Source organism: Humulus lupulus, chromosome X, assembly GCF_963169125.1.
Source record: "Humulus lupulus chromosome X, drHumLupu1.1, whole genome shotgun sequence".
Classification (NCBI taxonomy): Eukaryota; Viridiplantae; Streptophyta; class Magnoliopsida; order Rosales; family Cannabaceae; genus Humulus; species Humulus lupulus.
The window spans coordinates 75,114,422-75,186,510 of NC_084802.1; the positions used below are offsets into that span (position 1 = coordinate 75,114,422).

At 37.8% G+C, this 72,089-nt stretch overlaps 1 protein-coding gene across 1 annotated transcript; it reads left to right on the top strand.

The window, feature by feature from the left end:
• The first annotated feature begins 27,470 nt into the window (after window positions 1-27,470).
• On the top strand, window positions 27,471-37,778 carry LOC133805965 (uncharacterized). The gene is made up of 6 exons (XM_062244109.1): window positions 27,471-27,526; window positions 27,624-27,956; window positions 28,068-28,172; window positions 28,585-28,865; window positions 28,959-29,102; window positions 37,531-37,778. The coding sequence occupies exons 1-6, from the start codon at window positions 27,471-27,473 to the stop codon at window positions 37,776-37,778; spliced, it is 1,167 nt and encodes a 388-aa protein (XP_062100093.1).
• The last annotated feature ends 34,311 nt before the right edge of the window (window positions 37,779-72,089 follow it).

Genomic DNA, 72,089 nt, shown 5'->3' on the forward strand with positions numbered 1-72,089 from the left:
AGAAGAAGGACGGAAGTATGCGCATGTGCATAGACTACCGAGAGCTGAATAAAGTAACAATTAAGAACAAATACCCGCTACCTCGGATTGATGATTTGTTTGATCAACTCCGAGGCGCGACTGTATTTTCTAAGATCGATCTACGGTCCGGGTATCATCAGCTCAAGGTAAAGGGAGAAGATATCCCCAAGACAGCCTTTAGGACTCGTTATGGACATTACGAGTTCTTGGTTATGTCTTTTGGTCTTACTAACGCGCCAGCCGCGTTTATGGACTTAATGAATAGGGTCTTCAAGGACTACCTGGATAAATTCATCGTTGTGTTCATCGACGACATTCTAATTTACTCCAAGGATGAAGTAGAGCACGAGGAACACTTGAGGATAATTTTGACGCGATTGAAGGAGCACCAACTCTACGCGAAGTTCAAGAAATGCGAGTTTTGGCTCTCACAAGTGGCGTTCCTCGGGCACATCATATCGAAAGACGGAGTCGCTGTGGATCCATCGAAGGTAGAGGCCGTGAAAGATTGGCCTAAACCAAAGAACGCGTCGGAAGTAAGAAGCTTCTTAGGGCTAGCAGGTTACTATAGAAAGTTTGTAGAGGGCTTTTCTAAAATAGCCACTCCACTCACCAACCTGACCCGGAAGCAACAAAAGTTTAACTGGAATGATAAGTGTGAGGAAAGCTTCCAGTTGCTTAAGGATAAGCTTTGCTCAACCCCAGTACTTAGTGTCCCAACACCCAACGACAAGTTCGTTGTCTACTGTGATGCATCAAAGTTAGGATTGGGATGCGTACTGATGCAAAATGACAAGGTGATAGCCTACGCCTCACGTCAGTTAAAGGAGTATGAACAACGCTATCCAACTCACGATATGGAGTTGGCAGCGGTGGTCTTTGCGTTAAAAATCTGGCGCCATTATCTTTACGGAGAACGGTGCGATATTTATACGGACCACAAAAGTTTAAAATACTTCTTTACTCAGAAGGAGCTTAACATGAGGCAGTGCCGGTGGTTGGAATTAGAAAAGGATTACGACTGCGAAATCCTATACCACCCGGGGAAGGCAAACGTAGTTGCCGATGCACTTAGCCGAAAAAGTTATGGGAACTTAGCAGCCTTATCCGGAATAGAAAAGCCACTGCAACAGGAGCTTATCAGTGCTGGAATAGAAGTGGTGGTAGGCAAGCTGGCTAACTTGTCTATCCAATCGAATCTGCTAGAAGACATACAAAATGGTCAGAGACATGATGATTCGCTAGCAACGCACATGGATGCAGTCAGAGAAGGCAAGACTACAGATTTCTCAATATCCAGTCAAAGTTTATTGAGATATAAGGATCGGGTATGCGTGCCAGACGATCAAAGTATTAAGAAGACGATCCTAGAAGAAGCGCACAACACCCCATACTCGGTTCATCCAGGGTCTACCAAGATGACTCATGACATCAAGGCAGTCTATTGGTGGCCAGGGATGAAGAAGGACATAGCGGAGTATGTATCTAAGTGTTTGGTATGCCAGCAAGTGAAGGCGGAGCATCAGCGGCCTGCAGGATTATTGCAACCGCTTAGCATACCGGAGTGGAAGTGGGACGATATAGCCATGGACTTCGTGACGGGTCTGCCAAAGACAAATAAGCAGCATGATTCTGCTTGGATAGTCATAGATAGACTAACCAAGTCGGCTCATTTTCTGCCTGTTAAGACTTCTTATACGGCAGACCAATATGCAGACATCTACATCCAAGAGATTGTACGATTGCATGGAATTCCCAAGACGATAGTATCAGATAGAGGATCAGTGTTTACATCAAGATTTTGGAGAAGCTTACAGCAAGCCATGGGTACTAAGTTAAGTCTTAGTACAGCTTTCCATCCTCAGACAGATGGGCAGTCAGAGCGTACGATTCAGATTTTAGAGGATATGCTACGCGCATGTGTACTTGACTTTGGAGGATCGTGGAACAAGTACTTACCGCTGATCGAGTTCTCGTACAACAACAACTACCAGTCGACGATCGGAATGGCACCTTATGAGTTGCTATATGGAAGAAGGTGCCGATCACCGTTGCACTGGGACGAGGTAGGAGAAAGGCAGCTTCTAGGGCCCGAAGCTGTTAGGCAAGCTCAAGAAGCAGTAACGCATATTAGACAGCGTATGCTTGCTGCTCAAAGCCGACAGAAAAGCTATGCGGATACCAAGCGACGCAATGTGGAGTTCCAAGTTGGAGATCAAGTCTTCCTGAAGATATCTCCTATGAAGGGTGTCAAGCGGTTCGGGAAGAAAGGCAAGCTCAGTCCCCGATTCTTAGGTCCTTTTGAGATATTGGACAAAGTGGGACCAGCTGCGTATAGACTAGCCCTACCGCCAGCACTAGCCGATAGTCACAACGTCTTCCACATCTCGATGTTACGCAAGTATGTGTCAGACCCATCTCACGTCCTCAAGTACGACACCATAGCGCTCCAGAAAGACTTAAGTTACGAGGAACGACCGGTTAGCATCCTAGATAGGGGGATGAAGCAGTTACGGTCCAAGAGCTTTCCTATAGTTAAAGTCCTATGGAGCAATAGTTCTGAACGCGAGGCAACGTGGGAGTTGGAAGAGGACATGCAGAGCCGGTATCCGGAATTATTTGGTAAGTAAATTTCGAGGATGAAATTCTTTTTAGTAGGGGAGAATTGTAGAGTCCAAGAACTTTACTTACCTAATTGTTTAGTAGTACTATAGTATGTTTAGTGTTATCATTGTTACTTTGGATTTTTGGTTCAGACCGGGAGTTATTTGGACACTCATAGTAGTACTTATAGATTTTCTAAGTTTAACCTATAGTTTAAGAATATTAAGTATAAACCTAAGGTTTGATTAATGTGTCTGATATTAAGGATTATATTATTATATTATAAGGTTTAGACATCAACCAATAGGATTTTAAGCACATGTTTTGAATGGTAATTAAGGATTAAGTATTTTTGAGGATTAAATTAAATAAGGGTAAAAGTTTGAATGTATAGGGTCAGTCAGCAGCTTTGAGCACGTTGAGGGCTTAGTCAAGGCTGTTTACTCCATTCAAACTCAGCTAAAAATGTGTAAATTCGTGTTTAAATATTCAGCGTATGCCGATATATCGCAGCTATAGGGGGCGATATGTCGCAGCACGTAGATACGGAAAACACGAATCGATGCACGATCGCCTCGGGAACAAAGGTCCAGGCGATATATCGCCTATAGGGGGCGATATATCGCCTCCACCAGCATGAATTCAAATACATTTGAATTCTTTTCCCTTCAGCCATTCAAACTCCTTCAACAGTCCAGCATCTTCTGAACGAGTCTTCAGCCTCTGCTGAACGATTATTCAAATGATTTTCACTTAAAAAGCCATTATTTTTATTCAAGTAAAATCAAGATATTTTCATTCCCAAACTCTATAAATAGGACCTAGTACCCAGCCATTATTCACCATTTGCTCTAAGTTCAGAGGCTGCTAGTGTTAAGTGAGTGTGAGAGTGTAAACACTTGGTTTGGGGAAAAACTATAAGCTTAAACATCATAAGCTTATCAAACACTTTGGGAAGTAAGTGAGTGCTATAGTATTTCGGTGGATGTTAGACTGATCTTGCAATCTTTGAGGTAAACCCAAAACTCTAGTTCTTTTCTGTATTTTTATGTTATTTCCTTTCTCAAAACCTTCTACTCAGTCCCCTAACCTTATTCTTATTTTGGTTAGGGAATCCAAGCTTTTAAGCATATAAGTCGGTAAGTATGTTTTCTATGGTTTAGTCTTTCCATCTCTTTCATTTCATCTCCTTTCTTTAGACTTACTCTTTCTTATGGTTTTAGGAGTGTTCCAACAATCCCAACCCAGTCCATAATCTCGGTAACTTTGGTAAGGAAATAGGCTAGAATCAACATGTTATGTGATTATGTTATCTATATGTTTTATGTTATTAAAAGTGTTATGATATGTATATGTGTATGTTTGTAGGCTTGGGCATATGACCCATATGACTAACAAGACCCCAAATGGGTTATGGGCATATGACCTACTTAGCTAGTAGGACCCCACTAATCCCATGGGCATATGCTTGTTTAGTCTATGGGACCCCAAGTAATAATGGCCATTATAATAAGTGTATGTTATATATATTATGTTAAGTCTTTATGTTTTCTTATGAAATTATGTATGTGACTTTGTGTTAGATTTTCCTTACTGGGCATTAGGCTCACTCCTTTCTGTTTATGTGCAGGAAAATAAGTTTAGAGGCGGAAAGATTCGTGACGCTTGGAGAATGTGTATCGATGATGAATGGAGTCAAGGGGCCGAGCGTTATTCGATTCGAGGATATAGTCTCCTTTTATGTTTTTTATGGTTTTTATGTGTATTTTCCGCATTATTATGTAATGTCTTTTATTTTAAATCTTGTTTTGTTTTAAAGAAAATGGGATCCCAAAATCCTTCTTAGTATTCTGTTTCTTTGTAAATAACTCTTATTTTCAAGTTACTCAATAAATTATGGTATTTTCGTAAAAATGTAAGTTTTATGTATAGTTTCGATAATGGTCCAATTAGTCTAGATTAGTGGGTCACTACAGCCATCAATGATGAGATGGATTCCATTATTTCCAATAACACTTGGGAATTGGTAGATCTCCCACCGGGATCTAAGCCAATTGGGTGTAAGTGGGTATTTAGGAGAAAGTACCACACTGACGGCACTATCCAGACCTTTAAAGCTAGATTAGTAGCTAAAGGGTTTAGGAAAAAAGAGGGTATCGATTATTTTGATACCTATGCGCCTGTTGCAAGAACAACTTCTATAAGAATTTTGTTCGCTTTAGCTTCTATACACAACTTGTATGTTCATCAAATGGATGTCAAAACGGCATTCCTTAATAGTGACCTCAATGAGGAGGTCTATATGGAACAACCCGAAGGGTTTGTCCTACCAAAATATGAACATAAAGTTTGTAGACTTATAAAATCCTTATATGGATTGAAACAAGCTCCTAAGCAATGGCATGAGAAATTTGATCAAGCCATCATGTCTAATGGGTTTAGACATAACAATGGAGCAAGTGTTTGTATTCCAAAACTTGTAAGGGATATGTGATCATTGTTTGCTTATATGTGGATGACATGCTTATTCTAAGTAATAGCATGAAAGGGATAGAAGAAACGAAGAGGTTTCTATCATCAACCTTCAAGATGAAAGATCTTGGAGAAGTTGATACCGTACTCGGTATCAAAGTAAAGAAACATAGTGGGGGTTTTGTGTTAGGGCAAGCCCACTATGTTGAGAAAGTATTGAACAAATTTAACCATCTCAAGGTTAAAGATGCCAATACTCCATTCGATCATAATGTAAAACTAGAGAAGAGTGAAGGAAGAGCGGTGGCTCAATTCGAGTATGCTAGTGCTATAGGGAGTCTAATGTACGCTGCCCAGTGTACTAGACCTGATATAGCATTTGCGGTAAGTAAACTTAGTAGGTTTACAAGTAATCCAAGTGTGGATCACTGGAAGGCAATTGGAAGAGTCCTAGGTTATCTCAAGAAAACCAAAGGGCTAAGCCTTCACTACTCCAAATTTCCTTCGATATTAGAAGGATATACAGATGCAAGTTGGATATCCAATCTTGGGGACAACTTGTCCACAACTAGTTGGGTATTTACACTTGGTGGAGGTGCAATTTCTTGGGGTTCCAAGAAACAAACCTGTATATCTCATTCCACTATGGAAGTAGAGTTCATAGCTCTAGCTGCTATCGACAAAGAGGCCGAATGGTTAAGGGATCTATTGATATAGATTCCCTTAATCAAAGAGAATGTATCTACTATATCGATACATTGTGATAGCCAAGCGACATTGGCTAGAGCATACAGTGGAGTGTATAATGGGAAGTCTAGACACATTAGTCTAAGACATGGATATGTAAGAGAATTGATTCAAAGAGGAGTCATCTCAATATCCTATGTGAGAACAAGTGAAAATCTGGCGGATCCTTTCACTAAGCCACTAATGAGGGATTTAGTGGCCGCATCATCTCGAGGGATGGGACTTAAACTCCCTAAAGAGATTCACGATTGATGGTAACCTATCTTAACACTAGTTATTCAACTAGTGTTAGGTTCAATAGGTAATAACAAGTCAATCAAGTGAATATTAGCTGTACTCAAAACAAGTCCCATCTGAGATATTGAGTACTTGTGTGTTACCAAGTGGAGGGTTAAAACCGAAAGGTTTTTTAATAGAATTCAGTCTTGTAAAGACAAGTATTTTTGGTAACAAAATACTGTAAGAATTCTACCTATATGGACCTAGGGGTGGTGCTGCCTCTCATGAGAATTGGGAGTAATCTCAAGAACGTCCATGAATGGAAAGTGCACATGGCCATTAACGATGCAAAGTGATACATAGAGGTCTCAAGTGAACATCGCAAAGGTGTGTGTGTTATCACCAATTTGTTATCATGAAAAGATGGTTCAATGCCTAGTGCAACCAAATTTTGTGATAATTACACTATAATATAATGTTTTAGATTAAATAAATGTGACAAAGAGTGTCACATATTGTAACATATAATAGAGAGTTACAATATTTAGATATATGAGATATATCCAAATAATGTAACATATTTGGTGTTACAAATTTGTAACTTCCAAATATTACCCTTTATTGTGTAAATTTGTTGTTACACAATATTGAGATGAATTTCATAAAGCCATATGTGATATGGCTGTTAGAGATAAGATTTTAACCACAATAATGTATTTTGGGAGTTACAAAATCATTTGGGAGGGTTTGGAACCGTTTGGAAAAACAACACATTTTTCAGTGCTGAAAATGGTCGGTGGCCGCGGCCTGTGGGACAGAGGCTAGTGGCCGCGGCCACAGGCTAAAATCTGACCATTTTTTTTCAGTTTTTTCAATCATTGTTGAACAGCTCAAAAAACCCAAATAACTCCAAAATCTCATTTTTAATTCCATATTAATCCAATTAAACATTGGTAACAGCTAGGGGGTTGGTGGAATTCGAAATTCAAAGGGTGTCTCTAAACTCTATAAATAGGAGCCTATATCTCACTTGTAAGACACAACATTTCTATCCATTAGAGCACTTGGCTAGAAATACCTTGAGGCTGGATAATTCCATAAAGCATTTCCTATAATTTGTGAGAGATCCCTTAGTGCTTGAGTTAGGGGGAAATAAGCTTTTGGACAAAGGTTTCAAACCTTGTTCAAGTTGGTGATCCCCAACACTCTTCACTTTGGTAGTGTGAGTGAGAGTTGTTTATCTTTTGTTTCTTGTTCCTTTCTTTCATTCTATTGCTTTTCATCTTTATATTGTTCTTCTCTATTTACTTGTATTTCTTGTTCAAGAGTTGTAATCTTTTCTTTTCTTTTGTTTCAAACACTTTACTTTATTTGTAACCTTTTGCTTAGAGTTGTATTTTACTATTCTCTTCTTCTTCATCATCTTCTTCATTTTCTTTGTTTATTTGTAATTTTCAGTTATAGAGTTGTAACTCTTTTTAATCAATCATTATTTATTTGTAATATATTGCATAGAGTTGTAATTTATTATTATTTCCATTGAGCCAAATACATATTTTCCTAACAATTGCTGCCCTGGCAGCCAATCTGTATACCCCTGTTAGGAATGAGTTTCCTAATACGCAGTGGAATAGTGGTTGGTTGGCCCAGTGTACAACAAAAATTTTGTAACATATTTAAACTACTTTTAAATATGCAGATCCATTAATATACACTCATTAATCATAAGCAAGAAAAGAATAAGAAACATACCTCTTGATGCCTATCAAGTGTCCTTGCTATCTTTTCGTAATTTGAACGAACTTCCTATCCAAGCTGCTCCCAGGTACTCACACCAAGATCTTCCACAACGTTCTCTATGCCTCAAGAAGTGTGTGGGCACTTAGAAAATAAATGATAGTTAATTTCTGATTCTACTTGATGTACTCAACACATGAGATCAATAGAATAGGCCTGAGATTGGTTCTTCATTTTTTTCAGGGAAAGATAGAAAAATATCATTCTTTTCTTTTAGAGTGAATAACAGTCTCATCTTATTTTCTGATAAGTCTAACTTAAATAAAAAAATATTTAATTTAAAAAAAAATAAATCTGTAACCAATTTACAGTTTATCTTTTAATTAATTATTATCTCATTAATGAAAATATCCAAAAACTAACTTTTGAATTTTCCATTAATTAATTAATTAAATAAATAAAATAGAAAAATATATCCCTGAAAAATGTGCAGTACACGCCACACACAGTCCATGGACTGTGTGTCGTGTACCACCCTATATTTTAGAGGTATTTGATTTTTTCATAATTATTTAATTATTTATTCAAACTACCTTATTAGATAAAATCTAACAACCTGATATTTAATTCAAATTTGAATTAATTATCTTTTTAACTAATTATCAAATATAATTAATTATTTGAATAAATATCAATCTTTTTAAATTCAAATCTAATTTGAACTTATCAGATTATTATCTCCCACTCAAATAAAGATATTTAATTAATTCTATCAATTAATTAAAACCAATTTAAATTAAATAATAATTTTGAAATCAAATATTTAATTTATTATAATTTCGAAAATTATAATTAATTAATTATTTAATATAATTTCGTAAATAAATTTAATTATTTAATATAATTTTGAAAATTACATAATAATTAAATATTAATTAATTTTGTTAATTACAACTAATTTGTAATAAATTAATTAATCACTATTATCACATAATTGCATATTTGGCCCGAAGAATAAATTTCTTCTTAAATATGTCTTTCAACCATTTTTCTCTTTATATCTACTATTGTCTTGAATAGTGTTGATAGAGTCGTTGTGGGGACCTATGGACCTATAATTCCAAGCTCCAATAAATTTGAGATTATTAATTAAACTCCTTAATTTATTAATCTCATGATTACTCCACTTTAAATATGAGATTCCACTCTTGTAATTATAGACATTTTATTTACTGAGTACTTTATAAAATAAAGCGTCCATTGATATAATTATTACATACAAATTAACAGTCAAAAAGTAAAATAGTATAATGAAAAGAATATTTTTCTTGGAAGATTTGACCCAAAACTTTATCTAAAAAGGGGTGAGTACGAGATCTTTATAACAAAGGGACTCCCAGTTAAATTCAATGATTTGAATGTCACTTAGTAGCTCCCACAGATAGAAGAACCCCATCATTAGGATGCCAGACGATGGGTTAAGCTCCTAAGATCGATGAAAGCTTATAGGAGATCCAACTAGAAGGATTTCAATTCCCCAAGCGGATCCCTTGCGTGCTATGTATACGGGCCTCTCCAATCCAAGAAAATTAGATTAATGTTTGTGCCCTTTGATTGAGTCCTTTTAAAAGACCCAACGGATCCCCCAAGGGGCGTGTCTAACTACCTCATAGATAGCATCCACAAGACACTGAATTCACCTAGAAATGGGTGCATCTTTTTGTTATCTCTCACGACCTTTCGGTCCCCGGTTTCACTGGAAAATTGGAGGGTCATAAACCGCCCTCTACAGTTGCAAATGTGAAACGGTGCTAAAGCAGGACCTGTGACTATGAAAAATGACTGCTCAATCGAGACTTGAGTCACCTTGGAGTAATAATAGTTCATAATTAATCCGGAATAAAATTATCGTTTTACCATTTTAATTATATATTGTTTCCTTAAGTACCATTGGCTTTACTAGTGAAGGTTAATTCATAACTAAATTATGAATTTGAGTTCAATAACCTTTCAGTCCCAAAAGTCAACCCTTAAGAGAACCAATATTCAATCTCTTATGAGAAGGTATAGATTCCATATCTGTATACTATGTCCCTAGCCATTTGCATTAATGAGTTCCCAAAACAAAAGTTTCTAGCCTGATCATTCTGGCAGACCTTAACGAGTGAATCAAAGAACTCATATAACATAAACAGGAGTTCATAGTAACTTCAGGATTAAGATCTATTTGTATATGATCATTAGTTGATACATTTAATTAATACTTCGAAACGGTATTTAACTAAGTATTAATAAACATATCTGGTCCAGTTCTATATATTCTCTAATATATAAAGTACCTTCACTAAAGTGTCCTACTACACTAGTAATCCGGATCTAAATCACATGTATTCATAATACTAGTGGACCGTACTTGCAGTAATTAATCTAAAGATTCCATAACTTTATTTTACTGCGAATTATTCAAGTTCATTCATCTCAAACACAATCCTCCCATACCAATACGTGTTTGAGATCACATATATGAACTTATGAATTTTTATGATATTTACATAATATTATCACAGAATAATATAGTCCATAAAATATATGCATAACAAAGTCAATTTATTTATTTATTTCTTAAAACAATGTCTACTACATATGCTTTCAGGGCACAATTCCCAAAAATCTCCCATTTTCCATAAAGAAAATGAGGCATCTCTCTCATTCCCATGTTTCTTACATGCTCCTTAAAAGATTTTATGGATAAAGTCTTTGTGAAATGATCTGCAAGATTATGCTCTGAAGCTATCTTCATAACTGCAACATCTCCTCGATGAACTATCTCTCTTACCAAGTGATACTTCCTCTCGATGTACTTTCCCCTCTTGTGACTCCGTGGTTCCTTTGAGTTAGTTACTGCCCCACTATTGTCACAGTATAGGACTAGTGGCTTATCCACATCTGGCACTACTTCCAGATCGGAATAGAATTTTTTGAGCCACACAACCTCCTTAGCTACTTCACGAGCTGCTATATACTTAGCTTCCATGGTGGAGTTTGCAATGCTGGTTTGCTTAATACTTTGCCAGACTACTACTCCTCCTCCAAGATTAAACACTGATCCAGAAGTCGAATTCTGACTATCTCAGTCTGATTGAAAATCAGAATCAGTGTAACCAGTGGGGTTCAGGTCTCCACCTGAATATACAAGCATATAATCTCTAGTATTTCTAAGATACTTGAGAATATTCTTCACTACAATCCAATGACTCAATCCAGGATTGGATTGATAACGACTGACTATTCCTACTGCATAACAAATGTCAAGTCTAGTACACAACGTAGCGTACATTAGACTGCCTACCACTGAGGCATAGGGATATTGTTTCATATCTTCCTCTTCCTGAGGTGTTTTAGGACACTGCTCCTTGGAAAGGAAAACTCTAGAACGGGTTGGCATATCACCCTTTTTGAAGTTTTGCATATTAAAGTGTTCTAGCAACTTATCAATATAAGTTGCTTGAGACAGTGCCAAAGTTTTGTTTTGTCTTTCTCTAAGAATTTTAATGCCCAAAACATACTTGGCTTCTCCCAAATATTTCATTTGGAATTGTTCCGCTAACCAGTTCTTTACCTTTGATAATGATGTTACGTCATTGCCAATCAGTAATATATCATCAACGTAAAGAATGAGGAATACTACTACACCATCTTTGATTTGTTTATAGACACAAGGTTCGTCAACATTTTGTTCAAAACCAAACGTTTTAATTGTGTCATCAAATCTATGATTCCAAGATCTAGAAGCTTGTTTGAGTCCATAAATGGACCTAAGAAGCTTGCAAACTTTTTGCTCTTGACCTTTTACTCTGAACCCTTCTGGTTGAGACATGTAAATGGTTTAGTCAAGGTAGCCATTCAGAAAAGTTGTTTTGACATCCATTTGCCAAATTTCATAATCCATGCACACAGTAATGGACAAGAGTATATGAATGGATTTTAGCATGGCTACATGAGAAAATGTTTCATCATAATCAACCCCTTCTTTCTTTGTAAAGCCTTTGGCTATAAGCCTTGCTTTGAAAGTCTCTACTTTCCCATCTGCTCTTCTTTTCTTCTTGAATATCCACTTACAACCAATGGGTTTGATATTCTCAAGTGGATCTTCAAGAACCCAGACAGAATTGGAATACATCGATTCCATTTCTTGGTTCATGGCATCTTGCCATTTGTCCTTGTCAGAATCATTCATTGCATCTTGAAATGTCAATGGATCGTCTTTGTTTGTGGTAGACACAAGCATTTGAACTTCGTGTTCATAGTGTATGGGTTTCTTACGAACCCTCCCACTACGACGAGGCTTTCTACTATTCTGACTAGAACTAGCAGTTTCCTCTTGCCGTTTTTCATTGGCTGTTGCTGGTGACTTTGTAACTTCATTCTAGACCATCTCCTCCAGTACAACCTTATTGCGAGGTTTGTGGTTATTAACATAATCATGTTCAAGAAAAATCGCATTTGTCGATACAAATATTTTATTTTCTTTTGGCCTATAGAAAATTCGACCTCTAGTCTCTTTGGAATATCCTACAAACATGCACACTTCATAGCGTGATTCCAACTTCTCGGTCTTTCCTTTAAGCACGTGTGCAAGACACCCCCAAATTCGATAATGGTGTAAACTAGGCTTACAACCATTCCATAATTCCATGGGTGTCTTCTGGATAGACTTAGATGGAACAACATTCAATATGTATAGAGAACATTATCGCATAGCCCCAGAATGACAGTGGTAATGATGAGAAACTCATCATTGATCTAACCATATCTAATAATGTTCTGGTCCGTCTTTCTAAAACGCCATTTTGCTATGGCGTTCAAGGTGCTATGAATTGGGATTTAATACCATGCTCACGCAGATAGTCCTCGAATTCAAAATCCAAGTAATCTCCTCCTCGACCAGATCGAAGAACTTTTAGTGATTTACCTAATTGCTTTTCAGCCTCTGCTTGAAATTCTTTAAACTTTCCAAAAGTTTCAGATTTTCTTTGCATTAAGTATAGGTAACCATATCTTGAATAATCATCAATGAAAGTGGCGAAGTATTCATAACCTCCTCTTGCTTGTACATCAAGTGGACTGCAAACATCTATATGTACCAGCTGAAGTGGTTCTGTAGCTCTTGAACCTTTAGTAGAGAAAGGTCTCTTGGTCATCTTGCCTTCTAGACATGATTCACAAACAAGGAGAGATCCAATAGATAGTTCTCTTAAAGGACCATCCTTTACAAGCCTATTAATTCTGTCTAGACCAATATGGCCCAATCTCAAGTGCCACAGATATGTTTCACTATCGGAACCAGTCTTTTGTCGTTTAATAGATCTAGGATTAGCTGTTTTAAATAATTTAGAATTAAGTAAAATTTTCCATTCATTATAAGTATATAAATTTTGTTTATCCTAAAGCATTTGCATAATAAGTAAATAGATAATTTCTTTAAATAATAACTACTTTATTAATAAAAGAAATAAATTTCATGTAAAAATAGAAATAAGTTTCCAAACATTAATAATCAAAATTACTAATAATAAACTAAATTTCTAGATTGTAGTTTTCTTTGTTCAAAGAAATCTAGAATTTCTAAAACAAAATAAAAATTTAAATTATTCGACTAACAATAAAATTTCTAAATAAAACTACTCTCCAACTCCTCCAGCTTTACTTGCTATCAAAATCCTCATCAGTCTCTTCCTCCTTTTCAGGGTTCTGATTCTGCAAAAGAAAAAACAAAGAAAAAGAGATTAGTGGCATATATTTTTGAATCTACTATCCAAAAATTTGAATATGTTATTCATAGTATTTAAATCTACCATTCAAAGTTTAAAAAATATATGTAAATCTCATTTACCTTTTTTGTTTGATACAAACGACGACACTCAGCAAAGACTTTCTTTGTCATTGCTTGCCATATCTCATGGGCTGAGTTATAGTGTATATATTTTTCCTTTGTTTCATCAGGCATGGTTGAAAGCATGCAATAACGTGCCAACCGATCGGATTTCATCCAATTTCCATATTTTTCTTCTGCTTCATAGCTAGTAGCCAAAGGTGGTTCTGTTGGAGGTTTGTTACAGACGATTGACATTAATTTCTTATAAGAAAAATTGGTCAAAATTCCTTGAAACTAGTGTCGCATCTTTTAAGGTTCAAAAACCAAAGATTTGAGAAAGACATCGGTGTGTAGTTCACCAATAGACATTTTTGCTGGGAATAAATAAATAAACAAAAATGAATTTGTGCATATAATAAATTTCAATTATTTCCGGAATAGTAAACGTAATGCATGAATGCAACAATTAAAGAACACATAAAAAATAATTACTAATTTCACGATTAATTAATTTGAACATTAATGGACCAGCATTAAGGTAGGTCAGACTAATTCCAAATTAATTTTGAGACAAGTTCTCAAATTTATAAGTGAAAACTCAAATCAATATTTCTCCTTTGACTTATAAACAACCACTTGTTTGGTCAAGAATACACTAATTCGCTCGAAAGCCTAATGTACCTTGTGAGTGTAACCCATTATTTTAGACCAATGACTTAACTCAAGAGTGTGCCTTAGGGTTAGTCAAACTTGAAATACATCATTAAATCCTATTCTTAAAAAAGAAGCCTGCCTTGAGAATAACACAGTCGGAAGCCTTCCTTAGGGGGACACAAGCAATGGTGCCGCGAGGCCCTCTCCATGCTACCTCAATGCCAACTAATAATGGAGACCATGGGACTTATTGTCATAACTCCCTCTCCCACTCACTATTTTTAAGATAAGTGTATTCTCAAAGCATCCTATGCTTTTTAATTAGTTTGTAAAAATAAAGTGATCTATTTTTACCAAATGATATTCTAATAATTACTAATCATATTAAGCAAAAATAAAATTATAGAACTATGCCCTAATTACTTCAATTTTAATTTGCTATAATTACTAGGAATATCATTTATTATTTAATAAAATAATTTTATTAAATACTAGAAATTAAACAACTTTTAAAATTTATTTATGCTCTTGAACTAGTTAAAACTAGATTTAGTATTACATGGTCCATCACATAAAGCATATAATCACAATGGATAATCCTAAGGCATGTTTCTACACATATGAGGTGCATGCATAATTTTAAATATTGTGTGGGTAATATATATGGCATGTCAAAAATGCATGATAATGTATTAAACAATTTAATCACATTCAAACATTTAAGTAAATAAATAAATGTGGGTTGAGTGTCTTGGGTATTTCCAGAAAAATTACAACACTTGCAAAAATATACACAAAAATGTAAGAGACTAAATAAAACCTAAAGAGATCTCGATCTTCAACTTTGGGCCTTCACAAGTAGTCTTGATCCATTAAGCGATTTATCCATTTAATTTTGAATTAAAATAACTTTTAATTCTCTTAAACAAATTTTAAGAATAATTAATTTGGGCTTTAATGCCCAATAAGTTATTAGGCTCATTTTTTAATTTGGGCTCAAACAATAAATTCAAAATAAAATAATTTTAATTATGGGCTAAAATTAATTAGGCCCATAATTTAAATAAATAACAATGTGCAAACCCTAGGATCAAAAACCCTAGGGCCGGCGGCACACTAAGGCTTGACATGGGGCACGACAACTGCCAGGAGGGGCGGTGCATGGGCGCGAGGCACACGCGGAGCTGACAGGGGCACGCGCGAGGGGCTAGCAGTGGCGTAGGGGTGCGCGTGGGGCTGGCAACGAAGTAGGGGCGCGTGTGGGGCTAGCAGCAGCGCAGGGGCGCAGATGTGCGCGGCTGGGCGAGGTGCGCTGGGGTTGGGCACGCAGTAACGCCCCAACTCCAGGGACGGCTACAGTGCACATTGCAAACAGTGCTAAACTCGCTAATCGAGTCATTTGGCCATAAACGTGTAACTAAGCATGATTAGCGGTTTAGGGGTTAAAAACTTTGGTTAAGATATAACGTTTCACTAGAACGTTTACTGTATACATTGGGATCCCAAAAATATAATTTCAGAGTTTATTACAAGAAAGTGTTTTATAGCGGCAAAACAGGGTTCAGCCCTAGTTCCACTTTCAAACCTCGCCCAAGTATTGGTCGAGCAGCTGCATATGTACACATCATCACCTAAGCTCTCCAACTCAAGGATGGTCCAGCTTCCTTTTTCCTTTACCTGCACCACAAAGCACCCGTGAGCCGAAGCCCAGCAAGAAAACTCATATGCTCATAAACAGTCATATCATGATATCAAATCATATCTGGCATGCCTAGCATTCATAGCTATACTCAGCATGCAAATGAATTCAGTCAGATGCTGGGGTATCTAGGACAAGAAGTCCTGGCCTTCCGATTGGAGGATTATCAAGTCAATCCTAATCAGATGAGTGTCGCAACACTAGAGGTTCTGGTAAGCTATACTGAGTGACCTAGTTTGGTAGAATCCAAGGTCCTAGAGGCTAGAATAATATTCTGAATTTATTTATTGGTATAGAACATGATGGATGGTTATTATGAATGCGTTGTGACTAGGTTTTCAACGAGGCTCGGGTTGGAGGACTGCACTCGGGATCGCAGTGTTCAGATAGCTCGGGACACAGGTAAGAGAATTGTTGTACCGTAGAGTAGGGCGTGGCCCTATTGTTTGTATTGTAGGGCATGACCCTAATGTTTATGTTTAGTATGCGTTTAAATATCTGTGAATATTATGTGTGTTTATGAATGAACGGCAAGGCCGAGAACAACGAGGGCAGGGAATGACGAAGGCCGAGAATGACAAGAAGTCGATTACAGCAAGGGGCTGGGATCAGCTTTGAGAATGTTGAGTGTAGACTGCTAGGGCAAGACCCTCATGGGGTGTTGTATCCACCCGCTTGGTGAAGACCGCAAACCCAGGGCCTTGTAAAGCGCCTGGGATGGCTTAGGCCGCTATGTGTTTAGCCCGTTGGCTACTTTGTTGTATACTGTTGAATGTTATGTTATATGCTGAGTTTTCTTGCTGGGCTTCGGCTCACGGGTGCTCTATAGTGTAGGTAAGGGCAAAGGAAAGGTCGACCAACCATGAGTACGAAGAGCGTGGAGTGACGGGTACATTTTTGGCCTGCCTGGCTGCAACAGCCAGGGTTATTTTTGGGAAAATGTACTGTAATTGTTGTTTTGTCACCTAGGTCGACCGTGTGTATATTTTGAGTTGTAATACACTTTTCTAAACAATATTTTTGGGATCCCAACAGTATAACTTTATATAATTTCAATGAATGTCCAAATTTTATAATTTTTTGTCGTTAAACAAGTTTAACTTCAGTTTAGACACACTTTTAACCTAAAACCTCGATTAGCGAGCTAATGGCACATTTTTAACTCACATACTAATGACTCTAAGGATGTAGGGCATCACAAGTAGCCTTTATGGATCTGATGAACAGGGTGTTCAAGGAGTATTTGGACTGGTTTGTGATAGTCTTTATCGATTTGATGACACTCTGGTCTATTCTCACTCGGAGTTAGAGCATGAGCAGCGTCTCCAATTGGTATTACAAAGATTGAGGGAGCACAGATTGTATGCAAAGTTCCAGAAGTTTGAGTTCTAGTTATCTCAGGCAACGTTCCTCGGTCACATAGTCAGCAGAGATGGAATTATGGTGGATTCGGCCATGATCGAGGACGTCAGGGATCGGCCAAGGCCAATGGGTGCTTCAGAGATATGAATTTTCCTTGGATTGGCAGGGTATTATCGACATTTTTATGGAAGGGTTCTCAAAGATTGCAACACCATCGACAAAATTGATACGCAATAACTTGAAGTTTGTTTCGTCAGATAGATGTGAGAACAGCTTCCAGGAGTTGAAATGGCGGTTGATCACTGCTTCGGTTCTGAGGCTTCCTTCAAATCAGGAGAAGTTTGTAGTTTACTGCGACACATCGAAACAAGGGTTAGGTTGTGTCCTTATGCAGACTGGAAAGGTGATTGCCTATGCATCACGACAGTTGAAGGATTATGAACAGCGGTACCCTACCCATGATCTAGAATGATCATCCGTGGTCTTTGCCTTCAAGGTATGGCGTCACTACCTTTATGGGGAGAAGTATGAGAAATACAATGACCATAAGAGCTTGAAGTATTTCTTTTCTTAGAGAGATCTTAATATGAGACATAGACATTGGCTGGAGTTGGTGAAAGATTATGATTGTGAGATTCTTTACCACCCAGGGAAATCCAACGTGCTAGATGATGCCTTGAGCCGGAGAGGTCTAGGACAACTGTTTAGCTTGAAGCAGATATCAAAGGAGTTGGCAAAGGAGATGACTAGAGAAAATGTAGAGTTGGTGGTGGGCTAGTTAGCTAACATCACCTTACAGTCTACTCTCTTAGAGAGGATTAAAGAGGGTCAGATGAATGATCCTCAGTTGAGGAGGCACAGAGATGACGTCCTAGCGGAAGTGGCTAGGGATTACACTATCTCAGAGATGGGTTTACTAAGGTACTTCGAGCCGATTTGTGTTCTGATGGACTCTGCTATCAGATGAGAGATTCTGGATGAATCTCATACTACGCCGTACTCACTCCATCCAAGCACCACGAAGATGTATCAGGATTTGAAATTGCTATATTGGTGGCCTGGGATGAAGAAAGATGTAGTTGAATATGTGGCTAAATGCCTAACATATCAGCAGGTGAAAGCTGAACACCAGAGACCAGTAGGATGTTATAGCCTTTGGGTATCCCTGAGTTGAAATGGGAGGACATTACTATGGACTTTGTAGTGAGGTTACCCAGGACAGTGGGTGATTTTGGATCGGTATACCAAATCAGCGAATTTCTTGCCAGTGAGGATGAACTTTACAGTAAATTAGTATGCTGGTCTTTATGTGAAAGAGATAGTGTGCCTATATGGGACTCCTAGGTCCATTGTGTCAGATTAGGACCCAATTTTTACTTCCAAGTTTGGGGAGAGTCTGCAGAAGGCTATGGATACACAATTGAAGTTCAGTACCGCCTATCATTCTCAAACAGATGGACAATCTGAGAGGAAATTTCATATAATAGAGAACATGCTGCGAGCATGTGTATTGGACTTTGAAGGGTCCTGGATTAAATATTTTCCACTGATTGAGTTTTCCTACAACAACAGCTACCAATCGACTATTGGAGTAGCTCCTTATGAAATGTTGTATGGTAGGAAATGTAGATCACCCATCCATTAGGATGAAATGGGTGAAAGGAAATATCTGGATCATGAAGCAGTTCAGAGGACCAATGAGGCAATCAGAAGATTAGAGCTCGGATGCTCGCTTCTTAGTGTAGACATAAGAGCTACGCTGATCCCAAGCATAGAGATATAGAGTTCCAAGTTGGGGGATATGTTTTCCTCCGTGTTTCACCATTGAGAAGGGTGAAGCGGCTTGGAAAGAAGGGTAAGCCGAGCTATAGGTTCGTGGGACCTTTTGAGATCTTGGAGAGGATTGGTTAGATAGCCTACAGGTTGGCTTTACCACCATCATTGTCAAGGGTTCATAATGTATTCCATATTTCGATGCTTCAGAAATATGTGTCAGATGTAACTCATGTATTGAGTTATGAAGATCTAGAGCTACAGACAGATTTGTCCTATGAGGAGTGTTGTGATAAATTTAATTTTTTATTTTAAATACGCAAGTGCACGCAGTCACACAAGTAATACAATGATAAGTAAATCGTCTCCACAGGGATTGTAAAATAGAAAAATAAGCAAAACAATTACTACACAACTTTAAAATACTAAAAATAAAATGAGTTGTTTATAGGTTGAGAAAAATATTAAATTGATGGAAATAATGAAATTAAAACTTAACTAAGCAAGAAAATTGAAAGAAATATATGGATTGCAAAATGGACTTGAATTATTGATTTTCCCTATATTAATCATCCTGAACAAATTGCGAACAGATTACGGCAGCAATATTCTAGCAAAACTCACAGGTTAACAAGAATTCATTTAAACACTCATAAAACTTTCCCAAATTTTATGGCATTAATTCTTTTACCTAATTAAACATAATCCTATGCAAAATCAAATTTAAGAATGCAAATTCAAAGTTTAATTCTCAAAAGTTACACAAGGCAAATAACACATCCCTATTATACTTACTAACATAATCTAACCTAGATTATGACTTGTGTCATCCAAGTTCTTCCCATTACATTTAATCTTTCCAGCATTAAACATAATTAAATGTCTTGCCATTGCTGGCCAAAGAACAACAAGAAATTAATATAAGCACACTTGAATGAACAAGAGAGATTTTACTAAAATAAAGTGCAAGAAATTACTAGACTATAACATAGGGTTCATCAACAATTCAAGCCATCTAAAAATTAGTTCATGGCTGAGTTAATAAGAATTGATCCACAATCAAAACAGCCCATAATATTCAGATTTAGAAATCAACTCAGAGAATATAAAAATGAAGTTTAGAAATGGAAGAAGGAACAAATCCAATTGATGCTTGAGCTCTCTTTTTCGTCCTCCTTCTTCCTTGCTGATTTTTGGGTTTATTTCCTTCTTCTTGCTGGTTTTTCCTTTCCAAAAATGGCTGCCTAGTTTCCTACTTCGGTTGATGCCTCCTTAAGTCCATTCTAGGTTTCCTCCTTTAGCCCCCAAAAGTCCAATATTGCCCTTCCTCCTCTCAAAACGTGAGTTCCTCTTTTCTCTTTTGTCCTTTTCTCCCATATGTTGACTGATTCTTTCTGCCCTTACCACCTCAGCCAATATTTCAGCTCACCATTGACTTGCCATGTGTTCCATGTGCCCAAAAACTGCCTGATCAAAATGCTTCAACAAAATATATTTTGCTGTAGCAAACCTGATAATTCAGCCATAAAAAATTCAATTAAAATAGTTTCACATGCTAGTTCATTCCTTATGCAAATATTTATCCATGAAACTACTACCTTTAACTCATTAGCTATTAAAAGCTACAAAAATAATTAAACTTAATTAAGATCATAAAAACACCAAAGTTAGCTACAAAAGCTAAAAATAAACTAACATCACCCACGATTTTTTCACAATTATAAGTTCAAAAGCACATGAAATAACTCTTTATTCAAGAGTTATCAAGGAGCAACCAGTTCAGCTTTTTGATAGAAAGTACAAAATATTAAGGAACAAAACCATACCTTTGGTTAATGTATTGTGGAGGAACAACAAGTTCGAGGAAGCGACCTGGGAATTAGAGTCAGACATGCGAGACTAGTATCCCGAGCTATTCAGGTAAATTTTGAGGGCGAAATTTCTATAAGGATGGGAGGGCAATATTGGAATATTATGTGAATTAATTGGATATTGATGCAATTATGGGCATTGCATGTGTTATATTATTATATTGATAATTATGCATGTTTAGGTGTATCAAATGTGTGAAACAGGCCGCTTTTTATTTAAATGGTAATATTTGTAATTTTGACCCGTTGAGGGTCTAACTGTAATTTTATGATATTATGTGATTAAGACCGCATTGATATATTTGAGATATTTGGCAAGAGTTGGTCCTTTCGAACAAGATAGAGGTTTAGTCACAACAGGGAATTTATACTTAGCTCGGGGTGAGCCAAGGAGTATTTTGGTAATTTGGTGGGTTACCGGGACTCACTAGAGTATGAGTCATATTTTGGGGAAGATTAATGATATTCCGGGTTTAGCAAAATTAACTGGTGATTTCAAGTATAATGTGAGATGGGAGTGTAACTGATGTTTACACCCTCGAGGGGTGTTGAGAGGAGAGTGTTTTGTTGAGGGCACTTTGGTCTTTTTGGACCCTTAGTCTAGTGTACAATTGAGGTTATTACCTCAGGAAATAGGGTCAAAACAGAGTAAAAACAAGGCACACATTCTCTCTCTCGTTTCTCATTCTCTCTCTCTCTCTCTCTAAGTGATTCAAAGTTTCTTAGAAATCACTTGATCCTTGAGGTTAGAGGCACGCTTTTGGTGGATTGGAAGCTTATAAGCTTAAGGAAACTTAGTTGGGTTGGATTCAATCAGAGGTAAGTCAATTATTTGAGTTTTAGGTTTGGTTTTGTTTAGAGTATTTAAGTTTGTTTAATTTTGGATGTTTCCTTGAGTTTTGGAGTTGTTTACTGCGTTTTTGAATTGTTGGGACCATTATTATGGTCCAAGCAGGTGAAAACCATGTTTTGCGATGGATTTGGAGGATTAACAATTCTTAAAATCAATGGTTTTCTGAGTTTGCTATGTCGCACCGCAGCTCTGCTCTTGACGCTTATTAGTTCATATCGTGATATTTATTCATTGTTATGGTTGTGACTAGGGTGAACTGTTAGGCTCAGGAGGAAAGGACCGTATTCAGGGGTCGTCAAACACTATTTACTCAGAACCTGAGGTAAGAAAACTATACCCAATTTGTGTTTAGGGATTGGCCCGGTTACAGTACAGGATTATTACTATGCTAAGAATGTTTTATTAAACATGTTAAATGCGTTGTGCTTGCCTGTGTTATGTAATAACGGTTTGTTTGTATACCTAATTGGGAAGCTCAACTTATAAGATGAGGATTCATATGTGTTATTCGATGAAGAGCTTGTCTTAATAATCAAGGACTTATCTATTTTAAGAGACTCGACTTATCAGTCGAAGGTTAAAGACTCGACTTATTAGTCAAAGGTTAAAGACTTAACTTATCAGTCAAAGGTTAAAAGACTCGACTTATCAGTCGAAAGTTAAAAGACTCGACTTATCAGTCGAAAGTTAAAAGACTGAACTTATCAGTCAAAGGTTAAGGGATTCAGCTTATAAGTTGAAGGTTTAAAGACTCGACTTAGGAGTCGAGGGTGGCAATAACATGCTAAACGCTGGCCAATAGGGTTAAGCCAACCCAGAAGTGAGATATACGCTTGAACTCCCCTAGGGTCATCTGAAATGTTAAGCATCAGACCTGCTTGGCCAGCTCTAAGGCTAGTTATATGAGAGATTGGGCAATAGGCCCTAGTGTGACTATATAGTCACTTATCTGGATTCATTGCATGCGTGAGTAGGGTTATTACTGCTAGGCATGCTAATTATGAATCTGTGATATGATAATGCACTGCTTATAAGCATGATTATGTTTTCTTGCTGAGCCTCGGCTCACGGGTGCTAAATGGTGCAGGTAAAGGCAAGGAAAAGCTGATCCAGCCATGAGTTGGAGAGCTTAAGGTGCAGAGTGTACATATGCGACCTGCTCGTCCGCCACGACTGAGGTTATTAATTGGAACTAGGATTGGGCCCTAATTTTGTCGCCTAGGTCGGCTTTTGTATACATTTTTGCGTTTGTAACTGTTTTAAACTATGTTGGGATTGATGGGAATAGTGCCCTTAAAGAAATTGTATTTGACAAATGTTTTAAATTAAATAAATAATTTAATTGAATTATTATATATATAGACTATGTCCGATATTATATGATAATATTATGTGAAATCAAAAAATTCCAAAGTTTATCTATGTGGTCTTAATCTCATATTAGTATGAGAGGATCGGGATTAAGATAATAAATTTAAAACAGTTCGCAGTAAAATAAAGTTATGGAATCTTTAGATTAATTACTGCTAGTACGGTCCACTAGTATTATGAATACATGTGACCTAGATCTGGATTACTAGTGTAGTAGGACACTTTAATGGAGGTACTTTGCATGCTGAGAGTATGTAGAACTGGACTAGATGTGATTTGTTAATACTTGTTTAAATATTGTTTTATAGTATTAATCAAACACATCAAACGATGATCATATACACGGTGATCTTAATCCTGAGGTTGCTATGAACTCCTATATATGTCATCTGATCCTTTGATTCATGCGTTAAGGTTTGTCAGAATAATCAGGCTAAGAACAATTATTTTGGGGACTCAATGATGTATATGGATGGGGACGTAGTAAAACAGATATGGAATCTATACCTTCTTATAGATTGAATAATGGTTCCCTATTGGGTTGGCTTTTGGAACTCAAAAGATTATGAACGTTCACGTTACAAACTAGTTGTGACACAACCTTCACTAGTAAAGTCAATGGTACTCTAGGAACAAGATATAGCTAAAAGGTAAAATGGTAATTTTATTCCCTTTTAATTATGAACCATTAATAGAGGATTAACGTTGTATGTGATGATTATATCAATAGACACTTTATTCTTTAATATAGTACTCAGTAAATATATGTCTATAATTATCAAGAGTTCAATCTATTGATAGTGGAGTAATCATGAGTTTTTAAATATGATTATTTAATGAAAGAGCTTTGATTAATAATCTAATATTTATTGGAGCTTTATATTATAGGTCCATAGATCCCCAGGATGGCTCTATCAAGACCATATCAAGGTAAGAGTTGATATAAGGGTAAAATTGTAATTTGAGAAGAATTTTATTCTTCGGGTCAAGTATGCAATTATAGGATAATTGAGGTTGAATAATTAATTTGTAATTAATTATTAATTTTTTAAAATATATTTATTAATTTAAATATGTAAATTTCGAATTTTATATATATATATAAATAAATTAATTATTTTATTTGAGTGGGAGAAAATAAAATCGGTAAGTCAAAAATAGGTTTTGATTTATTGAATTTTAAAAGATGATGCGAATGATGATTATCAATTTGAATTTTGAATTTAAAATTTAAATTTTGAAACACTGTTGTCATATTTTCCTTAAAAAGATTAACACCTTATTTTGTGGGAGATTAATTTTTTAAGTAAATAATTAAATAAAAGAAAAATAAAAAAATCCTTGAAAAGGGAATAGTAGGTCATGCATGACACAGTCCAGAGACTGTGTCATGCGTGCACCAGATATACTGATATTGTATCAATGTAGTTTTTAATTTATTTATTTAATAAATTAATGATTTGAAAAATAGTTTTTTCAAATTTGGTAAGTTAGATATTTACCTAAATCAATTCAGAATAGTTCTGAGAATTTTGTCAAACAAAAAGTCTTTCTTCTTCTTCTTCTTCTTTATTCTAGTCATTCTTAGACCATAATCCAAGTTCTCATGTGTTGAGAAATACTTGTGATTCTTAAAAGTATAAACTCATGTTCTCTATGTGCCCTCGCACATCTTGAGGTGTAGAGAACACTCCGGAAGATCGTGGTTTGAGTGCTTAAAGCTTTGGATAAGAAGATCGATAAATATATGAAAAGATTCAAGGATACTTGATAGGCTTCAAGAGGTAATTGTTCATGTTCTTGAATATTCATATGTTTATGTGTTGATATGTTATATATAAATATATTGTATATTTATATATATGTTGCATGATTAATAATATTGTATGTTAATGTTTCCGGATTGTTTTCTTGTTCATATAAATTGTTTATATGAGTGATGAATTTTTTTTATTGTTGTTGTTCCTGAAACAATGGGCCTACCATGCTCATTTCATTACGTGCTCTGAATGTTTTTCCAACAGGGATCCCATGTATTGAAGTCAAATTCTATTAATGAAATGATTGACTTTTGACCGAAATTTTTAGTACCTAAGCATGTGGTTAGTTTTAATTACAAAATTTAAGTCTAAATGTCTCGTTTAGCAAGTTAAACACTATTTAAATTACATAATGTAACGATCCTGAATTAGGAGGACGTTACAGTACTATAGCCAATTGAGAGAATTTTATTTAAATTAGTATTAATATTAATAGTCTTATTCCGCTGCGTATTCGTAAGTGTTCCAATCTTTATTGTGCTATTTATGAATCTCTGTATGAAAATCACATCTATGCATGTATTTATGTTTTCTATTGTATGTTATTTTGTACAATAAGGAGCATGCATATAGACTTATATAATGAGATCCTTCAATAATATGTAATTAGATACCAAACAAACTCAAAAACATGTAATAAAGCTAAAAACCAGAAAAATCATTAACTAAATACTTAAAAAAAACCAAATTTAAAAATCAAGCACAAAAGCGTTAAATAATAAATTTCAAATCATGATTAAGCTATATAAAATGACAATAACTAACCAACATTACAATATATGTAAGAAAATTATGTGGTGCACCTCCATACAAGAGGCACACTAGTGCACCCTCTCTTGTTTTTGGCTCGTGAGTAGTTTTTGACGCAATATTTTTATGACTATGTAGATTGTAGTTCTTTAGAGCATCCTACAAATTTTCAGAAAATTTTAAATAATTTACAGTATCGAAAACAATATTCAAACTGGTTGTTGCACGTGTGATTTTTTTTATGCGATTGGAAATAACCTATTTGAATCTTATTTTCGACACTATAAATTATTCGGAATTTTTCAAAAATTTGTAGGAAGCTTTAAATAACTACAATGTACATGATCATAAAAAAAATTCACTGAAAACTATTCGTGGACCGGAAGGTGAGGTGCACCATAGAATCACCTTATATATATATATATATGTGTATAAATATATATTTATATAAAGACCCATTCAAAATAATAGTTGAAAATAGAGAAACAAAATCAATAATAAAATATTACAAAATAATAAACAAAATTCAACTTACCACCTTTTTCCCTTCTCTCTCTCTCCTTTTCCCTCATTTCTCCTTATCCCTCTTGTAGTTACTCCATTCTTCTATTCTCTATGTCTCTATTTGTTATGTACTTTCTCAAACACAAAAGGGACCACAATCAATAGAATCAACACCATAAAGGGACCACACACCACTATTTCAACACAACTATAACTCTTCAGATATTTATTTTATAGTTTACAAAATTAAAAATAAATATTGAATTGTGATTGTGAATACAGAGTACAAAAGTGTTTATCATCAAAATTTATGTGTAAAGAATGTTGTTGCTATTTTTGCATTTTTATTATTTCCTTCCATGAAAGATAGAATGTAAATATTAATGTTTTTTTTAATATGAGTATGTAGAAAATAAATAAAAAATTAGGGGAAGAACTGTATATAATTTTCTTTATATAGTTGAATATTAGTTTTTATTGGCAAATCTTTAAATTATATAAATTTATATGATGATATGATTCATATATCAATAAATAATTATTGGGTTTGTATTTTTAGATTGTTTAGTACTTAAACTAATGCATAAATAAAAAATGATAGTAAAACAAGAGAATAAATTTATTTGGTCTCTTTAAATTTTGGCACTTTTCTACATAAGACAAGTGTTATGTTAATTAAATTTTATAATTTATATATGAAACAGATATGCAGAACTTTTATAAATGAGTTCCAAATTTATCACATTTTTCTAAAGTAAAGGTTGATAGAGTTTCAAAAAGAGACTGTACTTCAATTACTATGGAAAATCTTCCCACTGATCCTGTATTGCAAGCTCCAATTTTTTTTATCACAATCCAAATATTCAAGATGAAATTTGATTGCATTATTTACAACAACGGCCTTGTCAACCGAAAAATCATGATTTTCCTCCTACTTACTTTGGAAAAGAGAAGCATCGGTTCAATATTGCATGGTGTGATACATTTTCTATTTGGTTAGAATATAGCATCAGTAAGGATTATGTGTTTTGTCTATGATTCCATCTTTTTAAACCAAACATTGGAAAACAAAGTTGTGGCAATAAATTTGCTAGTAAGGGTTTTTCAAATTGGAAGGATAGAAAAATACATTTTAATCATGTTGGAGATCACAATAGTTGTCATTACCAATGTTACAAGAAATGTGAAGATTTGGTGAATGAAAAACAATAAATTCAACACATTTTTTTTTAAAGAAGAATAACAAAGATCGAGAAAGGTATCATGTTTGATTAACTGCATCTGTTGACAGTATTCGATTTCTTCTACAACAAGGTCTTGAATTTCATGGTCATGACGAGTCCCAAGATTCTAGCAATGCAGGTAACTTTCTTGAACTTCTTACTCTTTTGGTTGGTCATAATGAGGAAGTTAGAGTTGTTGCTTTGAACAATGCTCCTGAAAATCTTAGATTAACTTCATTGAAGATTCAGGAAGACATTGTAAATGCATGTGCTACTGAAACAATCAATTTTATTATTAAAGACATGGGTGATGTTATATTTTCTATTTTAGTTGATGAATCTCGTGATGTATCTATAAAGGAGCAAATGGTTGTAATGTTTCATTATGTGGACAAGAAAGGGTGCGTGATTGAATGATTCATATGTATTTAACATGTTCCAAATACCACAACAATCTCAGTAAAAATAGCAATTGACAAGTTATTTTCAAAGCATGGATTGAGAATATCTAGATTACGAGATCAAGGATATGATGGAGCTAGTAACATGAGTGGAGAGTTTAATAGTTTGAAGAGTATTATCATGAAGGAGAATGAAAGTGCTTTTTCTGTTCACTGGTTTTCTCATCAACTATAATTAGCACTTATGGGTGTGGCCAAAAAACAAGATTTAATAAGTTTTTCTTTGTTATTCATTATCCATTAATACTTGTTTCATAAAATATGTGTTTCCATATAATGATTTTTTTTTTGTTTGAAAAATACGTACTTTTCTCATTGTGGTATCTACTGTGGTGAATATTGTTGGAGTATCATCTAAGAGCCGTGACATTATTCGAGAAAAACAAGCTCTCAAAGTCATTTAAGCCTTAAAAAGTGGACGACTTTCAAGTGGAAAGAACCTAAATCAAGAAAATGGGATTAAGCGTCCATGTGATACACATTGGCGATCACACTTTGGTACTTTGGTAAGCTTTATTATCATGTTTGCATCTATTGTTGATGTTCTTAAGTAAATTACAAATGATAGTTTGAATAGTGACCAAAAACATGAAGCAACTACTATGTTACAAGTGGTACAAACATATGATTTTGTGTTTAGCTTGCATTTGGTGAAGAATATACTTGGAATTACAAATGAGTTGACACGAGTCTTACAAAAAGGTGATCAATATATTGTCAATGCCATGGATTTAGTTAAAGTATGCAAGGAACAATTACAAATGATGACAGACAATGGATGGAATTCTTTAGTGGAAGAAGTTTCCAATTTTTGTGTTGAGTTCAATATTGATGTTCTTAATATGGATGGTATGTATTGTGCTCAAGGAAAATCATGACGCAAGGCTCCGAAGCTTACAAATTTTCACTACTTTCGTATTGATTTTTTCAATACTATGATAGATTTACAACTGCAAGAGCTAAATAGTTGTTTCAACGAGGCTAACACTGAGATGCTACTTTGTTTGGCATGTTTGTCTCCCAATAGTTCATTTTCTGCTTTTGACAAGGGAAATTTAATCTGTCTTGCTCAACTTTATCCACGTGGTTTTTCTACAATGGATTTAAGGGTGCTAGAATATCAACTTCAAACTTATGTTGATGATATGCATTCTCATGTTGAATTTTCAGAACTTGTAGCGCACCAATTTTTTTTATGTTATTATTAATTGTTTAAGTATTTAGTTATTTTAATTTAATAATTTAAGTGTTAATTGTGTGATTTGATTTTTATTTGTTTTATTTATTTAAATTATTTTGTAAATTGTATGCATTGAGCTATGATTTTATACATGTGAGTGCATGATTAGTAGTGATATATTTGTGTACTTGTTTGTGTGCATGTACATGATATGCATGGTGAGCATGCAAAAGATTACCATGCATTTAGATCACATAGAGGGGATATTATAATTTCTCTATATATCTTTAGAAATTATGTAAAGAAAGTTCAAGAACATTTGTGTTCACACAAGTGTAAATGAGAAAACCTTTTTCTATTTATTTTAATATTTTCTTGATAGGAAGTAAAGAAAATAAGATAAGGTAAGAGATAAGAGATTGCTATTAGTCGCCTTGAGTTATTTTGGGAAAGTAAAAAGTTGGAATTGAGTGTGTAAATGGCCACCCAGAGAGAGAGAGAGAGGGGGGGGGGGGGGGGGGGGGTTCAGCTATCAAGAGAGGATAAGGAGTTTTCTTTTTCTACAAAGGTCAATGGCTTGATTTTGGGAGAGGGAATTAAGGGAAAGGATAAGGATTTGATTTGCGAAATTTTCTCTTAGGGTTGGCTAGGTTAAGTAGGGAAACAATGAGCTTTGGAGGCATTCGAGTTTAGGGAGAGAAAGCAAGGGAGAGAGCACGAGAAAGAGAGAAAGAAAGAAGGAGAAGGAGTAGAAGAGTAAGGTTTCGAAACCCTAGGTATGTGTTATTGTATTGGTGCTTTGAATCCTTTAGCTTATGACTTTTCTTCTTCTTAATTCTAAAAATTTTCTCTTTTCTCTTTGTTGTGGGTTTCGAAATCCCTAGGTGTCCAAGATGATTGATCATAGTTTTGTGTTTTTGATTCACTATCAAAAGATGTAATGAGAATTCTCTTAGGGCTGGCTAGGTTAAGTAGGGAAACAATGAGCTTTGGAGGCTCATTCTTGGAGGCTTCCAAGTTTAGAGAGAGAAAGCAAGGGAGAGAGCATGAGAAATAGAGAAAGAAATAAGGAGAAGGAGAAGAAGAGTAGGGTTTTGAATCCCTAGGTATGTATTCTTGTATTGGTGCTCTGAATCCTTTAGCTTATGACTTCTCTTCTTCTTAATTCTAAGATCTTCTCTTTTCTCTTTGATGTGGGTTTCGAAATCCCTAGGTGTCCAAGAGGATTGATCATAGTTTTGTGTTTTTGATTCACTATCAAATGAGGTAATGAGAATTCTTAGCCTTTTGCAAATTGATGATGAGTTGTTATTTTTGTTTTGGTTGAGAAGTTGTTTTGTTGTTAATTGGATTTAGTCTCCTTATGTATTTTAATGATTTGTTTTCTATAATTTTTAGAAACATGCTAAGGATTTTTGTTTTTGGGTTTGAAGGTTGGTTGATGTCTTGAGCCTATAGGGTTTGGACTAGGGTGATCTTTTGTATGCTATTGTTGTAAGTTTAACTTTATTCGTTTTCTTAGAAAAGCACGTTAGTGTTGTATTTGGGTTGCACATATATCTTGTAATCTAGGGTGCGGGTGCATGTGGATTGTTAGAGTTTTTTATTTTAATATTTTTTTTAAAAAATAAGTTTAATGTTGGGATATTGGTGTTCAAAGACCCTTTAAGAATTTTGATATTATTTTATGATTAAGGATTAATATTTAAATTATTATTGCTTCAACAAATCTTGAAGTTTTAATAATAAAAGAATGCAAATTGGATACTAGAAACATGCTATGTACTTTTCGGCATAGGCATTTTTTTTTTAAATGGATGATGAGTTTATGTTGTCCCTTGTTGTTATTTTAAAAACCATTAACTTTGAATAAGTTTATTAGTATTATTTTCATGACTTGTGCCATGAAGGTTTCAGCCTTGTGAGTATGGTTTAGAATGATTTAATTGTTTGTTTGCTAATGGTAATATTAAAATACATAAAAAGGTATTGAAACATGCTAGGTTAATGGTTAAAAATGACTATGAGTATAATTAGATTGAATTATGCTTTCTGATTTTTGTTTATATTTCATGGTAAATTATAAATAAATTTTAAAAGAGCACAATTTATGTCTTAAAATTTATACCTTTAAAGGTGAATTTTCATACATGAATAATGTATTCTTCTTTAATAATATATATGCATATTTTTGGTGTTTAAAAGTGGAGAAAATTCTTTATAAAAATGTCTAGAATTTGGTTGTTGAAAATTGTCAGTATTATTAGTCATTTTACCAAATTGTAGATAATTGTAAATAATATGAATTTTGTGATCTAAAAAAATGATTAATTATGTCACAATTTTTGTTGTATTATTTATTGACTATTCTAGGCTCTTTGTGAAGCTATCTTGCATCCTATAGATTGGACTTGAGGTAAAGAAGTTAACTAGAATTCATATGCTATTATGATGAACTGTATGAGATATCAATTATGAGATAAATTGCTATGTATGTATGTATGTATTGTTTGAATGTATGAAAAGCAAAGTGTTGTTAGCGTGCTGAAACGCGACACAACAAAATAATTACTATGGTATGACGTAACTCATAGGGAGGACGCGCCAAAGAGGCCCATGAGGGCAAGAGGAGGAGTTACCGGGTTATGCTTTACTGGTTACCTCATAGAACTGTCACTGCCCGTAGGAGTGTTTCTGTTTTTGGCATGTAGAGAAATTATATTCCAATTTTTTTTATATGACGTTGTACATTGTATTTATAGCAGGCATCCCACCAATTTTCAGAAAATTCTGAATAATTTATGATGCTTAAAATATGGTTCAAACAGCTAATTGCACAAAAATAAACAAAAAAGAGCACGCGTGTAAATTTTCCTCCTATGGTGGGAGCTAAACTAACACCCATACTATAAACTCTCCCTATATATATAAAAAATATTTAGAGTAAATTCCTCTTATAATTAAAAAAAAAATGATGGGAGGAAAAACAAAACAATAATTCGTAGCTTGCACATATACTGTAAAAAGGCTACAACGGAAACATATATATTTTGCTTAATTAATAAAGCTACGCTTGTGGGACGTGTAAGTTAATCATGTAGTGTTGTTTGCACAAACTGTTACCATGAAGTGTTTTGCAAATTGTAAGACATCTTCAATGTAAGATATAAATTTTGTGTCAAATTTAACATAAAAAATGAGTTAATATTATTTTTGGTCAATATTTATAATTGTGTTCTAATGCCCAAGATGCAAATTAACACAAAATAGTCAATAACTTATTTAATGTTTATTGAAAACATACAAAAATTAATTTTTCTATCATCCAAATTATGTACTCCAAAAAATGTGTCATTAAAAAAGTTAAATAAAAAATAATATATGACTGGTCATTAATTGTCAACTACTTAATTATAATGATTAGTGAAAGTATAGTAAATAAAAAAGTAGTATTTATTAATGCACCAAATTTAACTCATGTTATATTTTGTGTCAAATTTGACATAACTTTTAGCATATGTCTAATTTAGTATATTTTTTAAAACATCATTAAAGATATATTTCTTTTTGTAAAATATATTAAATATAACATTGGACTAACTTTTTGGATAAAAGATGCTGGAAAAATTAAGCTAGGTCAGTCAGTCATAAGAGTTTTGCTAAAGGACCAAGCTATATTTATAATATCTTTTTCATACTCTAAACTAATTTTTTTATTAATTTCTCATCCTTTCTCTCTCTCTCTTCAAGCTACATTTCTAGTTCTTTTTTATTATTTAAATGTCTTTCTTTCTTTAATTATTTTATATTAAGTGAAACTAGCAACAAGTTAAAAGTTACTTATGCTTAATTTATTTAAATTGTACAATATCTTTAATTATGGACTGATAGTTAGATAAATATTTTAAATGAATAAAAAAGTTTAATATTTAAATATTGTTAGGAAAATATATTTTATATATAAATTTAGATTAGTTAAAAACTTAGTATAATTATATTTGACATTATATATATAAATATTGTAAATATTAAAAGATATATAAATATTATTCTAAGATATAGAAGTGTTATTGAAAGTGAGAAAATATTTAAAATGAATAAAAATATAATATTTAAATGATATAGAGAAAAAAAAAATAGAGAAGCTAATATATGATATAATGTAAAAGTTAAAGGTAAAATAAAATAAAAAGTAGTATTTTGGTGATGTATTTTAAAAGATAGAGTAAAATACTGATTGAAAGTGCTCTAAGATAATAACACGATTAATTCATAGCGATATTATATGGAGTATTTAAATTATTGTTTAGGCAGTGCCTTTATTAGCTAGCTAGGGAAGGAGTTGACAGACATTTTCAATGATTTAACAGTTTTGATAACCTTAAGCTGTTAGTATGTCCAAATTTTTTTGGGGATTAGACTTTTTTTCTCTTTAAGCTAGTGCATTAAATTTAGGAAAATTTACCTTACTACCTTTTTTGTTCTTAATTACAATAACAAGGTGAGTTATTTTATTTACAATTATTCATTTATTTTATAACGTTTTTAAACTTATTTCTATTTTTTTCTACTGTTTTTTAGTTTTTTTTTTTTTTTTGAAGTTGCTTTCTTTCTCTCTTTTTCTTAACTTCAAATTTTTTTTTACGGACACACCGCTAGTCGGCTGGGCTCAAGAGTGGTACCATCGAGACCTACTCTTCAAGGTGGTCATTTTGATATATAGGAATCATATATTTTTTCGCCGTCGCTGGAGAAGATGATCAGAATAAAAACCAACATTTTAGTTTCTTTTTCATATTTTGTTAACAAAAAAGTAATTAAATTTTAAACTTACACAAAATTTAATATATACCAATATTTGTATTCTTATTGTACATTTAAAGATATCATATGGTATTCTAAATAGTTTTAAAACTATTTTAAAAACATTTCAACTAACTTTTTAAAATAGATTCTTTAGGATATTATTTGGTAACTTTTAAATAGAACATAAGAAAACTCTTTTAAATAGAACATAAAACACTTAGCAACTTTTCTACACAGCATAGTTGCAGCTGCTTTTTCCCACAACACAGCTACAGCTGCTTTTCCCCACAACACAATTGTACCAAACTAGCCCTAAGTTTATTGGTTGCTTTAAATTTGTGGTATAACCAAAACTTTAGTCATATATCAAAAGGTAACCAATTGGTATATTAAATGATTTTATAAGCAACACAAATGTAGCTTTTAAAAGTAACTATGCAATATACTAAATAGTATCATTTTCTAATAAGCTATTCATGATAACTTTGAATTATATGAATAACCTTTTATACTACATGATAACTAATTAATTTCCAAAATAGATTTTGTTGACCCTCGAAATGGTCAACGACACGAAGTCAGATAAAACGATAGAAAATAAGATGAAAATCAAGACGAAAAGATAAACGACACAAACAATGTATAGTGGTTCGGCCCCAATAAAATAGTAATGACCTACGTCCACTTAGTGTTCTTATTGATGTAGAATTCCAAGAACAATGATCAATGAACTAGGGTTTACGAGTTTCACAAGCTCTCGGATGAATACAATTGTGGTGGATAACAACACTCTTTTTTCCTCTCTTAGAATTCTGAAGCTAAAAAGTTCAAAAATCAAAAAGTCCCCTCTCTTGAGCCCTTCCATTCTTATTTATAGGCTCAAGGAGTTCAACATGGGCCAATGGGTCTTAATTATATTTAATATAGACGTATCTAAATAATAATGGAAAAGAAATTATAATCAATACATAATTACAAGATCACATATCTGAAGGAAATAAATGAATATATGCGACCAGACTGGTCGCCTATAACTATGATGTATGATGAGCTAATTCTCTTCTGGTCGATGGTCGAACAGATTATACTCACATAAAACTGCCACGTCATCAGGTAGTCCATTTTTGGGTAAACATTTGCCCCCCCAAGTTTATTTTACTGTGACCAGCATAAAGTAAACTTAATCAACTGACCCTCCATGTGACCTATCAACTCTGTCAGTGCCTTTTCGAAAAAGGTAACCAATCATGTCGTTGCAGTTTCCCAAAAAGCATTTTGACGGCTAACACATTTCCCCATGTTTTGAAAACCCATCCCCCATCATTACCTTTTTATCCGTGCCTCGATTAATATAAATAATCCCTCATTTTCACTTTTTAATTTTTACTCTTCCTCTTTTCCTTAAGAACACTGAAGAACGAAGCACAAAAAACCCAGAAAACTCAGACAATTTTGGTGATCCGTGGAGTATCTGTCTAGCTGATGCATCAATGCCTGTGAATTCGCTTCAATTTTTTTTTATCCAAGTAAGTTTCCTAAGCTTCGTTGTTTCTGATATGCCATGCAATAATTAGGTCTTGAGTTTTCTGGTATTTTGGTATCTGAGTTTCCGAATGTTCTTGAGAAAATTTGATTTGGGGTAATCGGGCTCGAAGGTAGTAGCATGCTAGGACAAGGAAAAAACACTAAAAAACATTAAATGAGGCTTAGGAATTGGCTTGTGAGTTAGGATTACTGATTTAGGGCGCAAAATCGAAGTAAAAATTCGATTTTTAGGTACTCGGAAAAAACTGGGTTTCTCCCACCCTTTCTTAGAGCCGAAAAGTTTTCCTTGAAAAAACTTTTCACTTCTGCTTTTTAATCATTTTTCCAAATTGTTTGCAAAATTTAAGTGTTTTCGTTAGAATGTTGCTAGTCGTATAAAAGCTTAACTTTTTATACACGAGCAACATCATCCCAATGTTTCCACTTCTTCTGTCTGTTGGTCGTAGATTCTCATCTCCCCTTCTCTGTTCGCAGATTTTCATACAAGACCCGTGGGGAGGTGAGAGGCTGGTTGATGAAGACTTGCTCGCACTATTGTTCAAAGATCAAGAACAACTGTTGTTTCCATTCTCAGAAGTTCTTTTTCTCAACACAACCCCACAAACAGACCTCCGACCAGCCTAACAAATATGGGTCACGTAAAGTCCATTGCTCAAAGAAAAAAGAAAATAGCAAAGCCTTCTACTAATCATCCTGCCCCTCGCACTGAGGCTCCTCCTACCAACCCTCAACTGTAAACACTTCACCACCAGAATTTCACCCTAAAGCCCGACCTTGCGATGGCCTTAGGCCAAAGGTCGAATGGTATGTAGTGCCTCTTAGCATTATTTCAGCTAGGCTGGTAAACAACTATCTCAGGAAGTATGGCCTTCCTGGGATAACCCTCATCAAACCCTCACCCGAACAGCGGGAAAATGTGTCTGGGGGTGCCTTCAGCGCCTGGTCGAGGTATCACATTGAGACAGGGGCAACCTTACCTTTGCATCCATTCTTCCAGGGGGTGGATAATTACTTCAAGGTCGCCCATTTTCAAATCACCCCAAATGGATATAGAGTTCTTTCTGTACTCTATATCCTCTATAACCACAAGAAGTGGCCCGTTCCTACGCCACATGAGATCAACTACCTGTTTGATCTCAAGTCTAACCCTAACCACAACAACATGGGGTTCTTCCATTTCTACCACCAGGAGTCTACTCGCCCATTCTTGAGCGACATCACCCACAAGTCCAATGTAGGGAATTACTTCCAGGAGTACTTCCTTACAACAGACCTGGTCACTAATAACCTGGCCTTCACTCAAGGAGGTAAATCTTTTATTCACTGGTCACTTGATTTCTTTCAGCTTTTCTATACATTCTTTAGAACTTCGGTGTTGTTCAGGTCCATGGTATTGACCAGACCCTTCTCCAGAAATGGAGATAAGAGCAGCAGCCCTAGCCATCTTGACAAACATTGAGAGCTGGTCATGAAGAATAACCTAAGGCTGGTCGGCCTTCTTGTACCTCACCAGGATGTGAGGGAGTCAACAGCGGGAAGCGCTACTGGGGGAGAGATCCCCGAGCAGCACCGGGATGTGTCTCAGCCCCCGAGGAGGCGGGCTACAGGAGTGACCATCAGGGAACCTTCCAGCACTCTGTGAGCAGCTGCTGTCCCTATTCAACATGGGAAGGGCAAGCAGAAGCAACCTGAACACCTCGAGCCCATACTTGAGTCCTCGGATGAGAACAATACTGACTTCTCACTCTTAGATAGTTTTCCCATTCACTGTCATTTATTTGACGGGGATGACAGCTTTAAATATGCGACTAATTTAAATTCAGACTTCTTCAAGGCAGAGAGTGAATGTAGCAGTAGTATAGATAATGTATCAACTAGTAATAAGGGCTTGGGTATATTACTTAGAATTTTCCTTACTCTTATTTCCTTGCTTTAGTACGTGCCTCAATTTATATTGCCTGATTGTTTGTTTCTATCCTGCAGTCATGTCTGCCGAAGACCCATTTGATCTATACAGCCAGACCAAAACTACTACTCTTGCGAGCAGAAAGAAGGAGAGCAGGAAGCACCCTGGGGAAAGCAGCAGCAATCCCTCAAGGAAAATGACTTGGACCGAGGATCCTCCTGTTCTTGTTCCTTCCAAGGATACGACACCTCCTCCAGCTCCTGTCGACCAAACTTCTCCACCAACACCCATCGACCAGACTCCTCCCCCATCTCCCACCGACTAGACTCTTCCTGATCAGACAAGAAATACTCAAGGAGAGGCCCTCATGAACATAGCTTTCAACTCAGCCAATGATAAGCTGAAGAAGCTATCAAGGCACTGGCACAGCCGAGAAGCCATCATCAACACTGGCTCCCTGAAAGTCAACCAGATCTTCAGCCGTGCGCTAAACGAAGTACTCAGCGTAAGTTTCCATTTTTTTTGTGCTTTATTTGTTTACCTTGTCCTTTTATTTCCACTAACAACTTTATCTTTTTTCTGATCGCAGGGAGTTCTAACCATGAGCACTGGTTGGCGTCGCTCGGAGGCAATGGCTGCTGAGTATGAGGAGAGACTTGGTGAGCAGCTGAAAATGGCCGAGGACAAACACGCCGAGCAGCTCAAGGCGGCCAAGGAGAAAAATGTTGAACTGCTGGAGAAGAATTCCAAGCTGGCCGAAGAGCTTAAACAACATAAGGATGCCATGGGCAAAGTCATTGAATCTAGAGAGAAATATAAGGAGGCTTCATTGATTAATTTTAGGGAGGCCTCCAAACTCCAAGATGAGCTGGCGATCAGCAGAAAATAAATTGCTGAACTGGAGGAGCGAGTCAAATCGCTCAAAGAGACTAATGTCAGTGACTTGGAGAGGTTCAAGGGAGCCACATTTAACTGCTTTTATATGTTCTGGAAAAACAACTGCGTGGCCAACTTTGACTATTTACCAGAGCGTATGAAGCAGTTTGAGCTGACTAGGTGCACTGCTCGCCTTGAAGAGGAGGAGAAAGCTCAGGCATCCCCCGAAATCTCTTTGGCAACGGGTATTGACGGTGTTGACGAGGAAGTTGGAGCCTCCATCGACTAGCAGATCCAACCAGATCCTCCGGCTGCTCCATAATTTTAACTTTTTTATTTTGTAACTTAGGACACACGAACCACGGTTCGTGATGTCAAGACATTTTTTTGCTGCACGGGCAGCTTTTCCTTTTAATTAACAATTACATCCAAGTAGAAACTACTCGCAGTATAAAAGATTTTACTTTTGATATTATAATATTTGTAATTTATTATAACATCTGTTCACATAACCAAACTTAGCATAGTACTTTGTTTTTATTTAACAAAATTTAAACAAAATTTTGAAAAATACTCTAAGTATCGTAGTATGCTTTCCCTTATTTTTCTTGTGTGTTTACATATACTTGTTGATATGCTTTGCTTACTTAGCACCTTATATGCCCCCCAAGTGATTGAGGAGCTTAAGGTCCTCGGTCACTTGCCTTGACCAAGATCTGTTCGAACATTATTGGTCGTAATAAATACTTATAAAAATATAGCAAAACAACACACGTAATGAGCAAATACTTGTAATAACTACAATAATTGGCAAGAATAACTGGCTGCGCATAGTTCTTTCTATTTCTCGTAATAAATGGACAATCGTGTTTATACGAGTGATCAAAATTTGATCTTACACTTATAAGAGATTATTCATATGACTGACAAACCCTTGTTCATAAACTTGTAAAAAGTAAAATTAATATAAGCCAATTCTTTAAAAAGAACTGTTTATTGATAATACTTGCGCATGTGTTCTCCATTCCAATAGCGAGGAACGAGATCTCCATTTAAGCGAGCAAGTTTATAAGTGCCTGGTTGAAGGACTTCTTTGATTTGGTATGGACCTTCCCAATTAGGTCCAAGCACCCTAGCAGCTTGATCGCGGGTGTTAAGAAAAACTCTTCTAAGTACCAAATCTCCCACATTAAATTTTCTTTCGAGTACTTTAGAGTTGAAATACCGAGCAACCTTTTGCTGATAAGCTGCTACTCAGAGTTGAGCTTGCTCGTGCCTTTCATCGACCAAATCTAGAGATTCCATCAATAACTTACTATTAACACTTTGATCGTATGCCAACCTTCGATGCGATGTTGGATCCAATTCAATAGGCAACATGGATTCATATCCATAAGCCAAAGAAAATGGAGTATGGCATGCTACTGTTCGATGGGATGTTCTATACGACCAAAGGACTTTAGGTAACTGCTCTAGCCAAGCCCTATTTTGCTTCTTCAAGCCTTTTCTTCAGTGTATCCTTCAGTGTCTTGTTGACAGCTTCAACCTTTCCATTTTCCTGTCGATGAGCTACTGAAGAAAAACTCTTGACAATCCCGTGCCTTTCGCAAAAATCTGTGAATAGATCGTTGTCAAACTGTGTGCCATTATCTAAGACGATCTTTCTTGGAAACCCATAGCGACACACGATGTTCTTGACCACAAAATCCAGTACTTTCTTGGTCATTATTGTTACAAGTGGCTCAGCTTCGGCCCACTTTGTGAAGTAGTCAACAGCAACTACAGCATACTTGACGTTGCCTTTTCCCGTGGGCAAAGACCCGATCAAATCTATCCCCCATATTGCGAATGGCCACGGGCTTTGCATTTGTTTTAGCTCATTAGGGGCTGCTCGTAGTATCTTGGAGAATCTTTGGCACTTGTCGCACTTTTGAACAAAATCCACAGAGTCTTCATTCTTCGTTGGCCAGTAGTATGCTTGCCTTAGGATCTTTTTCGATAAACTCTGCCCCCCAACATGATCTCCGCAGAAACCTTCATGGACTTCTTGCATTAATTCTTTGGCCTTTTCCCTTGAAACACACCTCAGGAGTGGCATTGAGTACCCCCTTCTGTATAAAATTCTGTCAACCAGGATGAACCGAGCCAATTGCCTCTGGAGGGATCTTGCTTTGTTTCTGTCCGTTGGCAGTACTCCATGCTCTAAGTATTCAAGGAAAGGTGTTTGGATTACCAGGGAAGACTATACTGCTTGAATGCTTGGTGCGGAAAAATGTTCAATTGGGACTATAGTTAAGGTGTCAGCATCCTTCGCACTTGCTAACTTGGCCAAAGCATCAGCGTTTGAATTCTGGTCGTGAGGTACTTGCTGGAGGGTATATTTTTCAAATTGTGCCAATAAATCCTTTTCCTTGTTCAAATAGGCAACCATCTTCAGACCCCAGGCGTGATATTCTCCAATGATTTGATTAACCACTAACTGAGAGTCGTTGTAGATTTAAAGTGACTTTATGTCCATATCCTTGGCTAATCTTAATCCTGCGAGCAGAGCTTCGTATTCGGCTTCGTTATTGAACGCCGTGAAGTCGAATATGATTGCATAGTGGAATCGATGTCCGTAAGACGTGACTAAGATTAAACTTGCTCCAGCATTGTGCTCGTTGAAAGAGCCATCTACGAACAACTTCTAGGAAGGAATTTGGCTATGGAGTTCAGGTTCTTCTATCGGCTCAAACACCTGGAGCCCAGTGAGTTCTGCGACAAAGTCTACTAGAGCCTGTCCCTTCACAGCTGCTCGTGGCAAGTAAGAAATATCAAACTATCCAAGTTCAACGACCCATTTTAACAATCGACCAGTGGCTTTTGGTTTCTGCAGGACTTGCCGTAGTGGATGGTCAGTGAGTACTACGATGGGGTGAGCTTGGAAGTATGGTTGCAGCTTTCTGGAGGCCAAAGCTAAGCAATAAGCTAATTTCTCAATAGGTGGATACCGCAACTCTGCTCTTACTAGCCTCTTGCTTATATAGCACACAGCTTTTTGCACTTGCTCCTCATCTCTGATTAGGACAGCATTAGCAGCATATTATGTGACTGCAAAATAGATGAACAAAGTTTCCTTCTCGACCGGCTTGGACAAAATCGGTGGTTGCAACATATGAGACTTTAGAGCATGGAAAGTTTGCTCGCACTCTTCCGCCCCCTCGAATTTCTTATTGCCCCTAAGTAGATTAAAAAATGGAACGCACTTATCCGTTGATTTGGAGATAAATCTACTTAAAGCGGCAACCCTCCCAGTTAAACTTTGAACATCTTTTATTTTTGTTGGCAACTTCATCTCGATCAGGGCCTTAATCTTTTCGGGATTAGCTTCGATACCTCGTGAGTTCACTATAAATCCCAAAAATTTCCCTGATCCAACCCCGAAGGAACACTTAAGGGGATTCAGCTTCATCTGATATTTGTTTAAGACGTTGAAGCACTCTTGCAAGTCCTTGATGTGTTCCTATGCCTTCTTTGACTTAACCAACATGTCATCAACATATACCTCCATGTTAACACCGATCAGTTCTTTAAACATGTGATTGACTAGTCGCTGGTAAGTCACAATAGCGTTTTTCAAACCGAAAGGCATTACTTTGCAATAGTAAAGTCATGTATCGGTCTGAAAGCTAGTGTGATCCTCATCAGGTGGGTGCATACTGATCTGATAGTATCCAGAGTATGCATCCATGAATGATAGGATCTCATGGCCCGAGGTGGCATCGACCAACTGGTTGATCCTTGGGAGTGGGAAAACAATCCTTCGGGCAGGCTTTATTGAGGTCTGTGAAATCCACACGTGTTCTCCACTTGCCATTCGGCTTGGGAACTAGCACAGGATTAGAGACCCAAGATGGATAAAACGCTACCCTGATGAACCTGTTCTCCTTTAGCTTATCGACTTCTTCTTTTAATGTTTTTGATCTATCTTTGTCGAGTAGTCTCCTCTTTTGTTGTACTGGTGGAAAGCTTTTATATATGTTCAATACATGGCTGATAACTGCTGGGTCAATCCCAACCATATCTTTATGCAACCAGGCAAACACCTCCTGGCTCTTCTTCAAAAATTCCACCAGTTTTTGTTTTGTTGTTGTCTCTAAGTTTTTACCGACTTTCACAACTCTGGCCGGATCTTCCTCATCAAGTTGGACCTCCTTGAGGTCCTCGACTGGTCCTACATCTTCCTCAAAATCCCCAAAGCAAGGATCTAAATCCCTATCCTCACTTTGGGCAACACCCTATTTGGTGACCTGCTCACCTGATTGGGTTTGTATTTCATTGCACAATAGCAATCCTTTATCGGCTCCTTCCCTCGATCCACTACTTTTCGCCTTAGTAATCAAGGAATTATAGCATTCCCGCGCTTCTCGTTGGTTTCCCGACACGCATCCTACCCCTGCGTCGGTTGGAAACTTCATGGCGAGGTGCCAGACCGAGGTTACTGCTCGCAGGTCGACTAGAATAGGCCTTCCAATCACAGCATTATATGTGAAATGACAATCAACTACTATAAAAATAGTGAGTAATGTCCTGTTCGCAAGTGCAAATCCTGCTGTGACTGGAAGCTTGATCGACCTCGTTGGCGCGAGCCCTTCGCCAGAAAAACCATAAATGGTTTAGTTGCATGGCTCCAAATTCTTCATTGACAACTTCATCATTTCCAGCGAAGACTTGTACAAAATGTTTACCGAGCTCCCTGTGTCCACTAACACCCCCCTTAACCATCATATTGGCGATTTGGACGTCCACGACCAGAGGGTTCGAATGGGGAAACTGGACATGCTGAGCGTCAAGCTCAGAAAAAAGTTATCAACTCTTCATCTGTTCGAGCTTTCTTGGGAGTTCGCTCCTCTACATTCAGCATTTCAATGTCCTGGTCGTGGCGTAAGGTTCGGGTGTATCGTTCCTTGCCTTCCCACTATCACCTGCTAAGTGTGGGCCGCCACAGATGGTAAAAAATGTACCCGCCACTAGAGCTGGCTGTAAAGGGGGTAAGAGTTGGCGTACAGGTGCCTGATCGTTGCCTCCTTGAGCCTCTCATTGAGAACCTCCAGTGGCTCGTACATATCTTCTCAAGTGTCCTTGTCTGATAAGAAACTCAATTTCATCTTTAAGTTGGTTGCAGTCATTGGTGTCATGACCATAGTTGTTGTGAAAACGATAAAACTTGGTTGTATCTGTCTTGGAGATATCTTTCCTTATTGGCATTGGTCTCCTGGTACACTTCTGCTCTGCTTTTGACTAGAGTCGTGTAGTTGGTGAACCTTGGCTCGTATCTATTACTTTTAGGGCGTTTATTCTCAGACGTTGACGGCTCGTGGTTCGCCCTTTTTCCACCGTTCTTCCCGTTGTTTTTGCTGTTGCCATTGGGTTTATCCAACCCAATGGCAAGATCTTCCTTCGGCCCCTTGTCATTTGCAGGCACTTTCCCTTTGGTAGCAATCGCCTCTTCGAGCTTGATGTACCGGTCTGCTCGGTCCAAAAATTCTTGGGTACTCTTCACCCCATTCTTCCTTAAACTGTTCCAGAGAGGTGAGTGGCGTCGTACTCCAGCAATAAGTTCCATCATTTTCCCCTCGTCACCAACTGTCTTAGCTCTAGATGCGGCTCGCATAAAATGTTGGACGTATTCCTTTAAGGATTCTCCCTCCTTCTGGTGTGTCTCGACCAGTTGGTTGGCTTTGGTCGGATGTACTCGACCAGTGTAAAACTGCCCGTAGAACTCTTTCACGAACATTTCCCATGACACTATGCTAGCAGGAGGGAATTTGAAAAACCACTCCTAAGCAGTATTGGATAAGGTAGCAGGAAAGATCCTGCAGCAGGCATCATCCGACACCTTCTGGATGTCGATTTGTATCTCGAATTTATTCACATGAGATATTGGGTCTCCAAATCCATCGAAGTTGGGTAATACTGGCTTCTTAAATTTTCTTGGGGTTTCTGCCATCGTTGTTCTTTGTATGAATGAAGTGCCTCTTCTCCGATCATACTTGATGTGGGATGTTCGGCTCCCCACTAACTGCTGGACGACCTGATTTAGCGCATCAATCTGGGCCTATACAATGTTTGGTATTGTTGGGGTGACCGGTGCTGGAGGGGCATACTCATCGTGCCTTTCCCGCCTATCATTGAGCATGTCCATCAAGTCATCATCCCTACACCTCTGCTCACTAGCACCCAGTCAATAAAAGACGTTAGGTTGCCTAGGCTGCCCCCCAGCATTCTGGCTCATCGGCCTATTTTCTCTTGGTGGGGGATTCCGTTCTTCATCCCTGTCTCCTTACCTTCGACCAGCATTTCCTATACCAGAATCATCTTCATTGTAGTCGTGGTCATCCCTAAAATGTGATAGGCTATGGCACGACTGACTGATCGTACTATTTCCTCCTCTTGATAGCACGTCCTGAGCGTCAGGGGGAGGCTTGCATTGATCGGTGGGTCCCCGGGCATTATTATGTCATGGGGGGCCCCTGACCACAGAGTTTGACTCAACTTGTCTTCTGCTAGCAGAAGGACGATGTCCCCTGTTCGGTGGATTGTGCTCCTCAGCAGTTTGGTGTCTAGGGCTTCGGGGAGGCTGCCCGGCCCTATTTTTCCTTTGATGCTGGGGATTATCTCGACCAACACGAGAAGGTGGCTGCTGCTCAGGATCTTGAAATGGAACATCCTGTTGACCAGCAGGAGGTTGCTCTGGCCTTTGAGGGCTTGCCGGTTAAGGTGGAGTGTGGTGATGTTGTGAATGATTTGGATGTGGACCTTGTTGCGGTGGTGCACTTGGTGGCTGATCTAGTTGAGAGGTTGGCACAGGCTGTCCTCGTGCTAACTGGATGGCTGCCTCCAGGGCGGCAGTGGCGTCTCTCTGTCAGCAGTCCATGTCGGCCTGCCGCTCATTCAACTTCTGACGTTGCCGGTCAATTTCTCTCTGCTGCAATGCCATTGTTTCAGGCACATTTTCTTGATTAGCCCTCAGATTGGCTAACTCCTCCCGCAACACAATCAGTGTTGTCCTCAAGGTCTCGGAATCCATTTCCTCCTCTTCAAACTCCACTTGTGGCTCATCCTCAGCCACGTTTGGTGGAAGAGGCTGGGTTGGTGCGGCACCAGAAGTTTGTCCCGTCTTTCTGGATATTTTCACCATTTGATCTTGTTGGAAGTCTTGAGTTCAAGCTCTCAATGAAAGCAACAAAATGTTGACCCTCGAAATGGTCAACGATACAGAGTCAGATAAAACGATAGAAAATAAGATGAAAATCAAGACAAAAAGATCAACGACGCAAACAATGTATAGTGGTTCGGGCCCAATAAAATAGCAATGACCTATGTCCACTTAGTGTTCTTATTGATGTAGAATTCCAAGAACAATGATCAATGAACTAGGGTTCACAAGTTTCACAAGCTCTCAAATGAATAATACAATTGTGGTGGATAACAACACTCTTTTTTCCTCTCTTAGAATTTCGAAGCTCAAAAGTTCAAAAAACCAAAAAGTCCCCTCTCTTAAGCCCTTCCATTCTTATTTATAGGCTCAAGGAGTTCAACATGGGCCAATGGGCCTTAATTACATTTAATGCAGACGTATATAAATAATAATGGAAATTACAATCAACACATAATTACAAGATCACATATTTGAAGGAAATAAATGAATATATGCGACCAGACTGGTCGCCTATAACTATGATGTCTGATGAGCTAATTCTCTGCTGGTTGATGGTCGAATAGATTATGCTCACTTAAAACTGCCACATCATCAGGTAGTCCATTTTTGGGTAAACAGACTTGAAGGTAATGTAAAAGTATCTTAAATAATAAGACATGTAAATTACATGAGTGACTAAAAAATTCTATTAAAAGTTACCGTGTAGTATACTAAATTAATTTTTATTAATAAACTATATGGTAACTTATTATACTATATGACAATTCATTAGTTTCTGAAATAAGCTTGAAGATTACCAAAATGTATCTTAAATGATACGATACCATAATATAACATAAAAATAACTAATTGGTATATTAAGATGTCTACAAATGAGTTTTGGAGTTAACCAAAAGGTACTGAAATAATATGATTTAAAAATAACGCTTTTAATAAAAAAAAAAAGTGACCAATTGATATCTTATCGGTATCGCAAGCAACCAAGATGCAACATTTTACAACCTAGAAAAAGTAAAAAAAATCCGGGAAGCGGGATTTCCCAATTTTTTTCCAAATCTGGTATGCTATGCTGACGTGGCACCAATATTTGTGTAAATAACTTTTTTTTAATAAATTTGTGTAAATAATTTGGTTGAATGTATTTTTGTAAATACTTTAGATTCTAGGTATATGTTGACCCTCGATTTGGCCAACGACACGGAGTCAAATAAACGATAAAGAACAAAAGGAAAACAAGAAGAGAATCAAATGAAAAGCAAATGACACAAATGATTTATAGTGGTTCAGCCCCAACTAGATGGTAATGACCTACGTCCACTTAGTGTTCTTATTGATATTGAATCCCAATATTGTGATCAATGAACTAGGGTTCACGAGTTTCACAAGCCTTGAGAGGATTACAATTTCGGTGGATAATCACACTGTGCTCTTTTCTCCGAATACCAAGATAAAAAATTCAAAAGTCCCTCCCTTGAGCTCTTTGATTCTTATTTATAGGCTCAAGAAGGTTACATGGTCCAACGGGCCTTAATTACAATTAAGATTTGTGTATCAAGGTAATAAAGGAAAATACAATTAATGCAAATATTACAAGCTTGCACATCCAAAAGGAAATAGATGAAAGTGTGCGACCAGAGACTGGTCGCACCTAAGCATGAGGCTTGACAAATTAATAACTATCTGGTCGATAGTCGAACAGGACTCATTCATTTAAAGTTTCCACATCCCTGCCACGTGCAGGTCAATTCTGCCACGTCACCATGAGCCGTTTTAGGGTAAACATTTGCCCCCAAGTTTATTTTACTGCGACCAACATAAAGTAAACTTAAGCGACCTTCTTTTCGTATGCCCTATCAAATCTGTTAGAGCCGCCCATGCCTTCTCAAAAAGGGCAACCAATCATGTCTTGTCAGTTTCCCAAAAGTTGTCTGACGGCTATTACACTTACCCATGCCTCAGAAAGTTACTCCTTATGATTACCTTGGTAACTTCTCCTCGATTAATATAAATAACCCATCAGAATCATTTTTCACTATTTACGTTTCACCTTATCCTCAAGAACACCCAAGAACAAGGCATAAAAAGTCAGAAACCCAGACGACCTTGACGATCCACGAAGCTCCTGCCCAGCCAAATCGACTTAGCGTCTCAGAAATTTACTCCAAATTTTATCCAAGTAAGTTTATCAAACTTTTCAGTCGTTGAGATGCCATGCAATTCTGTTTCATATCTGTTGCTCTTGAATGTTCTTGACTGTTTTTAAAAAAAATTGTTTCGGGGTAAAAAGGGCACACAGAGGTTAGCCTAATATGGTAGGAAAATAACACTTTGCAGGGGTTAGGAATCAGTTTAGTAGTCTGGATTATTAACTTAGGGCGTAAAATCAAAGTAAAAATTCGATTTTTAAGCTTGTAGAAAAAATTGGGTTTTTCCCACCCCTTCAGAGTTGAAAAGTTTTTTCTGAAAAACTTTTCACTTCTTCTTTTTAATCTGTTTTTCAAACTGTTCGCTTAGATTTCAGTGTTTTTGATAGAATGTTGTTGGTCGTATAAAAGTTTAAATTTTATACACGAGCAACGTTATTCCAACTTTCACACTTCTTGGTCTTTTGCCCGTTGATTCTCATCTCCCCTTCTCTGCTCGCAGATTTTCATGCACGATCAGTGGGGAGGTGAGTGGCCAATTGATGACGACCTGCTAGCTCAACTGCTCGAAGATGAAGAACAACCGTCGTTGCTGATCCGAGAAATTCCTTTCTCTCGCAACCCTTCAGATAATCCTTCGATCAGACCGCAAAACATGGGTCGAGTAAAATCTACTGCCCAAAAGAAAAGGCAAACAAACACTCTTGCCAACCAGCCTGCTCCTCAGGCTGAAATTCCTTCGACCAGACCTCCACCAGAAAACACACCCCAATCAGAAATCCAAACAAAGGCCCAACTCTGGGACATCCTTCGACCAGAGGTCGAATGGTACGTGGTACCTCCTAGCAACATCACTGTTAGGATGGTAGGGAACTATCTCAAAAAGTACGGACTTTCTAGGATAACCCTAACTAAACCTTCCATCGACCAACGGGCAAACTTGCCTGGGGACGCCTACAGCTGCTGGTCGAGATTCCATATTGAGGCAGGGGCAACCTTGCCTCTTCATCCATTTTTCCAGGGGGTGGCTAACTATTTCGAGGTCGCCCCCTTCCAAATAACCCCAAACAGATATAGAGTGATTTCTACTCTATATATCCTGTACAGCCACAAGAAGTGGCCTGTACCTACACCACATGAGATCAATTACCTATTTGATCTCAAGTCCAACCCCAATCACAACAACACGGGATTTTTTCATTTCTGTCATTAGGAATCTGCTCGCACTTTCCTGAGTGAGGCCACCTACAAGTCCAATGTAGGAAAGTACTTCCAGGAGTACTTTTTAACCACAGACCTGGTCGCCAACAACTTGGCCTTCACTGAAGGAGGTAAATTCTTTATTCACTGGTCGCTTAAATTCCTTTAGCTTTCCCGCGCATTTCTTAGAACTTTTATGTCGTTCAGGTCCATGGCATCGACCAGCTCTTACTCCGGATATGGAAATATGAGCAGCATCTTTGGACAGCATGATTGATGTAGAAAAAAGCGTCAAAGAGCTGGTTACAGAGGCCAATCTAAGGCTGGTCGGTCTTCTGGCACCTCATCAGGATGTGAGGGAATCAACGGCGGGGAGTGCTACTGGTGGAGAAGTTCCCGAGCAGCACCAAGACGTGTCACAACCTCCGAGGAGGAGGATAACTGGGTTGACAATCAGGGAACCCTCCAACACCCCGTAAGCAGCTGCTCCCCCTGCTCCTTTGGGAAAGGGCAAAAAGAAAGTTTCCGAACACCCTGCACCCATTGATGAATCTTCAGATGAGAACGGTACTGACCTCTCACTCTTAGACACTTTGCCCATTCCCTGTCATTTATTTGATGGGGACGAAAACTTTAAATACACACCTAATTTAAATTCAGATTTCTTCCAAGCAGTGAGTGAGTGTAGCGACAGTACAATAAATAATGTAGCGACCAGTAGTTATAGCTCGGGTATTTTACTTATGGTTTCCCTGTTCTTATTTCCTTGACATAGTAGTACATCTATTCATATTGTCTAATTGCTTGTATGTTTTCTTACTTGTATATATGTCATATGAAGATATGTTCGAGCTTTATAGCATACCCATTGCTCCTCCGAGCAAGAAAAAGGAGAGCAGGCAACACCGTTGTAATGCCCTAAACTCTAGGGACCGTTACGGTGTGCCTTGTAAACAGTGCTAAACTCGCTAATCGAGTCATTTGGCCAAAATCGTGTAACTAAGTATGATTAGCGGTTTAGGGATTAAAAAATTTGGTTAGGATATAACGTTTCATTAGAACGTTTATTGTATACATTGGGATCCCAAAAATATAATTTAAAGGTCTATTACAAGAAAATATTTACAACAGGCCGATCTAAGCGGCAAAATAGGGTTTAACCCTAGTTCCTCTTCCATCCCTCGGCCATGGAGGTCGAGCCGCCGCATATGTACACGTCGTCACCTAAGCTCTCCAACTCAAGGATGATCCAGCTTTCTTTTGCCTTTACCTACACCACATCGCACCTGTGAGCCGAAGCCCAGCAAGAAAACTCAACATGCTCATGAACAGTAATAACATGTCATCGAATCATAATGTGCATGCCTAGCAATAATAGCTTCCTTCATGCATGCAAATAAGTTCAAATAAATGATTATGGGGTCCTGCATCTGAATAGAAGACTAATGAGTCATTCTTTGAGGACTTGTTTCTTGGATAGATGACTAATAAATCGATCTCGAAGTGGGTGACTAATGAGTGACACCCTGTATAGGTGACTAATTAGTCACACTTTGTATAGATGACTAATGAGTCATACCCTGTGCAAATGACTAATAAGTCCATCTCTGTCTAGGTGACTAATGAGTCACACTCTGTATTAGTGACTAATGAGTCACACTCGGTATAGATGACTAATAAGTCAATCTCGGTGTGGACGACTAATGAGTCATACCCTGTATAGGTGACTAATGAGTCACGCTCTGGAGGTCCCATACCCTCCTAGCCATGTGACATGTAGGTCACCTTAGCCATTCTGGCTTTGGCTCTAATTAACTAGCCCATAGACTAGACAAGCGCTTTTAATTTTCATCGTACTTGAGGTCGATCCGGCATTAATGCTCATTTGAGTCATTCAATGTAAATGTCGATTAGATCTAATCTTTTATCGGCTTGCGTTAAACACGCTAAGTTCGTACTTGACTTATAAGTCAATCCCGTGTGACCAGTGCTCAATACCACTGCCGAACTTGACTAATGAGTCACAGCTTCACAGTTGATATTGACACCATTGCCAATCCCTGACTAATAAGTCAGTGCTTCCTCATTTAGGTAATACAAACAGACATATATCATATGTCAAATATTCAAATATAAGGCATTTGGCATGCTCACTCAGTAATCAAAAGCATAATTATAATCATGCACAATTACAGAGACTCAAGCTCTGATCAATCTCATAATCAATATTCATAGCATGCCCTAATCACATGTTTCTCGTGCACCACATGCATCACATTTAATCACTTGACATGCCTCAACAATAACCATGCATGACACATTTAACCATCCAACATGCATCAAGAATAACCATGCATGTCATATATACATAGGGTGCAGTTTTCTTACCTCTAATTTGAGCGAGAATGAATAAAAGAACGACCCTTGAGAACGATCTGACTTTTAGCCCTTTAGCGGTCACCTAGTCATAACCAAATATGGGACACCATCAATAAAATGAATAACAAAGGTTCACAAACCAAGATCTGGCCTCCAGGACATCAACCCTCACTAATCCGGGTAGTAAGAACAATCCCGAGGCCTAAAACCGAGTTCCCGAGGTCAAAACACTCAAATGGGCATAAAACCAACCAAGGGCTGCAGCCCTAGCACCTTGAGCCGCGGCACCCAGCAAGGCCAAAACCTCCCTAGCTGCTTCTTCGAGCTAGGGCCGCGACGCCCAAGAATAGGGACGCGGCCCCTAACCCAGAACCATCCACAAACTCGGTTTTCATTATCCCAAACCCTCCAAAAACATACCTAAACACTTCCAAATCCACAAATCAAAGTTCCCAAGCTTCCCAATGATCCAAAACCATCAAATCCTGAGGCTCAAACGAACCAAAAACTCAACGATTCACAAAGTCCAATTCTAAGCTTAAAAACTTTAAAAGCTTAAAACTTGAATCACCTCCAATTGAGTTTTTTCCAACTAAATCCTTTGGCTAATAAGCTTATAATCTTCCCTAGGATCACTATGCCTCGATCCTTGCTTGAATCCAACTCCTAAAACTCGAGATTTCTTCGAAAATGCTTCGAACGGTAAAATGAACTATCGGGAGGAGAAAGAAAGCTTTTCTAACGTATGGTTCTATCTGACAAGCTACTTCAAGCTTAAGTAACCTCAAATAAAACCTAGTGCTCAGGGTCCAAAAAACACCACCGGGGACATTATAGTCAAAACTCCCAGAATTTCCTCCTGATCTCAATAACTCCCAATTTATCATCAAATAACATCCTCATAACTCAATATCCCAATAAAAGACCCCGTTATGACAAAACCACTAATTTATAATATAAGACTGTCTCATGTCGAATAGCTCGAATATATCTCTATAATAATGGGATCTCATTCACAAATCACAATATGCACCCAAATATACAAATATGCCCTCAACGGGCCAAATTACCAAAACACCCTAATAATCAAATGTGGACCCACATGCATGCATATAACATCATATTATAATATAATTCACATAAACATGCAGATTATCAGTTAATGGCATAATTAAACAATTATGGCCCTCCCGGCCTACTAATCCAGCCATTAAACCCCATTAGGGATTTCGGGTCATTACAACCGTGGGGAGAGCAACAAGGCCCCTCCAACGAAAAAGGCTCGAACTGGGGATCCTCCAGCAGCAATTCCTTTAAAGGAAACAACACCCCCTCCGTCTCCCCTCGAACAGACATCTCCCCCAGCACCAGTTGACCAGAACCCTCCTCCACTAGCACCTGTCGACCAGACACCTCTTGACCAAACTGGAGATGTCCTGAAAAATGCCATGGTTAGCTCGACCAAAGAGAAAATAACCAAACTATCAAGGCACAAATGCAGTCGATAGGCCATTTTCATCACAGACTCCATGGAGGTCAACCAAATAATTAATCAAGCGTTGAACGAAATAGCCAGCGTAAGCTTCTATCTATTGCTGAGTCTTTATTTAATTATTTTTTCATTTTCTGCCATCACCTTATCTTTTTGTCTGATCGCAGGGAATGCTAACTATGACCGCCAGTTGGCGCCGCTCGGGGGCTTTGATTACTCAATTCAAAGAGTTTGAGACCAAGCATGCTGAGGAGTCCCAGATGGTTGAGAAGAAAAACACAGAATTGCTCGAGCAGAACACCAAGCTAGCTAAAGAGCTAAAGCAGTTCCAGGCTGCCTTGACCAAAGCCATTGAAGAAAAAGATAAGTATAAGGAGTCTTCTAAACATAACTTCTAGGAAGACAAAAAGCTTGAGGGTGAGTTGGTCGCTAGCAGAAAGGAAACTGAAGGGCTGGAGGGGCGTATCAAAGAGCTCGAGGAGGCCAACGCCAACAACTTGGAGATGTATAAGGGAGCCACCTCCAATTGCTTCTATGCATTCTGGAAACACAACCGCGAGGCCAACTTCAACTATCTTTCTGAGTGCATGAGGCGAACTGAAATAGCCCGGTGCCTTGCTCGCCTAGAGGAAGAGGAGAGAGCAAAAATCCCAACCTCCCCTGAGATCTCCTTGGCCACGGACATTGAAGGCGCGGAAGTGGAAGCTGGGGCCTCTATCGACCAGCCAACTCCTCAGGACCCTCCCGTCGCTTCATAATTTTACTTTTTTTTCTTTAATTTTAACCTGTAGTTTAAGTCACACGAACTACAGTTTGTGATGTCAAAACAATTTATATTTTTATTACTGCACGAGCAGCTTTCTTTTTAATAGACAATTACATCCGAGCAGTAACTGCTTGCGGTGTAAAGGATTTCATTTTATTATAACATCTGTTCGCATGACCGAACTTAGCATAGCACTTTGGTTTGATTTAACAAAATAACAAAATTTTGAAAAATACTCTAAGTATCGTAGCATGCTTTCACTTATTTGGCTCATGTGTTTACATACCTGTTGATATGCTTTGCTTACTAGATACCTTATATGCCCCCCAAGTGATTGAGGAGCTTTAGGTCCTCGGTCACTTGCCTTGACCAAAACCTGTTCGAACATTTCTGCTCGTAATAGAGATTTTAGAATGATAATATAGAAAAACAACACACGTAATGAGTAAATACTTGTAATAAATACAATAGTTTCGAAAGATTGACTGGTTGCGCACAGTCCCTTTTATTTCTCGTAATAAATGGACAATCGTGTCTGTACGAGTGATCAAGAATATGATCTTACACTTATAAGCGATCAGTCACAAGAATGACTAACCCTTGTTCATAAACTTATAAAAAATAAAATTAATACAATCCAATTCTTTAAGAAGAATTGTTTATTGATAGTACTTGCGCAGGTGTTCTCCATTCCAATAGTGAGGAATGAGATCTCCATTTAAGCGAGCAAGTTTGTAAGTGCCTGGATGGAGGACTTCTTTGATTTGGTACGGTCCTTCCCAGTTAGGTCCGAGTACTCCAGCAGCTTGATCGCGGATGTTAAGGAAGACTCTTCTAAGTACTGGATCTCCCACATTAAATTTCGTTTCACGTACTTTAGAGTTGAAATATCGGGCGACCTTTTGCAGGTAAGCTGTTACTCGGAGTTGGGCTTGCTCGCCCCTCTCATCGACCAAATCCAACGATTCCATCAATAAGTGGCTATTAGTCCCTTGATCGTAAGCCGACCATCGATGTGATGGAAGATCTAATTCAATAGGAAACATAGCCTCATATCCATAAGCTAAGGAAAATGGAGTATGGCCTGTTGCAGCACGATGGGATGTTCTGTACGACCAGAGGACTTCAGGAAACTGCTCTGGCCATGCCCCTTTTGCTTCCTCAAGCCTTTTCTTCAGAGTATCCTTCAGTGTTTTATTGACAGCCTCAACTTTCCCATTTTCCTGCAGGTGAGCAACTGAAGAAAAGCTTTTGATAATTCCACGCCGCTCGCAAAAATCCATGAACAGATCACTATCAAACTGTGTGCCATTGTCTGAGACAATTTTTCTTAGTAATTCATAGCGACACACTATATTTTTGACCAAAAAGTCCAGGACTTTCTTGGTCCTTATGGTTGCAAGTGGCTTAGCTTTGGCCCACTTTGTGAAGTAATCGACAACCACTACAATGTACTTGACGTCGCCTTTCCCTATGGGCAAAGATCCAATTAGGTCTATACCCCATACTGTGAATGGCCACGGACTTTGCATCTACTTTAGCTCATTAGGGGCTGCTCGTAGAATCTTGGAGAATCTCTGATACTTATCACATTTTCTTACAAATTCCATCGAGTCTTCATTCATTGTTGGCCAGACGTATCCTTGCCTTAGGATCTTTTTCGATAAACTCTGCCCCCAGCGTGGTCCCCACAAAAACCTTCATGGACCTCTCTCATTAATTCTTTGGCCTTTTCTTTCGAAACACACCTGAGGAGTGGCATAGAGTATCCTCTTCAGTACAGAATTCCGTCGACCAGGATAAACCTAGCTGCCTGCCGCTGAAGAGTCCTGACTTTGTTCTTGTCCGTCGGCAATACTCCTTGTGTCAAGAATTCAATGAAAGGTGTCATCCACGTATCCACTGCCTGAATCACCAGAGAGGTTTCTTCTACTTTGATGCTTGGTGCGGAAAGCCATTCAACAGGTACTATATTCAGGGTGTCAGCATCCTTGGCACTTGTGGATGCCAAAAATCCACCAAGAAAAAAATCCCCAGTACATGGTAAAAATACAAGGCTAAAGGTCACTTAGTCACATTATCAGGCTCAGACCTATAAGTCTTGTGAAACTGGGAGATTGTCCCAAGGGAAGCATCACTTAGTGAGCGATGAAGTATGGCCTTTGTGCATGCTCAATATTCCATGCCCATAAAAGACTCAAAGTGTATGCTTAGGCCCCATAAACGCCCAAAAATATGGCTGGGTTGGGGTGACCCCGAGCCACTGTTGCCTCTCGTGCGGCAGCCCTGACGGCCTTGCGTGCGCTAGCACCAGGCAAGGCCACCCCCTCGCGCGCGCCAGCACCAGGCGAGGCCACCCCCTCGCGTGCGCCAGCACCAGGCGAGGCCACCCCCTCGCGCGCGCCAACACCAGGCGAGGCCCTCCCCTCGCGCGCGCCAGCACCAGGCGAGGCCCCCCTCCTCGCGTGCGCCCAGCACCAGGCGAGGCCACGTGTCCCGCGCGCGCCCAGCACCATGCGAGGCCCCGCATCCCGCGTGCGCCACTCCATCAACAGGCCTTCCAAGGAGGTCTCGCGAAGGAATAGGAGCCATGCCATGGCCTTCAAAGTATGGGTGGCATGGGAGCCACGCCACCAAGTGGCCACGCGAGTGGGACCACACGCCAAGGGAGCCGTGTCCACAAGGGGCTCGCGAGGAAGGCGTCTCGCCTCGCACCCTTAGACATCTGTTGAGGCCACATGCCCATCACCCATGCTCGTGAGTGACCTCGAGGTGCTTCAGGCATCCCATGCCAAGGACCCGAGAGCCTCGCCTCACGTCACGACCACTGCATGCACCAAGTGTCCCATTCCCTATGCCTTGAAGACCCCAATGCTTAGAGGTCCGGGTACGAGTCGAACGGAACATTCATGTACGATCTAGTACTGGGTACGACCCTTAAGACCCTGTATGCCGAAGTACGGACACCCGTACCAGTGGGGGAGTGGGAATGCTGGAATAAGAGTTATGGCCCGTACGTCTACGGCCAGGAGTCAGAGTCGACACCACTACCACCTGCGCCACTATGTCTGTCCCCACTCCCCTGACATGGGTACAGACAAGTAGTGGAGACATCCACCTGACGCCTGCCCCTGTACTGGATGCAAGACCTCAGCTTCTGAAACCACTCTCCTGACAGAGTACTTATGTACCATTTGGTCTCCTGGACCACCATGTATCCCAGGCCATCAGAGCCTACTATAAAAAGGACCCCTCTCCCACATGGGAGGGGGTTGGAAAATTCATTGTATGCAGAGGCTATTGAGAAATATACCAAGGCTTGCTCCATTGTTGATCTGTGTTTACTTTTCCTTAAAGTTTATTCTTAGTTCTTATATAAAGATCACCTGACTTACCTTTGAGTTTTCCGATCTAATTTCGTTGACGAGATTTCACCATCAACAGCACTCACTAACTTGGCCAAAGCATTAGTGTTTGAATTCTGGTTGCGAGGTACTTGCTGGAGAGTATACTTTTCAAACTGTGCCAACAGATCCTTTGCTTTGTCCAAGTAAGCAACCATCTTCAGCCCCCGGGTTTGATACTCTCCAATAATCTGATTAACCACCAACTAGGAGTCACTATAGATTTCAAGTGACTTTATGTTCATGTCCTTGGCTAACCGTAAACCTGTGAGCAGTGCTTCATACTCGACTTCGTTGTTGGACGTCGTGAAGTAAAATCTAATCGCGCAGTGGAATCGATGCCCTTCAGGCGTTATCAAAATCACTCCGGCTCCAGTGTGATGTTCATTAGAAGAACCATCTGTAAACAACTTCCAAGTGGGAGTTTGGTTGTGAGGCTCATGCTCTTATGCCCGTTCACCATCTGGAAGCCCAGTGAGCTCTGCGATAAAGTCGGCCAGAGCTTGCCCCTTTATTGTTGTTCATGGCCAGTAAGAAATTTCAAACTGCCCAAGCTCAACTGCCCATTTCAACAATCGACCAGTGGCTTCTAGCTTCTGCAGAACTTTCCATAGGGGTTGGTCGGTTAGTACGGTGATGGGGTGTGCTTGAAAGTATGGTCGTAACTTTTTGGAGGCTAAAATCAAGCAGTAGGCTAATTTTTCGATGGGTGGATACCGCAAATCTGCTCCTATTATCCTTTTTCTTACATAATGTACGACCTTCTGCACATTTTCCTCCTCCTTTACCAAGACAGCACTTGCAGCATATTCTGTGACCGCCAAATAGATAAACAAAGTTTCTTTTTCAACTGGCTTAGATAGAATCGGTGGCTGCGACATATGAGACTTTAAAGCTTGAAAATCCTGCTCGCATTCCTCCGTCCACTCGAATTTCTTATTGCCTTTAAGTAGATTAAAAAGCGGGAAGCACTTGTCCATCGATTTGGAGATAAATCTACTTAGAGTAGCAATTCTCCCGGTTAAACTTTGAACATCTTTTATCTTTGTTGGCGATTTCATATCAACCAGGGCCTTGATCTTTTCGGGATGAGCTTCGATTCCTCGTGAGTTTACTATAAATCCCAAAAATTTCCCTGATCCAACTCTAAAGGAACACTTGAGGGGATTCAGCTTCATTTGATATTTGTTCAAGATATTGAAGCATTCTTGCAAATCCTCAATGTGTCCTTCTGCCTTTTTCGACTTAACCAGCATGTCATCAACACATACTTCCATGTTTGTATCAATCAGCTCTTTAAACATGTGATTGACCAATCGCTGGTAAGTTGCACCAGCATTTTTCAAACCGAAAGGCATTACCTTGTAACAGTAAAGTCCTGTATCGGTTCGAAAGCTCGTGTGATCCTCATCAAGTGGATGCATATTGATCTGATTGTACCCAGAGTACGCATTCATGAATGACAGGATCTCGTATCCTACAGTGGCATCGACCAGCTGGTCGATTCTAGGGAGTGGGAAACAATCTTTAGGGTAGGCTTTATTGAGGTCTGTGAAATCCACGCATGTTCTCCATTTGCCATTCGGCTTTGGAACCAATACGGGATTAGAGACCCATGATGGATAAAACGCTACCCTGATGAATCCGTTCTCCTTTAGCTTATCGACCTCTTCCTTAGAGCTTTTGACCTGTCTTTGTCGAGCAACCTTCTTTTCTGTTGTACTGGTGGAAAGCTTTTATCTATGTTCAGGACATGGCTGATAACTGCTGGGTCAATTCCGACCATGTCTTTATGAGACCAGGCAAAGACTTCCTAGTTTTTCTTCAGAAATTCCACCAGCTTTTGCTTTATGGTTGTCTCTAAGTTTTTACTGACTTTCACAACCTTGGTTGGATCTGCTTCATCGAGTTGGACCTCTTCGAGGTCCTCGATGGGTCCTACTTCTTCATCCAAATACCCAAAGCGAGGATCCAAATCCCTATCCTCGCTTTGGGCAACACCCTATTTGGTGACACAATCACCTGATTGGGCTTGTACTTCATTGGCCGTCTGCAACTCTTTTCCGGCGGCTTCCCTCAATCTGCCTTTCTTCGCCTTAGATATCGAGGAGTTGTAGCACTCCCTCGCTTCTCGTTGGTTTCCCAATACGCATCCTATCCCTGCATCAGTTGGGAATTTCATGGCAAGGTGCCAAGCCGAGGTCACATCTCGCAGGTTCACCAGAATAGGTCTTCCAATTACAACATTGTACGCGGAAGGACAATCAACTACTATAAAAGTAGTGAGTAATGTCATGTTTGCGAGCGCAGTTCCTGCGGTAACAGGAAGCCTAATCGACCTCGTTGGTGCGAGCCCTTCGCCGGAAAAACCATAAATGGTTTGGTTGCACGGCTCCAAGTCCTTCACGGACAACTTCATCCTTTCTAACGAAGATTTGTACAAGATGTTGACTGAGCTCCCTGTGTCAACCAACACCCTCTTAACCATCATGTTGGAAATCTAGACGTCCACGACCAGCGGATCCGAAGGTGGGAATCGGACATGCTGAGCATCATCCTCAGAGAAAGTTATTAACTCTTCCTCTGTTCGAGATTTTTTAGGCGCTCGATCCTCCACACTCATCATCTCGATGTCCTGGTCATGGCATAAGGTCCGAGCGTATCGCTCCCTTGCCTTCCCACTATCTTCTGCAAGGTGTGGGCCGCCACATATGGTGAGTAATGTACCTGCCACATGAGTTGGTTGTAAAGGTGGCGAGCGTTGGCGACAGGCACCTGCTCATTGCCTCCTTGAGCCTCTCGTTGAGAACCTCCTGTGGCTCGCATGTATCTCCTTAGGTGTCCTTGTCTGATAAGGAACTCAATCTCGTCTTTCAACTGGTTACACTCATTAGTGTCATGACCGTAGTCGTTGTGAAAACGACAATTTTTTTTTGTATCTCTCTTGGAGATATCCTTTCTTATAGGTGTTGGTCGCTTATAAGGGACATTGGAGTTGGTCACAAAGTAGACCTCTGCTCTACTCTCGACAAAGGTCGTATAGTTGGTGAATCTTGGCTCATACCTATTGCCTTTGGGGCATTTATTTTTGGACGTTGATGAATCATTGTTCGCCCTTTTTCCACCGTTTTTACCATTCCCGTTCCCATTGCCTTTGCCGTTGCCATTGGGTTTATCTGACCCATTGGCGGCTTTGGTGGGATCTTCCTTTGGTCCCTTGTCTTTCGCAGGCGATTTCCCCTCGTTAGCAATCGCATCCTCGAGCTTGATATACCAATCTGCTCGATTAAGAAATTCCTGGGTATTCCTCACCCCATTCTTTCTTAGGCTGTTTTAGAGGGGAGAATGGCGCCTTACTCCGGCAGTAAGGGCCATCATTTTTCCTTCGTCGCCCACTGTTTTAGCTCCAGCAGCTGCTCGCATGAAACGCTGGACGTATTCCTTTAAGGATTCTCCCTCCTTCTGGCGTATCTCGACCAATTGGTTGGCCTCCGTGGGGTGTACACGACTAGCGTAAAATTGTTTGTAGAATTCCTTCGCGAACATTTCCCACGATACTATACTAGTAGGAGGGAATTTAAAGAACCACTTCTGGGCAGTGTCAGATAGGGTGCCCGGGAAGATCCTGTAGCAGGCATCGTCCGATACCTTCTGGATGTCCATCTGTATCTCAAACTTATTTAAATGAGATACTGGGTCCCCATACCCATCGAAGTTCGGCAGTACTGGCATCTTGAACTTGCTAGGGGTTTCTACTACAGTAATCCTCTATACAAACGAAGTACCTCTCCTCTGATCATACTCGATAAGGGATGTCCAGCTTCCCACCAGCTGCTGGACAGCCTGATTCAATGCATCAATTTGGGCTTGTACAATGTCTGGGATCGTTGGGGTGACTAGTGCCGGAGGAGTGTACTCATCGTGCCTCTCGCGCTTGTCATTGAGCACGTCCCTCAGGTCATCATCTCTGCGCCTTTGCTCGCTAGCACCCAACCGATCAAATATGTTATGCTATCTAGGCTGCCCCCCAGCGTTTTGGCTCGTAGGCCTATTTTCTCTTTGTGGGGGGTTCCTATCTCCACCTCTTCCTTCATGCCCTCGACCAGCATTTCTCCTGCCAGAGTCTACTCCATTATAATCATGGTCGTCCCTAAACTGCGACCGACTATAACGCGATTGGCTGGTCACGCTGTTTCCTCCTCTAGCTGGCATCTCTCGAGCACAGGGGGAGGCCTGCATTGGTCGGTGGGTCCCTGTGCATTATTATGTCGTGGGGGTCCCTTGACCGCAGAGCCTGACTCGGCGTGCCTTCTGTTAGCAAAAGGGCATTGCCCCCTGCTCAGTGGATTTAGCTCATCGGCCACTGGGCGTCTAGAGCTTCGGGGAGGCTGTCCGGCCCTATTCTGCCTCTGGCACTGGGGATTGCCTTGACCAGCTTGACAAGGCAACTGCTGCTCAGGATCCTGAATTGGTATATCCTGTTGAGCAGCAGGTGGTTGCTCCGGCCTTTGAGGGCTTGCTGGCTGAAGCGGAGGACTCAGATTTGGGGCCCGTTGCGGTGATGCATTTGGTGGCTGATCCGGTTGAGAAGTCGGCGCAGCTTGTCCCCGAGCCAACTGAATGGCTTATTCTAAAGCGGTTGTGGCATCTCTCTGCCGGGGGTCCATGTCTCCCTGCTGCTTATTCAGTTCCTGACGCTGACGCTCGATTTCCCTCTGCTATAGCGCCAAGGTCTCTGCCGTATTCTCTGGATTGACCCTCAGATTGGCCAACTCGTCCTGCAATACACTCAGTGTTGTCCTCAGCGTTTCAAAATCCAAGTGTGGCTCATTTTCAGCCACATTTGGAGGAGGAGGCTGAGTGGATGCAGCGCCAGAAATCTGCCCAGTTCTCTTGGATGTCTTAGCCATTTGAAATTCTTGAAGTCTCGAATTAAGCTCTCAATGAAAGCACCAAAATGTTGACCCTTGATTTGGCCAACAACACAGAGTCAAATAAATGATAAAGAACAAAAGGAAAACAAGACGAGAATCAAATGGAAAGCAAATGACACAAACGATTTATAGTGGTTCGACCCCAATTAGATGGTAATGACATACATCCACTTAGTGTTCTTATTGATATTGAATCCCAATATTGTGATCAATGAACTAGGGTTCACGAGTTTCACAAGCCTTAAGAGGATTACAATTTCGGTGGATAATCACATGCTCTTTTCTCCGAATACCAAGATCAAAAGTTCAAAAGTCCCTCCCTTGAGCTCTTTGATTCTTATTTATAGGCTCAAGAATGTTACATGGGCCAACGGGCCTTAATTACAATTAAGATTTGTGTATCAAGGTAATAAAGGAAAATACAATTAATGCAAATATTACAAGCTTGCGCATCCAAAAGGAAATAGATGAAAGTGTGCGACCAGACTGGTCGCACCTAAGCATGAGGCTTGACAAATCAATAACTATCTGGTCGATAGTCGAACAGGACTCATTCATTTAAAGTTGCCACGTCCCTGCCACGTGTAGGTTAATCTTACCACGCCACCATGAGCCGTTTTAGGGTAAACATTATATAATTGTAAAGTTCCCTTAACATTTATGAGTGATTTTAAATCTTAAAAAAATTAAATTATTTTTTTAATCACATTATAAAATAAGCTAAATATCATAATGCCCCCGAGTAAAATATACATCTTTTCCATCTTATAACTTATTATTCTTATATTTTATTCACAAAAAAAAAAATTAAATTAAATTGTTAAGTTTAACTCGAAAAATTTATATTTATATCAATGCAAAGAATAGATTAGCGGGTATTTTGCGGGCTGGCTTGACTAGTTAAACAAATTTTTTTAGAATTTTTTTAATTTATATACTTATAGCATAAAATAATTACAAAAATCGCCTATAATTTTTTTATTTATAAAAGTACTTTATCACGTCATCAAAAAATACTAGATTTTAAAAATAATATACATAAAATTGAAAAATTCACGGAATCCCAAAATATTTTGTTTTTTTAAGGATTTTCAAAAGTAACATTTTAGTTACTTACGATGCTGATAAGAAACCGATTGATTACTTATTCATAAAAAAAAAAAAACTTCATTTTTAGACCATATTATTTCATATATATTTTGGTTACCTCCAAAATTATTTGTAGAAGATTTATTATCTTAAATTTCCGATTAATCATTTTTAGGTTATATTATAGTGCTTATTATTTAAGATACATTTACATATCCTTCAAGCTTATTTTTGAAACTAAAGAGTTACAATAAAATATAACAAATACTTTTTAATTTGGTTAACAAAAATTAATCTTAAGAGACCAAAATGTTTATTTTTTATCATAATTTGAAAGAAACTTCTAAGATTTTTTTTCATGTTTGATTAATAAAAAACTTTTATAAGTTACATAATGTAAATTACGTGAGTGACCAAAAAGTGTATTAAAACTTTTAATTAAAAAGTTACTATATAGTACTAAAAGTAAATTTTGCTAATAAATTATATGGTAATTTGTTATGTTTTATTGTAAATTATTAGTTTCATTAAATGCTACATTTTATGAAAAAGTAACCAAACAGTATCTTATCAGCATCGTAAGTAACAAAAATATTACTTTTGGAAACAAAAAAAAATTCGGGATTTCGTGAATTTTCCATTTCAAGTATATTATTTTTTAAATCTGGTATTTTTTGATGACATGACAAAACATTTTTGGAAATAAAAAATTGTAGGTGATTTTTGGAATTAAAATCGAGAAAACCCACATCAAATATAAATTTCAAGGGGATTGATTTTTCTCATATATTAACATTCATGGGTTAGTTTTTGTTTGTCATACTCATCCTATGTATTTGAGAATAACTAAAGTAGACAAAATTAGCACAAGTTATTATGAATTTTGAAGTAGTAATTGTATATTATTAATGTTACATTAGTTGATTTAAGGATTTTCCACAACAATAATAAGTGATATCCACTTCTTGTGTTGTTGATGGTATAATGGTAGGCGGATAATTACGACTGACGTGATTAATCTTTTTTATAATTAGGAAATGAGCAACACAATGGTTCACATAAAATCATGAATAGTGTATATTTTATGTTAAATTTGATTCAAAATATATGTTAATACTTTTTGTATTTATACTCAAATATACAAAGTGTAAACTAGTTAAAAAAAACCAATATAATTATTAATGTTTATTGAAAATATATAAAATAATTAATTAATTTTTATTAAAAGATAAATTAAAAATTAAAAAGTTTTTTAATTAATAAATTATATTAATGAGTAACAAATAAGTAATTAAAAAATATAATATTTATTATAGGCTAAATTTATCTCATATTATATTTTGTATTAAATTTGACATAACATTTAGCATGTGTTAATTTTGGCACATATTTTAGATTACCATTAAAGTTCTATTTTATAAAAATGAGCTAAAAAATAGTGTACAGTACTCCACTGGAGATGCTACAAAGAATGCTATATTATTGAGAGAACGAACCATAGTACGAGTTGAAGTTGTGTATTGTCGTATTAAATTTCAATATTTGTTTGAATAGATAAGGAGGAAATGTTGCCCATGCACCAAGTCCAAGTTTAAAGTGATGAACTATTCTCTTAATTCATAGGAACTTTACAATTGTAGAGTAGATTTTGTATATTATTTTGGTCGAACGATTGAAGGTACGAGTAGGGCCCATAAACAGCCCAATTGGAAAGCTTTAGGCCCATACTGCCAGTCTACACCCCAACCACCGGTAATTATCAATACAGAGACAATTAAATAATGACAAAACAAGGCCATACCCTTTAAACTTCAAACCCTCCAATCCAAAAGGGTTATCTACCCCAAGTACGTACGCCCAAATTGTGAGCCTAAACTATTCATTCATACATTTAAATGGAAACGGTTATTAAATTACTCAGATTTTTTTGTTTTGTTACATATGTAAAATGTCTTACTAAAAGTCCGTTGTTGTTTCTCTCTATTTATATGAACACTGCTTTGGTTACTATTCTTAGCCTTAGGTTTCATATATTTTAATTATTTTGAATGCATTGGTATATATATTGACTAGGGGTCAGTTTTGATCGATTAGCTCAGTATGATCACTTTACCATAAAGCTGTACGTATATTATTTTTAGACTCGGTATCATTTTTATATTGAGAACAAACAAAATAATATCACCAATGATATTGATATTAAAATTACGATTTATACTTTTTTGGACCTATATTTTTTCCCATTATCTGTTTGGATATTATGTTTTGATAAATTATTTTTTGGACCCTATGTTTTATAAAATGGTTAAAATAGAACCTTAAATCCGATTTTGGTCAATGTTTTTTCAACTAAAATCACAAATAATTTACCAAATTAACAATTCAGAACAAAAATAAAACCATTCTGCTTAAAAACTGTGTTATTATATTCACTTTTTTCGTTATCAAAATTGAGTTTAGGATTCTATTTTAACTATTTTACAAAATATAGGGTCCAAAAAATAATTTGTCAAAACACAAAATCCAAACAGATAATAAGAAAAAATATATGTCCAAAAAAAATATAAACATTAACTACTTTTCATCCAATAAAAAAATATTATATATATGCATTTATCATTTATGTGATCGATAAAATCTATATGCATGCATGAGCACGATGCTTGTACATAGGGATGTAAATGTGGGCCGGCCCACATTTTCGTGCTTCTAATAAATTTGGACCGGGTTCGTGCCGGGCCAGCCCATTTTTGAAAGAGTAGGCCCAGCACGGCCCATGTTTTTTTTTTGCTAAAAAATATGAGGATGGAGAATTGAACCATCCACCTCCTCTTTAACCATCAATGAACTTACCACCAAACCAAATACATTTTTTTGTTTAAATTATAATTTTAGATATTTTTATATACTTTTTAACAATATTTTACACAAAATTATATCAAAGATAATTATTAGAATTTTAATACCTACTAATAAATGCTAAAAATTTAACTAACAAATCTTAAAATAAATTAATATAATTATAAAAATATAAATATTGAGAAAAATAAGACATATATTATCATTTTAATTTATTAATTATTGACAAATAAAAATTTATTATGATTATTAATGTCAAAATATCGGGTTTTTTATCGTGTTATGCTTTCGGGCTAGTTTGTTCGTGCTTTCGTGTCGTGCCTTCGGCTTTGTCGTGTCGTGCCGTGCTAAGCCCGTGTCGTGCCGTGCCTAGCCTGGCCCAAGCCCATATTTTTTCGTGCCGTGCCTGGCCCAAACCCATATTTTTTCATGTCGTGTCGTGCTCGTGCCTCCCGGACTCGTGCCGGTTTCGTGCCGTGCTAAAAAACCCGACCCATATTTACAGCTCTACTTGTAGATATAAATATTATATATGGAAAATTATTACGATGAGTGATGATAATAGTACGTAGGACCCTTTTCTTTCTCTCTCTTAAATGCCGGCAGTCACGGATTATGGAGGCACGTTAATATGTCAGCTTATTTAGAGAAATAATATTTGAGTTGACATATTTTTATGAATCATTTATTTTGTTTTAAAACAAAATTGTTAGCCTTTTTAACCTTGCTATACACTATATTAAAGACATTATGAAACTGAAACGTGGGATTCCTTTTGTTTTAATTTTCTCCAACACTGCAAAAAAAAAAAAAAAATTCTCCAATAACACATTGACCAATGGCCATTAATGGTCATTTATTCTTCTTCTTCTTCTTCTGCTTTCTTTTATATATATATATATATATATATATATAAATATAAATATAAATTGAAAGTCGTTTAAATGATAACTCCCTCCATTATTATCTTACAAATTTTTATTTTATTTTTACTTTCATTAAGTCTGTAAGAATAAAACTCGGTGCCTTTGGGTCAGAGTTAGTAGTAAGCTTTATCAGTGGATTAGGTGACCCAAAAGCTGTGCATAGTTATTACTTTCCGTTTTTCATATTAAATTGTTAAAGGTAAGGTAACATTAGTTTTTCTTTGTCCCTTTATGTATAATTTTCTGCAATCGTTTTTTTTTTAGGTGCGTGTGTGAGGCAATAATTTTCTGTAATTCTTGCAAAGCAATTTTGATGGACATCTCTATCTAAAGTATGATGACTTTAGCTACATTATTATATTTTAATATAATATTTTGATTGATTAAATGACTGTTACAAAAAATGATTATTTAATGTAAGTGGAGTAATGTTATATTAGTTTAAATAATATAATGTTAGATTAAATAATGTGATTTGTCACACCTTGTAACATATTATTGAGAGATACAAAATTGGACACATGTATGTGCCTAAATGTGATATATTTTGGAGTTAAAAAAACAGTTACAAATTTGTAACTCCCAAATATTACCCAATAATGTGTAGATTTGATATTATACATTTTGATTTGAATTTCTCAAAGCCATAAGAAATATGGTTGTTAGAGAAGTGATTTTAGCTCTCATAATGTGTATTGAAGTTACAAAATCAAGTGAGGATGAATTTGGAACGTTTTGGAAAATTTGGAAAATTGGTAGCTGAAAAAACGTCTTGGGCTGCGGCCAGTGTTTTTCAGGCCACGGCCCAAGAGGCAAAAAAACATCGTGGGCCGCGACCAGTGTTTTTCAGGCCACGGCTCAAGAGGCAGAAAAACATCGTGGACCGCGGCCAGTGTTTTTCAAGCCGGCCAGAGTGGCTGACAGCATTTTCCAAACTTCGATTTTATCCAATTTTGAATGTTTCCAACAGCCAAGTAACTCCCAAGTCTCTATTTTAATTCCATAAACGTCAAATTAATCATTAGTAACAACCATGGGGGTTGGTGAAATTTGAAATTCAAAAAGTGTCTCAAAACTCTATAAATAGGAGCCTATTGCTCACTTGTAAGACACACAATTTTCCATCTACAAAACACTTGGCTGGAAAATACAACATAGAGACTTGATAATTCCAGAGAGTTATTTCATTGAGAGATCCATTAGTGCTTAGAGAATAGGAGGAAATAAACTTTTGGACAAAGGTCTTGAACCTTGTTCAAGTTAGTGATCTCCACTACTCTACACTTTGGTTGTGTGAGAGTTTGTGTTCTTTTTATTGTTCTTTTCATTCTTTTGATCTTGTTGTTCTTATTTACTTGTATTATTATTGTTTTGAGCTTGTAATCTTCCTCTTCTAAATCTTTCTATGTATTTATATTTTGAGCAATAAAGTTGTATCACTTGTTTAAATATTACCTTGTCTATTATATTTTTTGCATAGAGTTGTATTTTGGTTTTACCATCTCCATTCAACAATATAATATATTCTCTAACAATTAAAAGCTTAGTTTCCTTTTCAATGGAAGGAGAAACCATAGAGATCTTGTGAGGATCCAACTTTGAAAAGATGGTAAGGTAAGGTAAGGTAATGTTCTTCTTTTGTTTTCCTAGAAGGTTTAATGACTTTCATATAGTGATAATAATGAGAAAGAAGAAAATTTTATAAATGAGATTCATTGTTTTCTAATATCCTTTGCTTTTGCAAATATAGTGGTTAGATTAGAAGATAATTTAATATCTTGAGTTTTTGTTATATGTGATTAATTAACATATTGTGTAAATAATCTAGTAGATTATTGGGTAATATGCTAGCGTATTATATAATTGTCTTATTTTGTGATAATGGGAAATTATTAGAATGACAATTTTATGAGTTTTATATGACATATATAAATACATTTGTTGTACCCTATTTTTAGCACGAGTTCATTCACTCAGCTTGGGTATAGGTGGTAGATAAATACACGAAAAAATAATCAAGTAGAATATCTACTAATTATCCATGTTTATCACGAGCTAAGAACACGATGGCTGTAACGCACTGGTTACTCCAAGACTGTTACAGTGAACTTTGAACCGTGCTTAACTCGCTAATTGAGTTCTTTGGTTATAAACGTGCATCTAGGTGTTATTAATGGGTTAAGGTGAAAAACCAATCAAAAGGAAATGATATATTTCATTTAAAACATAAAACTGTTCATGAGTCCACAAAAAACGTTTACAAGTTATTTACAATCCAAAATGGTCATTACAGTACAAAAGTTACAACCCGCCGACCTAAGCGGCAAAAATAGGGTTAACCCCTAGTCCCTCTGAGAAACTCCTTGGCCGTGGTGGTCAAGCGGCCGCATATGTACACATCACCACCTAAGCTCTCCACTCAAGGTTGGGTGAGCTTTTCTTTCCCTTTACTTGCACCACATAGCACCCATGAGCCAAAGCCAAAGCAAGAAAATTCAATACTGCATGTATATAATATCAAATGATGATCATGATAATACTCCAGAGCTTATAGCCCCAAACAAATAAGTGACTGATGTTGTAAGTCACTAATGTGGGTTCCGCACCCTTCACAAATGAGTGACCGAGTCACTAGTTTAAACCAGGTGAGTGACTGATGAGCGAGTCACTAACATAAACCAAATGAGTGACCATGAAGTCACTAGCGTAAACCAAATAAGTTACCATGGAGTCACTAGCGTGGGTTCCGTACCCTTAGCCATGTGACGATGGAGTCACCTGGGCCGTCTGGCCTTGGCTCTGAGTAACTAGTCATGGAACTAGGCAAGCGCTTTTAGTTTTCATCGAACTTGGGGTCGGTCCGGCATTAATGCTCATAATGACTCATTCAATGCAGATGTCGATTAGATCTAATCTTTTCGGCTCTGCGTTCGTGACGCTTATGCCGCTCTTGACTCATAGGTCAATAACATAAGACCAGTGCTCAGTACTACTGTCGAACTTGACTAGTAAGTCACAATTTCATAGCTAGTTCTGACACCATTGCTGATTCTGACTAATAAGTTAATGCCATTCACAAGTAAACAAGATTTTCTAAGCATTTGATATGAAATCAATGTCCACATTTTAACACTCAACATGCCTCAATAATAACCATCCATGTCACGTATGGGGTGCAGTTTTCTTACCTCTAGTTCGAGCGAGAATTAGTAAAAGAACGACCCTTGAGAACGATCGACATTTTGATTCCCTAGCGGTTACCTAGTCATAACCAATTATAACTTCCATTAATGAAAATCAACAATAAAAGGGTCTTGACCTAAACCTCACTCCCGGGACCCCGAATTGTACCTAAACGGTGAGTAGATTTGATCCCGAGCCTTAGGAATTGAAACCCTAAGCAAAAAACCCTTAAAAACACCCAAAACAGGAATATGAAGGAGCAGGGTAGCGCTGTAGCACTACCCCCCTAGCGCCCTAGCGCCCAAGACAGAGAAGACTCCCCCTGAGTAGCGTTGTAGCGCTACACTCATCCAGAATTTCCTTGAAACTTTTCCCCTTCGACTCCACCATTTCCAACCTGAACCAAAAGCTCCCAAACCTCATTTTAAGTCCCAAATGAACCCAAAAACTATCTACACATGCCCTAGGCATCAGAACCCAAGTAACCCTAGCCAAAAACTCCCATCAATTCCCTTTAACCAACCTAGAAATCCAAGCTGAATTTCAAAACAAAAACAGAGCAAAGCTAGAGTTTCAATGGCTAGAGACTTACCTCAAGTTCAGTTTAGGATCCTCTTCAATGGTGGAACACAATCCTAAGCCCTCAAGATCTACTTCCCTAGCTTGAATCCTCAAGCAAAGCTCCAAAATCCAAAAGAAAAAGGAGAAGAAAAGAATGTACGGGATGAAATGTTTATGCTTTGTTTTGGCCTAAATTCCACAGCCTTCAATGGATTAAATATATCATATGGTGAAAAGAACTTTTTTCCCCTAGGTCAAATAAAGTTTTCTAAAGGCTCCCAAGGGTAAAACTGTCATTTCCCGCCTATTTCGTTAATCATAATTAACACCCTCCAATTCCCGCTATTATCAATATTCTCAAATACCAATAATTCATATCCAGTTACCTTTTATTTCTCGGCAATGCTCTAATCACCAAATTACCCCGAGACTCACCTCGAGCCCCGAACTTAATCCCGTTACGACTAAACCGCTAACTTGCACTCATATATCGCCTCATGTCGAATGGCTCGAACAAATCCACATTATAATGTGGCCTCAACAATAATTCACCAACATGTATACAAATATACAATTACGCCTTCAATGTGCTAAATTACCAAAATGCCCCTATGATGAAATGTGGACCCAAATGCATCCATTTAACATCATATTATAATATAACTCACATAAACATGCATATAATCATTTAATGACATAATAAATGAAGTATGGCCCTCCTGGCCTACTAATCCAACCATTAAACCGCATTAGGAATTTTGGGGCATTACAACTATCTCCTCCTTACAGAAATTTCGTCCTCGAAATTTACCTGAACAACTCGGGATACTGACTCTGCATGTCTGACTCCAGCTCCTAGGTCGCTTCCTCGACCTTGTTGTTCCTCCACAATACCTTAACCAAATGTATCGTCTTAATTCTGAGGACCTTGTCCTTTCTGTTAGGGGTGAATATTTGACTCGCAAAACCCGCCCGACCCGAACCTCGAGAACCCGAGTTTTCAGAAAACCCGTTCATTTCGGGCGTAATCCGACCCGAAACCGAAATATGTTGGGTCGGGTTTGAGTTTAAAATGATATAATTTCAGGTTCGGGTTACACCCGAACCCGACCGAAATTTTAAAAAAAATCTGAAAAAGAAATATGATAAGTGATAACCCTAAAAAAAACTTTTTCTTTTTCTCTTTCACCCTCACTCACGCACGACCGACCTCCCTCACTCAGCAGAGCCACCCAGCTCCTTCACTCACACGGTCACACCAACTTGCCTCCCTCACTCACACCATCTCCAGCCCCCCTTCTTCTCTCTTACGCACGGTCAAGAGAGGAAAGACCCACCCAGCTGCGCAGGGAGCACGCCAGCTACACAGGGAGCACGCAAGCCACCAACAGGGAACTCCTCCCTTCGCCGCCACAGCGCCACCACCGTGATCGATTGTTTCTGGTTTGGGTTCCAACCTCAGAAATACTCTCTTATGCATTTTCGATTTTGTTTTTTATTTTGGTGTTGCTGTGTGAGAATTTGATGTTATTTTGGTGGACCAATTTAATTTGTGAAGTGCTAAATGTATTGCAAAATACCTCATTACCTTCAGCCGTTTTTGTTTTGAGAACATCCCCAAA

Excerpts from the sequence above, each read along its gene's own strand:
- LOC133805965 (XM_062244109.1), top strand. The coding sequence starts at position 27,471 with ATGTTGGAGATCACAATAGTTGTCATTACCAATGTTACAAGAAATGTG. Across the intron at positions 27,957-28,067 it reads CATTATGTGGACAAGAAAGG|ATTACGAGATCAAGGATATG; the intron begins GTGCGTGATTGA and ends GAGAATATCTAG. Across the intron at positions 28,173-28,584 it reads AGTGCTTTTTCTGTTCACTG|TTTGAATAGTGACCAAAAAC; the intron begins GTTTTCTCATCA and ends TACAAATGATAG.